Source organism: Salmo salar, chromosome 17 (assembly GCF_965601325.2).
Source record: "Salmo salar chromosome 17, fSalSal1, whole genome shotgun sequence".
NCBI classification, from domain to species: Eukaryota; Metazoa; Chordata; class Actinopteri; order Salmoniformes; family Salmonidae; genus Salmo; species Salmo salar.
Window position 1 is genome coordinate 2,433,860 of NC_138307.1, and position 72,089 is coordinate 2,505,948.

At 40.0% G+C, this 72,089-nt stretch overlaps 1 long non-coding RNA gene across 1 annotated transcript; it reads right to left on the reverse strand.

The window, feature by feature from the left end:
• Nucleotides 1-11,539: 11,539 nt before the first annotated feature.
• LOC106575149 (uncharacterized) lies at nucleotides 11,540-12,346 on the reverse strand. The gene is made up of 2 exons (XR_001321692.3): nucleotides 12,123-12,346; nucleotides 11,540-11,852 (listed from the first exon to the last, which is right to left on the reverse strand). It is a non-coding gene; the product is annotated as an uncharacterized LOC106575149 (long non-coding RNA).
• Nucleotides 12,347-72,089: the final 59,743 nt, after the last annotated feature.

Below are 72,089 nucleotides of genomic sequence, written 5' to 3' on the forward strand. Positions count from 1 at the left end.
TCCTGCAGAAGTGTCTATATATATACTTACTAATCGCGAAAGTACCAGAACATGTCTTTAAGTTTATCCAAAGTCGTTATGGACTATATTTGTTATGGACCACACATTGACACATCCAGCCCAAAGCAGGAGGTTTAAAATATACTTACTTGTCTTTAAGTTCATCCAAAGTCATTATGGACTATATTTGTAGCGTAACTACATAAGAACATATTCATAACTATACATAACACATTCATAGGGTGACATTATCACCTATGAAATACAGTATGTATTGGTTGTGTCATGACTCTCTCTCCTTGGTGAGGATCAAAGGTGCCAGATCAGCTTGGAACATGGCTGACAGATAGAGCGGGGGAGTTGGGATGGTTTTATGACTTAACAGCCGGTCATAAATAGTTTTCCGAAACTTTAAAATAGAGATATCCGGGTTTTTTTTTGCATTGGATGCATTTCAATCCACCACATCCGCAGAAGTCGCACTTGAGACATCCATGACAAAATGTATGCAGCATCCGAACGGTTTGGTCTACAAACTATTATGACCACTATATGGAGAGATGAGACTCACACGATTGTGATTTTGCTCCGTTTTGCTGTACAACCCCCACAAGTGTCACAGGACTCGTTTGAAGGTAACCGGTACCGGTTTTAAAAAATGAATGGAGGTATGGAGGTAGTTTTAAATATATGTAATATATATACATATATCAGTTGACATCAATAATTTTTGTTCCATAGCAGAATACACATTACTTAAGGAGGGATATTTGTCACTTTCACTGAGGTTGCCAAGGCAATATGATTTGTAAGGTCAAATGTATACATGTCCTCTTATTCACAATGATTGACATAGACTTCCAGAAGTTTGACATTGCACAGGCTCATTTAAAGATAATGCCAAATGCTTTTCACATTGGGAGTTGTTTGTCAACATGGAGAAGCTATAGTCACTCAGTAACATTGTCCAATCAATGTTGTTGTGTCATGTAGCAACTTAAGAAAGTTCAGGTCATCTGCTTGGCCTAATCACTTGCTTAACCACCTCTAGCCCTTGGTCAACGTGCTGCATCAATGGGTTTTGTTTATAGACCTAATTGATTGAATTACATCAAAGGGTTACAGTAGCTAACAAGAGCATTTACTTTTTCCTGACTGATCCGAATTAGCAAAGTGACCAACCGGTGTTTGATCCCAGGTCTCCTGCACTTGACAAGATGTGTTAGCCAGCTAAGCTAAAGCCTAAAACGCAACTCTTCATGTCTCAGTCAAAGTTAGCCTTCTCATAAACAGAGAGAGGTTCACCATACCACCTCTATTACACAGACAAATATGATAACCCTAGAAGCACTCTGGACAATAGTGCAGTACTCAACTAGTTACAAGGCAATGATCCTGTTGCGTAATGCCTATGTTGTGTTTTCATGTCTACAGTACCTGATACACAGTCGGTACAGGGCTGGTCTGCACTCTCCACAGATACTGACATTGCCAGTCTTCGTATAGCGAATAATTCCAGACTTTATCCTGGATTGTTGAAGCATTCAGACATGTATCTAATGTGTGTGTGTTTAGTTAACATTACCCAACAACATGTACATTTCGGAAAACAGCACACTAATGCACACTTTCCATTAATGGGGAAACAAAATTGTACACAGAAACAGAGTTCATTGCATATAATAATGTATAGAATATACAGGGCATTATGCAGAATGAATTGGAGTTTTTTTTTAATATCTGTGGATATGGTTATGAAATCCTGAGAATAAGTATTCTGCTATCTCATCGATAATACAGCAAATAGTCATTTCCAACTCACATATCACTTGATCTCACACTTGCTGCACAAATTATGCCTCATGAAAGTCCTGTGAGCCAGTCCTTGGACACATTCTGATCTTTTGGTGAAAAGCTAATCACAGTGGAGAGAAGGCCCTTAATTAAGCAGGCCGGGGAATAGAAAATGGCTCATGTAAAGAATGAAAGTACTTAATTGTGGTACTATATATTCTTTATGCAGTAGCAGGTCATAGAATGTTTACAGTGCCTTGTTATTACAAAGGCACAAGGTGAGACCCAAATGCAGACACAGGAGGCAGATGGTTGGAGTATTACAATGTTTATTAATCCAAAGGGCTAGGCGAGAGAATGATCGTGGACATGCAAAAAGGTCAAAACCAGATCAGAGTCCAGGAGGTACAGAGTGGCAGACAGGCTCGTGGTCAAGGCAGGCAGAATGGTCAGGCAGGCGGGTACAAAGTCCAGAAACAGGCGAGGGTCAAAACCGGGAGGACTAGAAAAAGGAGAATGCAAAAAGCAGGAGAACGGGAAAAACACACTGGTTGATTTGGAAACAAACAAGACAAACTGGCACAGAGAGACAGGAAACACGGGGATAAATACACTAGAGAAAATAAGCGACACCTGGATGGGGTGGAGACAATCACAAGAACAGGTGAAAGATCAGGGCGTGACAATTATAGACTCAATTTAAAATTGATTACATTGAGATTTTTTGTAACTGACACAACACCCCATAATGTCAAAGTGGAATTATGTTGTTCAACATTTTTTCAATTTAATTACAAATTAAAATCTGAAATGTCTTAATAACTATTCAACACCTTTGTTATGGCAAGTTTAAATACGTTCATTAGTAAAAATTTGCTTAACAAGTCGCACAATAAGTTGCATGGATGCAATAATAGTGTTTAACGTGATTTTTGAAGTACATCACACATACAATTATCTGTAAGGTCCCTCAGTCAAGCAGTGAATTTCAAACACAGATTCAACCACAAAGACCAGGGAGGTTTTCTAAAGCTTCGCAAAGAAGGGTGCCTATTGGCAGATGGGTAAAAATTAAAAACCAGACCTTGAATATCCCTTTGAGCATGGTGAAATTATTAATTCCACTGGATGGTGTATCAATACACTCAGTCACTACAAAGATACAGGCGTCCTTCCTAACTCAGTTGCCGGAGAGGCAGGAAACTGCTCAGGGATTTCACCTTGAGGCCAATGTCTGTGATAGGAGAAAACTGACGATGGATCAACAACATTGTCGTTTCTCCATAGTACTAACCAAATTGACAGAGCAAAAAGAAGGAGCGCTGTACAGAATAAAAATATTCCAAAACATGCATCCTGTTTGCAATAAGGCACTAAAGTAAAACTGCAAAATATTTGGCAAAGAAATTCACTTTATGTCTTGAATGCAAAGTGTTATGTTTGGGGCAAATCCAACACAACACATCACAGAGTTCCACTCATATTTTGATCATATTATGGGTATGCTTGTCATTGTCAAGGACTGTGGAGTTTTTCAGGATAAAAAATTAATGGAATAGAGCTAAGAACAGGCAAAGTCCTGTTCAGACACTGGGAGACAAATTCACATTTTAGCTGGACAATAACCAAAAACAGAGTAGCTTAGCAAGATGACCATGAATGTTCCTAAGTGGCCTAGTTACAGTTTTGACTTACACTACCGGTCAAATGTTTTAGAACACCTACTCATTCAGTGTTTTTCTATATTTTTGCTACTTTTTACAGTGTAGAATAATAGTGAAGACATCAAAATGATGAAATAACACATGTGGAATCATGTACTAACCAAAAAGTGCTAATCAAATCAAAATATGTTTTATATTTGAGATTCTTCAAATGCCCACCCTTTGCCTTGATGACAGCTTTGCACACTCTTGGCATTCTATCAACCAGCTTCATGAGGTAGTCACTTGGAATGCATTTCAATTAACAGGTGTGAGAGTACCTACGTATTTCTATGTGAGAGCTTCCCATGTCTGGAACACACTGCCTTCAGACACATGTAACTGCGCCACCTACCACGCTTTTACAATTAACCTAAAGACATGGCTAAAGAACAATCAGGTGTGTGAACACAATCCCTAGCTGTGTATAGCTCCTTTCCATGTTGTCTGTTGTCTGTAGCTTGTGAGGTATGTAGACATTGCTTGTAATTGTTCTGTAATTTTGTTTACTTGTGTTATTTCTCTCTCTGTCTGCATGCTAAGGGTTGCTTGTCATGCGTTGCTCTGTATGTGCTCATTATCTGTCTGTATTGTTATTTTAAAAACCTGCCCAGGGACTCCGGTCCAGAAAGTGCGGCTAAAACCGTCACTTTTACAGGAATGTTGATTAATGTGCACTGTGTGCCATGCATGCACGGCCGACCCTAGCCTTTTGGGGGCCTTAAGCTAAATTTGGTTGCAGAGCTCTCCCACGTTGTTGGCAAAACCTTTAGTGGCCATGCTCTTGACTGCAGAGAGAAAAAATACTTTGCCATGTGGCATATAGAAAAGGTTTAAGTTTTTCAACAAGTTCACTGCAATTATACACATTTTGCCATGGGGCTGTTGTACCTCTCTTACCCCACGAGGGATGTCCTTTGGTGCTGAAGGAGGAAAAATAGACCCCATCCTGTCCTTGATTATCTTACAAACCAGGTCTATCACAAGGGCCTTAAGTCCTGTCCCCTCTCTCTTACGACCCTTAAGTACCTCAACGGTGGGTCAAGGGGGTCAAATGTAGACACTTTTACAATAAGCATGTGTTACACAGAGCTAGTCAACCAGACACCCTGGTGTCAAATTAGCTGATTCTAAGAAAGGGGGAGAAGAGAGAAATATGTTCTTCGTTCTAAGGAGGGAAATGGCGTCAAACGCTACATGGGAAATTTGACCACTTTTCTAAACGATGTACCAAAATAAATGGCTTAGCACATAATTGGTATGAACCAAATACACATTGTGAAAATGTTTCCTGTATTTCACTATAACATAAAATGTATGTATCTTATTCAGTCGTGTTTAGAATCTATTAATTGCTTATCTCCTTTTAAGAACGGTGAACTGTTCAGAAGGGACTTATTGTGTACACTAACAAGCAAATCTCAAGTTTTATTATAATATTGGCATGCCATATGCTAAACTCTGAGGAGTGACCGGGCAGTCTTTGTGACACTTTCTGGCTGAGCCTTCCCACACTATAATTAGTGAGACTTGTACTCAGACTCGTCAGATCAGATCTTTGTGAGTTGCAACAACGCCTTAGAAGTTTAACCTGTTATGGCTAGGGGGCAGTATTTTCACGGCCGGATAAAAAACGTACCCGATTTAATCTGATTATTACTCCTGCCCAGAAACTAGAATATGCATATAATTATTAGCTTTGGATAGAAAACACTCCAAAGTTTCTAAAACTGTTTGAATGGTGTCTGTGAGTATAACAGAACTCATTTGGCAGGCCAAAACCTGAGAAGATTCCATGCAGGAAGTGCCCTGTCTGACAATTTCTTGCCCTTCTTGATTATCTCTATCCAATACAGGGGATCTCTGCTGTTACGTCACACTTCCTACGGCTCCCATGGGCTCTCAGAAGGCGGCAAAAAGCTGAATCGTGGCTTTGCAGGCTCTGGCAGAAAAAAAGTAGCGCGTTTGGATAGTGGCTGGTCACAATACTGTGAGACTTAGGCGCGTGGACGAGGGGATCCCATGCTTTTATTTTCTCTCTCTTTGTACGTATACAGGCTTTCCCGGTCGGAATATTATCGCTTTTTTACGAGAAACATGGCATACAAATTGATTTTAAACAGCGGTTGACATGCTTCGAAGTACGGTAATGGAATATTTAGAAATCTTTTGTCACGAAATGCGCCATGCTCGTGACCCTTATTTACACTTCGGATAGTGTCTTGAACGCACGAACAAAACGCCGCTATTTGGATATAACTATGGATTATTTTGAACCAAACCAACATTTGTTATTGAAGTAGCAGTCCTGGGAGTGCATTCTGACGAAGAACACCAAAGGTAATCAAACTTTTCTAATAGTAAATCGGAGTTTGGTCAGGGCTAAACTTGGTGGGTGTCTAAATAGCTAGCCGTGATGGCTGGGCTATCTACTCAGAATATTGCAAAATGTGCTTTCACCGAAAAGCTATTTTAAAATCGGACACCTCGATTGCACAAAGGAGTTCTGTATCTATAATTCTTAAAATAATTGTTATGTTTTTTTGTGAACGTTTATCGTGAGTAATTTAGTAAATTCACCGGAGGTTTGCGGGGGGTATGCTAGTTCTGAACGTCACATGCTAATGTAAAAAGCTGGTTTTTGATATAAATATGAACTTGATTGAACAAAACATGCATGTATTGTATAACATAATGTCCTAGGTGTGTCATCTGATGAGGATCATCAAAGGTTAGTGCTGCATTTAGCTGTGGTTTTGTTTTTTGTGACATTATATGCTAGCTTGAAAAATGGGTGTCTGATTATTTCTGGCTGGGTACTCTGCTGACATAATCTAATGTTTTGCTTTCGCTGTAAAGCCTTTTTGAAATCGGACAGTGTGGTTAGATAAAGGAGAGTCTTGTCTTTAAAATGCTGTAGAATAGTCATATGTTTGAAAAATGGAAGTTTTTGTATTTTTGAGGAATTTGTAATTCGCGCCACGCCTATCATTGGATATTGGAGCAGGTGTTCCGCTAGCGGAACATCTAGATGTAAGCGGTTAATGATCCCTCTCCTTGAGAAAACTAACGTCATCTTGACTTCCACCATCCGATTCGGACAGAGATAGCCATCTCCTGAGAGGAACTTTGCTGAACCCGAACTCTGCCCACTCATGATGAACCTCCAAGTTTTTATCTCTCCCTCAGGGGACCCGAACATTCCACTGGACCCTACTGACTAAACAAACTTCATTTCTTTGGACTGAATGGAATTGAGGACTGAGACTGAGAGAGAGGGAGAGAGCAGGCACCAGCCGTCTCTTACCGACCCGTGGGTCGACATTACCACTTCTGAGAGAGAACGACGAACTCCTATGCATGTGAGCTCCAACGAGGGAAGAAGCTTCTTCGGCTGCAAGCTCCAATGCCAGGACCCTCTGACCTTCAGCTAACATACATGTAAATACATCATTGCATTTAATTTCCCTTCTGGTTATGCTGTGTTTGTGTAAAAGTGGTGGCAGTAATGGATTATTGTAAGACTGTTAGTCTGAATTACATATCAATTCAGTCCTGGCACTGTCCACAGCAAGTGTTAACCTGTAACCGGGCTGGTCTACTCTGATTAAGGAGCCTATAGTTTCATGGCTGTGAAACTTTACTAATCTAGTCTCTCCTTCACTTCTCCTGTTTTCACGAATAAGAATTTCCAATTCTCCAAAGTCCTGTTAAAGTGTTGTCATATTTGCCTGTGAGTAGGCTACATAAGCCTATTCAATTTATCTGTTGAGTTCCCCACATCAATGATTGTACTGCATTCCATTTGTATCTTGTGTCTATTAAGACCACTGCACCTAGCTATCTCATTTTCAATCTATGTTAGTCTAGTACAGTGCTTCTCAATTATTTTCTGTTATACCCCCCTAGGAAGAAGTAAACATTTCGCGCCCCCCAACTCTCCACCGCGACTGTAAATAGTATAATATGTCTATAAAATTGTTATAAGTACACCTCTGCATAACATTGTATCCTGAATAACATTAAAGAAAACAAAAAAACAAAAAAGAAAGAAATATAGATCAACTTACAACAAAGAATAACTTTATTAACATCGTTTTTTAGTCTGTAACAGAAAAGACTTAAAGTGCATCAATTTGCCTGAAATTTAAAAAAAATTCCATCCTTATTTAAACTGTAAACATTTTTTGACCATTTGATACTGAAAAATAAAATAAAATATAATCAATAAATAATAATAAATTCAAATTGATCAGTAACATTAACTCAGGAGCACAATATATGAAACACTTTGACCTATAAAACAAAATTGAATAAAACCATTTGTGCTGATTTTTTTTAAATCAAAATGAGGAAGTCAGGATTAATGGCTACAATGAGCACGTTTTGCAGAGCACAGCTTTTCGAAGTGGGGTTTGAAGCATGATACTGCAACTCTCAGCTCCTGCTCAATGTTTAGCTGGGACCTGTACTTGGTCTTCAGTGCAGCAACCGCAGAGAAACCAGTCTCACAAAGATAAGATGTTGCAAAAGGAAGAAGAATGCCCATGGCCCTCTGCCTAAGAGTGGATACTGCCTCTCTACACACAGCCAGAATTCACTCAGTGTCTGTGATGTGAACCTCAGTCTCAATGTGGAGTCAGACGTCATATCAATGAACTGGTCCTCCTCTGCAGAGCTGAAACTAGTTGGAGCTGGTGCATTGAAAGGATCTCTCACCCAGTCATATTGGGAACTGTTTTCAGGGAAGTACTTTTTAAAGAATCCCATCAGTGATGACATATGCTCCTTAATATATGGAATCACTGAGGTGGCATCATAGTCAGTAGTGTCAACAAATTCATGCAGGTTCTCGAATGAATCAGTATTTCATTCATCAAGTCGCCTGCCCCACATTGCAAGCTTTCGAGTGAAAGAGCTGATCTTGTCTGTGACCTGAGGGAGGTGTTTATCTTTCCCTTGAAGCTGTAGATTTAGTTCATTTAGCTTTCCAAAATGTCACTCAGGTAGGCCAGTTTTGCCAGGAAGTTCTCATCACTACATTTTTCTGCGAGGTCATACTTGTGCTCCTGCTCCGAAAACATTCTTACCTACTCTCTGAGCTCAAAAACTCGGGACAAGACTTTTCCTCGTGACAGCCACCTTGCTTCACTGGTCTTTATAAAATTGACTACACTTACAATGTCAGTCATAACCTCACTTAATTCAGAGGAAAGGTGCCTTGATGCCAGTGCTTCTCTGTGTATAACACAGTGTGTCCACTCAGCATTAGGTGAGGCCTTCTTGATGAGTGCCCAAAGTCCTTTTCTCATCCCTGCCATGGTCTGTGCACCATCACTCCAAACACCAATGCAGTTCTCCCACTTTAGCCCATTCTCAGTCAGGAAGCAGTCCAGCATTTTGAATAGCTCTTCAGCTGTGGCTCTGTCTCTGACATATTTACAAAAAAGTAGATCCTCACACAGGGAGTTTGTCATGTCAAAACGTACATAAGCGATAAACAAACAGTCTTTGTTGCTGTCAGTTGCTTCATCGAACTGTAAGGCAAAACGTTTGTCTTTGAGTTTATCTACCAGCTGTTCTTTAAGATCGTTAGCAATGTCATTTATACGTCTGGCGACAGTGTCATTGGACAGAGGGATCATTTTTATTTTTGCAGCACTTGCGTCATCCAGCATGACAGAGACCATGTCTAATGCTGCAGGCAGTATCAGCTCCTCTGCTATGGAGTGGGTTTTTCTGCACTGAGCAATTTGGTATGCCACCTTATATGATGCTAACAGTGCTCGCTGGTTTACTGAAGTAGCATTCACAAAGCGGGAAGATTGTTGGGAATTTTCGGCACGTTTTCGCTGAAAGAACTCAAGCGGCTTATCAGCGTGATTGGGGTGTAATGTCTTTAAGTGACGCCTTAATTTATTTGGCTTCATGCTGTCCGCTGCCAACATTTTTAGACACAGTAAACATACCGGTCTTTCCTCGTCTCCCACCGTAGTCACAGTGAAGCCAAGCGCTACATACGCTTCGTCATATTTCCTCGTCTTAGCTTTCGGGAGATTTACGTTTGTCTCATTATCTCCATCTCTCTCTGCCTTTCTTTTCATCCCTGTTAAATATTTTTCCATGGTGTCTCTTAAGGGTTTGTTATCTGCACTTCATATCTCCTGCTCTGTGCTGTGTGCTCTTGTTCGGTGCAAAAAAAACTACTCCCTGCGGCAAAAAAAAGCATGTTCCCCGGGGTCACACCCTGGCATCGCTCCGAGCCCCACTATTTGAGAAGGACTGGTCTAGTATTAAAATGTTGAATTTGTTGTTGCATTGAAGTCTGATAGCTCAACGTCCATTCAGAAAAATAATATAGTAAGTTGACTGTTGATTAAGACTGTTGATATAGGATTAATGGTATAACAGTTAATGATAACTACAAGGGGTCTCTATATAGCAAAATCCTTAATGGTGAGCCTCTTAGATTAATTTGGATAGGAAAACCAACTTAATTCGATAAATTAATTATTCCATTAATTAATCTGTAAATTATCTTGAATAGCCATAGCCAAAGTCACAACATGTCAGAGAGAAAAAATGTCAGTGTTACATCTAGTTTCCTGCAGGTCTACATGCAAGTGAGTATGACATGTTGCTAGTGCTTGAGTTGAAAGCTGCTGGACATGATGTGTCTGGTATGTGTTCTAACCTCACAGCTGCCAGAGAAAGGCAACAGGATCTACTCAAGCTGGGGAGCTTCTTTGAAGCAGAGATACTGGCCCTTTTCTTCTTCTGGTAAAGAAAAGTGAAAGAGCCTAAGTAAAAGTCCTTATATTTCTTCCTCCCTGGTGATTACCTGCCGGTCCAAGGACTCGCATGTCTGCAATATTTAATGAAATTCTTGCGGTCCAGGCATCTGATGCCGAAGTAATTTCTTTGTGTTTTATTAAATGCCAAAACATCCCATGGTGAATTTCAATAGATCTGAATTAACTATGGATATGAATGTATAATATGACCATAGATATTTAATCAGTGCACTGTAAGCTTGACAGGAAAATATTGTGAATAAGATAGCGTGATGTTGAACACTTGTTTCTGAACTTAAACCTAAAGCGGCAATCTGTGATTGCTACATCCATTTTCGGAGTTAATGATGAACAATGATATACCTATTGATTCTTAAAGAATATAACTTATGAATGCCTTATGAGTTTAATTAAACTGTCATACCATATCAGAACCCAAAATATAATCTTTCTTTACACAATTGAATCCTACAGACGAAGAACCATATATGTGACAATTTTTCCATTTTAAGATAATCAGTTATTTTTATATTATTCATTGTGTGTACCACATTAGGTGTTTTATGGTTGACAAATAATTCACCATACTCATATCTTCCAACAACAATTGATATTTTTTTGTTATTTCAAAAAATACTTTTTTTATTGCCGTTTTAATTTTTAGAATGTGGAAGAACAGTATATGTGACATTTTGCATGACACTTGTAAGATGTCCTTTTTTAATACCTGATATGATGTTTTAAGTACTTTCAAGTACAGATGCCCTTCATGTAAATAACTTAAATGCAATATGTAGTTAATTCATTTAATGGAGGTTCATTTAAAGGTGGTCTATCAACTTTAGCACCGATGACTTTTCTTAAGTTGAGTCATGAAATCTTAGTCTCATTTAAAGTGAAGCCCTCAATGTGAACATACCATAGAATAACTACAAAAATAGAATACAATTAAATTAATTCAATCAAAAGAAGTACAACTTGAACATATCAAATATGGATCAATGTGATGTGCCAATATGCATGTCCATTATGCAGGTCCCTAAGGTCAATATTACAAAACGTTCAGAAAACCATTCTCTTTGCGTTTAACACTATGATCTGCAATTAAGTTTTGAATTGCGTTAAACCCATGCTAAAGGCAAGAAACGTCCTTCTGTACTGAGGTGACAGCAGTAAATAAGTATTAACTGCTTAGAGTTGATGCTAAATGTGGTGACAGAGATGTATATTGTAATGAATGAAAAAGGGAATCATTAGGATATTTTATTGTTAGAACAACATGTTGCATGTTGATGGGATGTTAGTAAACTATTCTCTGTGCAATACATGTGACTTTTAACCACCTCACTGAAGTGATCTGTAGTCCAGCTGGTCGCTTGAGAACAGAATCTGGGAGGTGACTGAAGTCTTCACATTGCATCCTCATCACCTTGAATGGTTTTGCTGGTTGTGCTTGTTGTTTCTCGTATGGGACAGTGTAGAAACTGTTGAACAGATGCAGCTTGCGCTCATCAGTCAACTTTCCACAATCCTTTCTGCACGTCGTGGAACACGCTCTTCCCTGCAGGATACAGTGTAACGTTACATATAACTAGCTAGCTACTGTAGCCATGTCGAATCATCCGGTGGATGGACAAAAAGTAGCTAGCTATGTTTCTTCTATAATCTAGCAATAACATTTGTAACGATAATGTATAAATTAGTAGCCAACGAACTTTAGCTAATATATTTTCTCTATAGTTACAAATTAGACAACCCAGAACATACATGTTAGTTACTGTACTCTATAGCTAGCTAGCTTGATTGTTTGATATACGGTTCTTCCACATACCTCTTTTGGACAGCTTTTCCCAGTTTTTTCTTGACCCTTACGATTTGTATAGGGTTTTCCCGCATCCCGTAAGATCTTCCTTTGCCTGTCTTTCCATTCTTTTAGTTTTGTTTTACGTTTCTTTCCCACATTTCGGCGATTTTCATCAGCAACAGAAAAGTTGTGCGCTTGTCCGTCCATTCTGAGTGGTGCACATAAACGGTTATTCCACGAGAGCCTATCTTTAAATTTAAAATGATTGTTAATTAGCGCGTGGAAAGCTTGTGAAACCGGTTCACTATAGAAAAAGAGTGTCCAATAATGATTTTTCATGTATATCTCGTTTTTTGGAAAAATGTCACATATACGTTTCTTCGTCTGTAGGATTCAAATGTTTGTAAACAATGTAATTGTACAGATGCAAAATCGAGAAAATCCTGTAGGGCTGTATCAAAGCCTCGTACGGCAACTGCACCGCCCTCAACCAACCGCAAGGCTCTCCAGAGGGTAGTGCGGTCTGCACAACATATCACCGGGGGCAAACTACCTGCCCTCCAGGACACCTACAACACCCGATGTCACAGGAAGACCAAAAAGATCATCAAGGACAACAACCACCTGAGCAACTGCCTGTTCACCCCACAATCATCCAGAAGGCGAGGTCAGTACAGGTGCATCAAAGCTGGGACCGAGAGACTGAAAAACATCTCAAGGCCATCAGACTGTTAAACAGCCATCACTAACATAGAGAGGCTGCTGCCAACATACAGACTCAAATCTCTGGCCACTTTAATAAATGAACTTAATAAAGGTATCACTAGACACTTTAAATATCGGCATGTTAATAATGTTTACATATCCTACATTACTCATCTCATATGTATATACTGTATTCTATACCATCTACTACATCTTGCCTATGCAGCACGGCCATCGCTCATCCATATATTTATATGTAAATATTATTATTCATACCTTTACATTTACATTTAAGTCATTTAGCAGATGTGTGTATAAGGTAGCTGTTGTGAATTTGATTGATTACTTGTTACTTGTTACTGCATTGTCGGAATTAGAAGCACAAGCATTTCGATACACTCGCATTAACATCTGCTAACCATGTGTATGTGACCAATAAAATTTGATTTGCTTTGTAAAGAAACGCTGTATAGCCTCAAAACTCGGTTAAAACTATAATTTTATCTTATGGATGGTCAGTCCTTGCATCCATAGCTATGTCTATTAATTAGAGAGAGCTTACATTTCTCCAGCCACATCATTGTGCTTAAATAATCAGTGGCTTGGTGGCTGCTTCGTTTGAACTACAGATTGACCCTTTAAATTTAAACCTAAACTTGGTTAAATCAGCCCACGGTTAAACTTGAGTTGATGAGATTTGATGTTTATCCTGAAGATAAGAGCAGATTTTAGGTTTCCTCAAAGTTCACTTCTATCTTCTGGAACCCTCAAATTCAACTCTGGACCTTGAAGCCAGTTCCACTGCTATTTTCACTGTTCCCCTCTATCAGGGACTGATTTAGACCTGGGACACCAGGTAGGTGCAATTCATTATCAGGTAGAACAGAAAACCAGCAGGCTCCAGACCAGTTAGGGTAAGAGTTGAATACCCCTGTTCTTGAAGATCTTATGCATGATTAGGGGAAAGAAAGTAGAACACAATCTCTTAGAACGCACATTACTTTTCCCTTTCCCCCTGTTCTATATCAAATCAAAGCTCCGGACCATTTGTCATGCCTGCTGTCACACGTGGCAAAGGAGAAGCACAAGGAAATAAGACAAAGTGTTATTTTGACTTTCAGAAGCATTATGTGTAATTGGATTTTACCTTCATGCTCTATTTCGAGAGAATATTGATTCGTTTTTTTCTTTAGCTTGTCCACATGACAGCCATTTTTATCCTGTCTGTGTTTTCCTACCAAACCTCCAGTCATTTAAATAGTCCATTAAGCTCTCTTGTTCGCCGACAGCCAGCAACCTAAGAGTCTATTTTGATCGACACAAAAGGTGCCAGCACACCACTGAAGGGCTCAGCTTAATGCGATGCCTGAAGAAGGTGCCTATTTCTACTCCTCACGCGCTCAGGAATTCATAACGGTAATGTAGCTATGAAACAGTGAAATGTATTAAATGCCCATATGCTGCAAAACCAGTCTATAGGCAGTCTGTAGTAAATAGGAATATTTTATGTACAACATTCACAAATGCAGTCACAGATGCACATGCACGGATGTATGGACACACACATAAACAAACAAACAGGCACACAAACACAAACACACACACACACACACACACACACACACACACACACACACACACACACACACACACACACACACACACACACACACACACACACACACACACACACACACACACACACACACACACACAAACAGGCAAGGACACACACACAATCTCCTCTTCCCTCTCCATCCAACACCTTGTCTGCCAGTGCCATACAGGTTTTCATTTTCTTGACCTGTTTGGCCCCAGGGCCCAGAGTCGAAGACACACACATTAAAGGTAATTCAGAGGAAATGAACGGGGCTATCAACTTTTCCAAACTCACCACCTCACTCAACTTTACTGTATTTGGAGGGTTTAGGAATAAGTGACAGCAATGGTCCTTCATTTAAACTTGGTTCAACTTGAGTTCAATGTAAAGTTTTCTTGAACTTGAACAAAATAACCAGCTATACATTAGGAAGGACGGGCATGCATCAGAATACTTGAAATAAAACGCCGACTCATTTCCAGCATATAGATTTAACACCCTCAACATTAAAAGAGCAACTGAACACACCAATTACGCATGTGTTTCTCTGTTGTTCATTAAGAGAAACAAGATTTCAATCTTTGGGGTGTGTTTCAATGTGGCAGTTACTGATGTTTGTCCCCCATGAGACACCATAGGAACAAAGTCAGTATGACTTCCTCAAAATAGGTTTTAGTCATGCAATTTAACATCTAGCTAAGGTGTTTGGTGCAGGGTTTCTCAAGGAAAAAAATGGCAACTTGTTGTCTTATGTAAACAAAGGGCAGGTCTGTCTCACTGTCTGTGTGTTCTTCCGTATGATTGGATGAAGTGCAATTACCACAGCTATATATCCCATGTTAGTGGGCACGTGAGCATTGTCGAAATCAAAACCAAACCCTCAAGTAAGTCATGATGAACTAACACAACTCAGTTTTGGACGAGACTGACTTCATGAACAAATTTATCCAGTTACCTTTTGTAGTCAATTTTGACACCAGAATAAATGTTTCAGGCTAATACCGATGCCACATAGGCTGTTTTCTATCAGACAAGTTGTTTATTGCCTTAAATTGCTCTTTAAATATCAGATGCAGTTGTTATCAAGAACCCCATGTCAAGGTGAGAAAACAATACATTCAAGTTTCCAAAGCCCTGTTGTGTTATAAAGTATGTTACATTATGTGCACCCTCAGTAAGTGGTGGAGAGGATAGCATGGCTCATGCTGCACCACAACATGCTATTTATCAGGCCCTATTCACTCAAGTGCAAGTCCTCCAGTCAAGGCCTCAGTTAGAACATTCAGCATGGAGTGATTTAAGTGGACTGCTGAGTAGCTGACAATGGGTCTCTGATGGCTGTCTGATAATGTCAGTATCCACTGAAAATGGAGCTACGGGATGGAGTGAGAGAGAGGGAGAGCGAGAGAGAAAGTGAGAGAGAGAAATAAATACATGTTTTAAATGTTTTACTAATGAGATATGCCCTAAGGATTTATTTAACTATTTTATATGCACTCACAACTATTGCATACAAAGGAAAACATTCTCAGAAAAAAACATATTCTCAGAAAGTCAGTTTCAAACTGAAGTACCAATTCATTTTTCTATAGATAATTACATACATTTCATGGATGTAAAGAATATGAATGTTACTTTGCAGCATGAAGACCTGCATTATCTATTGGATTACTGACTGCTGCTATTCATTATCAAACGTAATGGAGGGTATTTGCAGTGTATCGACCTGTTTTATGCAGCCCACTATGGGAGATAAATTTTAGTATCTATTATACCGACATGCATCCTTATCCACAGCCTGGCAACCCTCCCACACACTCAGGCAGGGAGGCAGGCAGGCAGACATGTCCACCAAGCACGCATGCACAAATGCAGGCACACACACACACACACACACACACACACACACACACACACACACACACACACACACACACACACACACACACACACACACACACACACACACACACCCACAACCGTGAATAGTACATCCTGACAGTTATCAGGTCTACCTACCCCAGCCATCACAAGGATAGTTAGACTACAGGGCCTGGTCTTCCTCTGGGCCTTGTATCCCCGTCTTCTCCAAGGTGCAATGGGATATTTCAGACAGGTGAACACCTACTCACAGTGCTCTGACTGTTCTGTTACTGCAGTCCCCACACAGTTTCCACAAGGGAGAGCCACTCTACTACTACACCATCTCAATCCTCTCATATGTATTGCTGTAATGCCTTCCGTGGTATATTGCCAACCAAGAACTCTATAGCGCTGAGCCTGGAGCCAGTAGAGAATGAAAATAAATAAAGTGTAAACCTATTTCAGTTTATTCAGGTTGCCCATGGACTGGTACTTGCAAAAGAGCAGCAATCACCCGAGTTCCTATACCCCATCGTTATGCTGTGGAAACAACTTCAGAGCCAGGATGGATGTTTGTCTGGACTGAAAGTAGCTAGCTTGTTTGATTAAATATGTCAAATTCTGTAAGAAATAGGCTTTCAAAAAGGGTTATTTGCCTGTCCCTATAGGATAACCCTATTTTGGTGAAAAGGTTCTACCTAGAACCAAAAAGGGAAGTGCGACATCGGCAGATTGAGACACCTACAATGCAAAAACACAGATATCTCTAGCTTAAAGTGACAGATTTTTATGCGGATTATTTTATTATGCTAATTAGATGTATGTGGGAGCCGCGGACATTGACTCAAGTTTTATTTAAATTGCAACATTGCTATTGCAATTTTGAAGTACTTGCATCTAATTACTACATAGTCCTATTCCTATATCCTTTCCCCAAAATATATATATACATAAGCCTTGATGTTGTACACAGTGACAGGCACACCTATGCCAATCCCCAAAAATAATGAAAGTTTATCATTCAAACTGCTCAAATGACCGCATATTGGTGGCTGCATGAATAGGCAAATAAACTGCCTCAAATTGAAAGAAAAGCCCTCAGGATGATTGTATGATGTTCCATTGTGTGGTTGAGCTTCCACTTCTATTTGGATGTAATGGGATGACTATCTTTTGTGTCGCAGATGGACAGTTTGGGCATTATCCATGTAATCACACGCTTCTTATAATTGGTAATGAGATGCAATAACAATCTGATTCAAATTGTGGGAGAAACGCCAGCAATTTTGTTCGTTTCAGGGAGGGTGGAATGTGACACTAATGGATCCCTTGATTTCAGGTTTGATGAAAACTGACCTTGACCGCCAGTCAAGTGTTTTTAGCCTCTGGCTGTTACAATTGAATTTCCTATACATTTGCACACCCGAGTAGTGCACACATGTTGGCCTACATTCAGTTCCATAACATTCAGGAATTGATAACATTCCATCTTAATAACAGCAAGCATAATAGAGCATATTGCATTTAATTTAGCAGACTCAGTGAGTGCGTACATTTGTGACCCCAGCGGGCTTCGAACCCATGACCCTGGTGTTGCTAGCACCTAGGTTTAAGCTTTTGATCAGCCCTCTTATGGCCATTCAAGGTGTCTGAACCATTACCCAAATCTTTTTAAATCAGGTAAATCAGTATATCCTCAAACACCATAGTCAGCCTGATTCACACAGGTTGCATCCCAAATGGTACCCTATTCTCTATATAGTGCACTACTTAGGGAATAGGATGTCATTTGGGGCATACCTCCTAGTCACCGATTCATGGCCCTAGAAAACATGGCCCTGCCCTACTTCTGATCGACTTAGACCGGCTTCACCGCTGCAACAGATTAATCCTACACACACCCACAGATGTGAACGCCCACACACATGCAAATACACACAACACACACAAACATACAGACACACCACCTTGTGTTGATATGTGTTCTCACCCTGTTATCTCACCCTCACTCCCTCACTCCCTCCATCCTTCCTGCCACTGGTCCGTTAGAGAGCTAATTTGGGCCCTAAAGCGTTTCTGTAATTGAGAACATTGCTATCGATTCTCGATCAACTCACTGAGTCAGCCCGTCTCTCGGTGGTGGCCTGATCTGGACTGATCCAAAGCCTTGAACATTTCTCTCCCTTCTTGTCACTGGAAATCTATCTGCATTCGCTCTCCAGAGTCTCTTCGAGTCTCGTGAAGTCCACCTCGAGTCCTCCCACCCCAAACCAGAAGAAGGAGGATGTCTCATATCTGCCGGTTTGGGGGGAATAAGTTCTTCTTCTCCTGCATCTGTCCCCTATCCACAGCTCCTTGAAATGAGGCATAGCCCTTCAGTTGGTTCCCTGAGGCATTGAATACAGGGATTGATTGACGTCATGTCTTGAAGGACTACTGATGCTCGCTGAATGCTATTCCCCACAGAAAGCCAAGAGGAAGAAATGTGAGATGGGGAAAATAATACTTCTTGTGTCTTTCATACCCTGGAGACCACTGCTTTCAAGTCATCTTCGAGCAGACATGGAGAGAGAGGAGGCCTTGGATGTCTAACATACATAAAGTTACAGGAAAACCAGGCTGCACTATTATGTTACCACATCATAGACAAATGTTACAGGAAGATGGGTAATCAGGAATATGGCCTTGAGTTGTTCCTGACCACATGATATGACCAGGAAATACTCTAGGCCCTATGGGTAGTGTCCATGGCTGTGCAGAAAGCGATATCAGCCATCAAAACCTTGCTTCCTCTGGATCGTTTCCTCAATTCCTCTCAAAGTATATTGGAGGAGAGGATCGATGTCTCTCCCTCGGGCCTCCTCCTTCAATGAGCTTTGAGAGGAATTGAGGCAACAATGGTGGGGGAAGGAAGGATTGGATGGACAGTAACTTTTTCAGACACAGCACATGTGACCAGACCAGGAATTGACCATGACCCCTATGACTGCTATCCATGGCCCTATGACTACTATGACTAGTTTTCTATTCTAAGTCAAATCCTTTACTCCACAATCATTTCTCTAGCTTCATCATCATTATTCATGGTGGAACCATTACAGCAATGAAAAGCAATACTATTTAAACACCATTAAATACTACCTCTCGGCCTTAGCGTTCAGATCGGACTAATCTATCCACTACACAGCATGGGGCTTGTAGTCTTCAGATCAGTAGGCTGTGGCTGACGAATATGCTGGATGGAACCTGTTCTGAAGTCAGTCGTTTGAGACCAGGACATGCCTAAGGTCAGGCCAAATTGAGTTTTTGGGTATTCCAGTCCTGCCTACAGCTCGCTAGTCACTGTCATCAACATAGATCACAGAGCACCTCCTGAATGACCGTGTTGCTCCACTGGATTCAGGAGAAAGAGGGATGAGGTGGGAGGGAGGGAGGGAGAGCGAGAGGGAAGGAGATTGAGGAATGTAGAGAAAATAATGAGGGTAAAGAGAGCGGAAGAAAAAGGGGAAGAAAATGAGAGAAAGAGAGGGAGCTAGAGAGAGAGAGAGTTTCGTTGCGGGGGAATGAAAGAGGTTTTGTACACACAACACCTGCCTTGGATGTGCTCCTGATTTATTAGAAGCTACATTGTACAGTTTAACGGCTGCATTTAGTGTACCCAGATAGAATAGCCCCTACTTCCCCCACTCCCCCTTTCCCTCACCAACTCGTTGTCATTATGTCATTTGTTTATGATCCAAAGCTTTCCCATAATGGTCCGTCTGGCTTAATGCAGTGTGATCCATCAGTCTCTCTTAAGGTTTGCTTGTTCATGGATTTTTTTTCTGCTATGCATTAACAGCTTAATGCAAAAACACATTTAACTGATGATTGGCATTGAGGCACTGAACTATTGATGTCAGGAAGAATTGTTTAGGCTACGAGTTTCAGCAGGAGAGAATGTGTTTTGTGGAAGTGGATCATAAGATTCTGTACGGCAGTGGCTAACATTACCTTTGGTTAATGTTTTTTGACCAAGGTTTCACAGTAAAAAAGCAATAGAGGGACTCAAACTCCATTTGAAAGCTTCTGGGGAGTTTATATTATCAGACCTACCTAGTGACCCGACACAGTCCCAAATGAGCCCCATCATATCGAGTTATATCTACCCACCCACGCTCCATCATGGTGACATAATCAACATCAGGAAGTGTCGAGGGGGAGTTGATTTAGTCTGAAGAGCCTTTTGACTAGGGTTCATACAGGGAATAGGGTGCCATTTGGGAAACACACAAATGGAGCGGTCCGTTATCTGTTTGATAATGTAGGTGACGACCTCCGGGACACCATGATAGGTTATTACATGTGGAGGTGGGGGAAATGTCAGTGATGGGGTTGGGTTTGGCTTTCACCACGGTGTGACCTGACCTGGGTTATTAGCAACAGCCCACTCCGGTTAGCAGAAATGTCACGGCGCTCATGTAGGTGACCGGCAGGGACCGGGTCACTACGCATGGCAGGGAACGAGGGAGGCGGGATGCGATAAATCCAACCTTTATTAGCGAGGGGACACGGATGAGTGACAGTGGGAGCAGGAGTGGGAGGTTCATGGCGGCTGAGGTGGAACCGCTGTGCTCCCATTCAGAGGAACACTAGTATGAGAGGGAAATCTGAAAACTCATACAGGGCAGGCACATTCATGCAGTGTACACATGCACACTGCTCACACACAAGTGCACGGCAGACATTCAAACACGCACGCAATGCCAGTCAGGCACACAGACACACACCCTGTTATAACGACATCTAAAACGATATTCCCTCTATCAAAAACAAATCATTGGTTTCTTTAGTTGCACTATGGGTTTAAATGAGTTACATCCGACAGCTAAATCACAAAAAGCTCCACCAGACATGCACATGGAAACTTGCTGGACAAAATCAGCAACATATGTTTTTGCTTTGAACCTTCCATCTAAAGAGTTCATTATCATCAACTTTATTGCCACCAAAAGTATTGCAATGCCTTCTATTTTGTAGTATGTAGTTGTTCTGTCCTTAAAGGCATTTATCCTAAAAAACTTTAACACAGGAATAAAACAAATATTGCTAGAACATATTTCTTGAATTCTAAATATCGGACATTTGAAAGGTCTAATTTTGACCGTTATAATACCTCTGATGGCAGTAACTTTACAAGCACTAATTATGGTCAATTTAGACTGAGAATAGTATCTAGTTATGGTAAGGGGTGAAATAAGTATAGCCAGTTATAATTGTAATGGTTTAGCAGATTATAAAAAAAGAAGATCAGTCTTTACGTGGCTAAAATAAAAGGAATATAACATATACTGTTTACAGGAAACTCACTCTATATCCTTAGATGAAGTTGCATGGAAAAAGAAATGGGGTGGTGAAATAATTTTCTGTCATGTACAAAGGAACTCAAAAAGTGTGATGATATTAATTAACAAACATTTTGATCTGAATGTGCAAATAGTCAGGAATGATTCACAAGGAAGGTGGACCTTTTAGTATATGAAAGTGAACGAAAAAGTGATTTGGCCCAAATCAGGATGATCCATACTTCTTCAAAAACATTTATACCAATTTATTGAACTTACTGTAAAAAAATGATAAAATCATTATGGTTGGAGACTATAACACAGTGTTAAGTACCTCAATGGACCGTAAAGGTAATCACTGTACAAACTATCATCACCGTGCCCTTAAGGAAATCACAAATATTATGGACACATTAGAAATAGTGGATATTTGGAGACTAAAAAAAACAACCTAGTGAGATATACATGGAGGAGACTTAATCAAGCTAGTCGTCTTGACTACTTTCTTGTGTCTTTTTCTCTTGCATAAAAGGTTGAAAAAAATTTAATAGGAGACAGAATGTGATCGGATCATCATCTAATTGGTATTCACATGACTCAGATTTTACATGTGGACGGGGATATTGGAAATTGAATCAAAGTTTACTGGAGAACTTATTTTTAACTAAGACAAAATAATTTATAACAGAATTTTTCCAGTATAATATAGGTTCAGCAAATCCCCTTATTTTTTGGGATACCTTTAAATGTGCCTTCAGAGGTCATTCAATTCAATAGTCATCAATAATAAAAAAAGCAGTTTCTGGCTAAAGAGACAAGACTAACAAGGGAAATCCATGAACTAATAGTACTGGTTGATAGCAACAACAAAAAAACGATACTATACAGAGACACAAAATAAGTTTGAGGAAAAACAAAAAGAACTTGAAAAACTTATTCAAGAATGATCAAATGGAAACTATTCCAAAAATAAAGCAAACTGGATGGAATATGGAGAAAAATGCACAAAAGTCTTCCTGAATCTCCAATACAGGAACGCTAACAAAAATAATTTGCAGGAACTCGTTACTGAAGACAGAGTCATCTATGTTTCTCCGAATTATATTTTAAAAGAGGAAGCTAATTATTTTAGGCAGATGTTCTCTTTTCCGTCCCATCCTCTCCCACTGAATGAAGATTATGGTAAGGAATTCTTCCCAAATAATATACTTTTTTTTAATTTATTTTTTTACAAATGTACAGAAAGAACAGTGCGAAGTCCAAATTACAGAGGAATAACTTTTTGAGGCTATTAAATCCTTTCAGTCTGGAAGAACCCCAGGGCTTGATGGCATACCGGTAGAGGTATATCAAGCCTTTTTGATATACTAAAAGCTCCATTGTTAGATTGTTTTAACTACTCCTATAGAAATGGTAGTCTGTCAGGTACTCAGCAGGAAGGTCTGAATTCTACTTTATTAAAACAACACCCAGATGGCAAATATAAAGACCCAGTCTATCTAAAAAACTGGAGGCCCCTTACACTTCAATATTGCGATGTATAAATACTAGCGAAATGCATGGTACTCAGAATTAAAAAGGTTTTACAAGGTATTGTTCATCCTGATCAGACAGGTTTTTTACATGGACGATACATTGGAGATAATATACGACAACTACTAGAAATAATATAACATCATGAAACATCTAAGAAGCCAGGCCTGGTATTTATAGCGGATTTTGAAAAGGCATTTGATAAAGTAAGACTGGATTTCATTTATAAATGCCTGGATTTTTTCAATTTTGGTGATTCTCCAATAAAATGGGTCAAAATAATGTATAGCAACCCCAGGTGTAAAATAGTAAACGGCTACTTCTCAGAGAGTTTTGAATTGTCAAGAGGAGTTAAACAAGAGTGTCCGGTGTCACCATATCTATTTGTTATGGCCATCGAAATGCTAGCTATTAAAATCAGATCCAATAACAACATTAGAGGATTAGAAACCCAAGGCTTAAAAACAAAGATGTATGCCTATGACTCAAGTTTTATATTCAGTCCGCAAGCTAGATCCCTGCAATGTCTCATTGAAGATCGAGATACTCTCTGGACTAAAACCTAATTATGATAAGAGTACAATATTACATATTGGATATTTAAAAAAATACAACTTTTACATTACCCTGCAGTTTACCTATAAAATGGGCTGATGGTGAAGTAGACATACTTGGTATTCATATCACAAAATATATAAATAAGCTCTCCACAATGAATTTCAATAGAAAACTTGTAAAAATAGACAAGATCCTGCAACCATGGAGAGGTAAATACCTGTCTATTTATGGAAAAATTGCCCTGATTAACTCCTTACTCATATCTCAGTTTACTCACTTACTTATGGCGCTGCTTACTCCTGATGATTCATTTTTCAAATCATATGAGCAAAAAATATTTTGCTTTATCTGAGATGCTAAACCAGACAAAATAATGTGTGCCTATCTATATAATGAATATGAATTGGGTGGGTTGAGATGATTAAATAGTCTTTAAAATCTTCACTTATTCAAAAGTTATATTTGAACCCTAAATGGTTCTCAAGTAGATTACTAAGAAAAGCTCATCCTTTGTGCAGATTGCCATGTCTCATTTTCGATTAATTGAAAATTATACTTTTTTCAAAGTATCTCTCTTTTTCAAACAAGCACTGCAGAGCTGGCTACAATTTCAATGTCATCCCCCTGAAAAGATAGAACAAATTTTACAACAAATAATATGGCTAAACTCAAATGTGCTGGTTGATAAAACACCTGTATTTATGGGAAAGATGTTTTAAAAGGGTATTTTGTTCTTAAATTATATTGTAAATTGGAATGGTAGAGTTATGTCCTTCATGGAGTTATCAGAAATGTACGGGAAGGTCTGCTCAATCCAATTAATTACAGCATTACCCCCAAAATGGAGGAGGCAGGTGGCAGTGGGAGGAGGTAGGGAACTGGTCTGTCTGCCCTATATAAAGGATCAAAACTTGCGGAGGAATAAAAATTGCATGAATAGGAAAGTATACCAGTTTCATTTGAGGACCAGGATGTTGACAACTGTGCTATACAGATTGCAAAAAGATGGGAAGAGAGTTTTGATGTACCGATTCCATGGTACAGGGTGTATGAGTTGATATATAAAACAGCGCAAGATTCAAGACTTCGTGCTTTTCAGCTAAAATTATTTCATAGAATTCTTGCCACCAACAAAATGTTGAGTATTTGGGGCATAAAACCATCGAAGCTCTGCAGATTTTGTTGTTAGGATACAGAATCAATAGACCATTTATTTTGGTATTGTCCTCAGGTAGCCTGTTTCTGGTTTCAGGCTAAGGAATGGGTGAAAATGCATAACATTGATCTAAAATTTACCCTACAAATAATACAGTTAGGAGATATGGAGAGACCGGGTCAGTCAATTACTAATATACTAATACTCTCAGCAAAAGTATTTATCTTCAACTCGCAATCTGTGAATTCTATTCGATTAGATAGATTGAAATTGTACGTTAAACAGCACAGCATAGTTGAAAGATGTATGTTGTGTATAAATCTGAAGAGGGTGGGCATCAGAGATAGATGGGATGGGCTGAGGGAAGCTGAGGGTTGGGATGTGGAATTGGAGTCAAGTGGGAGTGGAGTTGCTGTGCGGGTGGTCAAAGATAAAAGTCCAAAATAAAGTCAAAATAAAACATAATAAAAAGTATGTTTGAATGACACTGAGGGGCAGTGTTTTTACAACTAAGGCCGGTTTGCCTGAGGCTGATGCCATGCAGGTGTTTGTACACATGCATATAGACACACTCTCATTCAAATAAACACATAGAAGAACACACACATACATGTAATAGTGCCAGACATGCACACAAACATATAAAGTTGTCATTGCTGTTATGATTTTAGGTGTCCTTGATGTCCTTTGTTTTAAATTGTTTTTGCATTGTTGTTTGCTTCTGTCTTTTTCTTTTTTCTCTTTAGTTCATTCTCTTGGTTGTTGGTGCATTGGGGAATGGAATTAATTGTATTTTTTCTTTTTCTTTTTTTTCTTGGGGGGTGGACTGTGGGAGGGGTCTCGAATGGTTGAGGGACAGCTATTAGGGAACTGTGGGGGGGATCTTGGAGGGTTCGGGTTCACATTTTTTGGCCTGGTGGGAGATCTGTCAACGTGCCCTTGAGCAGGGCATTGACCCTGGATGCTTCTGTGTGTCGCTCTGAATGGGAATCTGTTGGATGACTGGTATGGTGTTGAGTGGCTTCACAGCAAGTATATTTTATGTTTCGGATATTCAACAACAAAAACAAATATATACATCTAATATATTTTTTTTTAAATAACACTGTAGAAAATGGATCTGAACATTCAAACGACTGTTGTGAGCCAATGCAATTTAGAATAGATGGAAAGACTCAACTAGAAACCAGGAATCTATGAAATTATGATTTGAAACAGAGTACAATTAATGATTGTTATATTACCCCAAAGTACTTCAATAACATAATATAGAAAATGTATATGAACTAATGTTGCGAGTCACACAAGTAACAAAAGCTGGAAAGATGCAAACAGACACCAAGCAACTACAAAATGATGATTACTAAACTGAACACAATCAAAGATTGTTATACTGTATTTGGCATCATCTCATTCCTTCTCTGAAATGAAACCGTATCTTAGTCAGGAAGTGCAACGCTTTGAAGCAGACAACAATTAACACCCCCTTGTACAAAAGTTGTTTCGAAAGCTTGCATATTTTAAGAGATATTTGAGGAGCAGGCCGTTCGGTTCCACATCGTGACAATCGTTGTGTTCAGCTTCTCAAGGTCACCCTATACCCTGTATAGTTCACTACTTTTAATCAAGACCCTATGTAGCCCAGGGAATAGATTTATTACAATAAACTTGATGGCTTTGATGGATGGCTAATGTGAGTTATTCGCAGTGGGAAGTAATTTCCTATTCATGTGTAGGGAAAGCGGTGTGTGTGTGTGTGTGTGTGTGTGTGTGTGTGTGTGTGTGTGTGTGTGTGTGTGTGTGTGTGTGTGTGTGTGTGTGTGTGTGTGTGTGTGTGTGTGTGTGTTCCCAAGGCCTGCAAAGAGGGCAACCCTGATCTTCAGCTCATATGGTGAGGAACATAAATAGTTTTATTTTCAAAGTTTATTTGTCACATGCACAAGTATGTCTGTATGCTGAGCTATTTTTTATTGATATGATAAAGCCTTATCCCATGAATGCTTAAAGAAACAGATAAGCCGTCATTAATGATAAGACACTTATAGGATGATTTTCTCATGAGTTCACGCAGGCTCCACTCTCCTGCACTCCTGGATGGTCTTCATCTCACACTATCCTCTCCTTAGTTATATTAGGAGTTCATGTGGTGTGATTGCATCCAGATGGTCCATTTGGTTTAACCACAATGCTAACAACAAATGTTGAGGGTTCGCTTCCAAATATAATTGCAAATATACAATTATAATATCTGAGCATAAACAACCATATCCATAAAGTGCAATAATGGATATGCAATTCTGTAATGGTAAACATTGAAAAACAATGGCATGATCAATACCAATACCAAAACGCGATACGAACATGCATGAGTATTGAAATTGTTGTTTTGAATGTGTATGCATACTTATCTGCAGTATAGTATTACTATTCATGTGTGAATTTGTATGGCATTGGTATTGACCATGACCTTTCACTCCCGTGATGTCAACACCTAGAGTCAGGCTCGTAGAACGCTGCACTGCTATGACGCTGTCACGTCCTGACCAGTATAGAGTATATTTGGTTATTGTAGTTTGGTCAGGACGTGGCAGAGGTTAGCTGATGTATGTTTATGGGGTTTGTCACTGGTCTATGTCTGTGTTTCTATGTCTAGTTAATTGGGGTTGGACTCTCAATTGAAGGCAGGTGTGTTGAGTTGCCTTTGATTGGGAGTCCTATAAAGTAGGGTGTGTTTGTCTTTGTGTTTCGTGTGTAGTTGTTTTTTGCACTGCTAGGTTATAGCCTGCGAAACTGTCTCCTGTCGTGTTGTCTGCATTTGTTGTTTTTCCGTGGTCAACGTGTTTAATAAACATGATGTTGAGCACACAACCTGCTGCGTATTGGTCCACGTTCTCCGACAGTGATTTCGCGATATCGTCAGAAGACGAGGATCGTGACAGACGCTCTCTTGTATTACACTGTTTGTACTGCTGTACACATTTTCTTTATAGGTCACAAGTAAAGGAACATAAACATTGACACGTGGTGTTCTTTGTCAAGTTACCACAGAAATGAAAAGCGATTTATCAGCACTGGCAAAGTAAAGCAATATGGTAAGGCTAAAACAAAAGTTAATGAGCTGGAAGGATAACATGTGGTAACATCCAGGGAACAAAACAACAAAAAGGTAATCTATAATGAAGTTGATCATTTCTGACTAACAGCTAACAGAACTTCACAGTTCAAACTTCTCTTCCAAAAAATAACGTCTAAATACAGAGCATTCGGAAAGTATTCAGACCCCCCCCCATTTTTCCACATTTTCTTACACTACAGCCTTATTCTAAATTGTTTTCCTCATCAATCTACTGTACAGACAATACCCCATAATGACAAAGTGAAAACAGGTTTTCAGAAATGTTTGCAAAATTATTTTTTTTAAATAAACAGAAATACCTTATCTAGATAAGTATTCAGACCATTTGCTATGAGACTTGAAATGGACATCAGGTGCATCCTGTTTCCATTGATCATCCTTGAGATGTTTCTACAACTTGATTGTAAATTCAATTGTTTGGACATTATTTTTAAAGGAACACACCTGTCTATATAAGGTCCCACAGTTGACAGTGCATGTCTGAGCAAAAACTAAGCCATGAGGTCGAAGGAATTGTCCGTAGAGCTCCGAGACAGGATTGTGTCGAAGCACAGATCTGGGGAAGGGTACCAAAAAATTGCCAAAAGGCACCCTAAAGGACTTTCAGACCATGAGAAACAAGATTCTCTGGTCTGATGAAACCAAGGTTGAACTCTTTGGCCTGAATGCCAAGCTTCACATCTGGAGGAAACCTATCACCATCCCTTCTGTGAAGCATGGTGGTGACAGCATCATGCTGTGGGGATGTTTTTCAGCGGCAGGGACTGGGAGACTTGTCAGGATCGAGTGAAAGATGAACGGAGCAAAGTACAGAGAGATCCTTTATGAAAACCTTCTCAGAGTGCTAAGGACCTCAGACTGGGGTGAAGGTTCACCTTCCAACAGGACAATGACCTTAAGCACACAGCCAAGACAACGCAGGAGTGGATTCGGGACAAGTCTCTGAATGTCCTTGAGTGGTCCAGCCAGAGCCCGGACTTGAACCTGATTGAACATCTCTGGAGAGACCTGAAAAAGCTGTGCAGTGACACTCCCCATCTAACCTGACAGAGCTTGAGAGGATCTGCAGAGAAGAATGGGAGAAACTCCCCAAATACAGGTGTGCCAAGCTTGTAGCGTCATACCCATGAAGACTCAAGGCTGTAACTGATATTTCATTTTTTTATATATATATTTGCAAACATTTCTAAAAACCTATTTTTGCTTTGTCATTATGGGGTGTTGTGTGTAGATTGATGAGGAACAAAAATAATTTAATACATTTTTGAAAAAGGGGCGGCAGGTAGCCTAAAGGTTGCGGGATCGAATCCCCGAGATGACAAGGTAAAATATGTCGTGCTGCCCATGAACAAGGCAGTTAACCCACTCTTCCCTGGTAGGATGTCATTGTAGATAATATTTTGTTTTTAACTGACTTGCCTAGTTGAATAAAGGTAAAAAAAAAATTTAAAAAATAAGGCTGTAATGTAACATAATGTGGAAAAAGTGAAGGGGTCTGAATAAATTCCGAATGTCCTGTATTTCATGACTTACTTTTTTTCATGGATGTATATTTGTAGGTTGGGTTTAGTTTGAGGTGAGCAGGGGAAGTTTTCATTACACCAATTCTGTTTCAAAACGTTGAAAAACGTTTATTAAAAACATAACAAACTGAACAAAATGAGGAGGGACTTACCTAAATTTGTCCAATAGAAATTCTTGTTTTGTTCTGTTTGCTTCCGTTTGGTTCTTAAATGGTAAACGGTTTCCTCAATGAATACGCCCCTGTTTGGAGCACTGTTCCTCAAGGTGTTCGTTGGAAGAAGCCCAAATAGAGACGAGACACAATCACACTTGCCTGATTTAGAGTCCCAGATTTAAAGAATTCAGAAAATAATGTCAATGGGGCACATGTAGTTCATCAGTGGATGGTAAGGAAATTCAGATTTATGTCAGCTCATTGAACTGACAGAATGATGGGGGGATGTACAAATCATCAGATAAGTAAGAAATGTGCCGTTAGATAGATATGAAGGGATGGATGAATGGATTGACAGATGGGCGTCAAAAAAAGATGGATGGATAGATGGATGAAAGGATGGACAGATGGATGTCAAACATTCATGGAAGGATGGATGGATGAATTAATTAATGAATCGGCGGACACATGGACTGACGAATGAAAGCATAGATAGATTAACCAACATACAGATGCACTGCATTTTGGACCTAGGCCTATGTGCTGATGGCTGTCTGGACGGCGGTGCAGCCGGGCAGGTGTTGCTGTCTGATTTAGGCTCAGTGAAAGGGGCCTGGCGGAGAGGGAGCGGCAGCATTAGCATGTGTTCATTAGCGGGTGCGGGGGAAGCTTATCATTCTGAATGGCCTCATTAGTGATAGGGATTAATATGCGGCAGGTTCATTATAGAGACAGGCAGGGGGAGCATCGCCAGAATCACAACAATGCTATTACTGATCTCCTCTCCTCTGCTTCTCTCCGTTTATGTACTCTGTTTTATCTCTTCTATTCTTCTCTCTGCTTCTCCCTTTGAAGAGTTCTCTTTCTTTTTGTTTTGTTTCTTTTCGATCTTGCCTGTTGCAATGAAGCAACAGACACGTCCCAAAAGTGCAAGCCGCGAATTTGAAAGATTTTAAATAGTATTTTATCCCAGGTCTGCTTCTCACTGCTTCTCTCTTCTCTTCTCTTGTGGAAAATGTTCCACCTTGAAGGAGTTCATAGATTGGTATTTAAGGAATTATGTCCAAACAGTCCACACTGATACAGCAGCAAAGTACCAATATGCTTGATATAAATCAATTCAAATCAGATGTTATTTGTCACATGCGTCGAATACAACCTTCCATTGAAATGCTTACTTACAAGCCCTTAACCAACAATGCAGTTAAGAAAATAAGAGAGATAAGCGATAAGAATAACAAATAAATAAAGATCAGCAGTAAAATAACAATAGCGAGGCTATATACAGGGGGCATGGGTACAGTCAATGTGCGGGGCACTGGTGTCGAGGTAATTGAGGTAATATGTACATGTAGGTAGAGTTATTAAAGTGACTTTGCATAGATAATAACAGAGAGTAGCAGCAGCGTAAAACAGGGGGTGGCAATGCAAATAGTCTGGGTAACCATTTGATTAGCTGTTCAGGAGTCTTATGGCTTGGGGGGTAGAAGCTGTTTAGAAGCCTCTTGGACCTAGACTTAGCGCGTACCGCTTGCCGTGCGGTAGCAGAGGGAACAGTCTATGACTAGGGTGGCTGGAGACTTTGACAATTTTTAGGGCCTGTTAATTGAGACATGCAGGTTTAACACATTTCAGGGTGACATCTTTGCACCCAATCAGCTTTGTTGTTATTATTTAGCGATGGAAAGTCCCTAAGCCAAGCGGTTGCTTCCGGTCCTGCTATGTTGAGGGTGAGTAGGACTCTGCTGAGTTTGTGGATTGGGCAGAATTCTAGTATTGCTTTGTTGTTACAGAATGTCTCTTCCCACATTCAATAGAAACATTATCACATTTTTGGGGAGTTAATCTTATAACTGTGCCGATATTATGATATTAGATATTTTGGACTAACCTAGTGTCCGTTTTCTTTGAGAGACATAATGCCTTGTGTCACAGGCGTCAAAATGAGTAGACCAAGGTGCAGCGTGGAATATGTTCATCTTGTAGTTTAATGCAAAAATGAACACTTTACAAATTGAACAAAAATGACAGCTGACAGTTCTGTCATGTACTTACAACTAAACAGAAAGCAACTACCCACAAAACCCAAAGGAAAAACAGGCTGCCTGTAACGGGTGTCGTACGAAGTAGACCAAGGCGCAGCGTGTTGAGTGCTCATATTTAATTGTAATCGAGACACTTTGAACAAAACAAGAAAATGACAGCCAAACAGTTCTGTCAGGTATTACAAAACACTAAACAGAAATTAACTACCCACAAACCCCAAAGGAAAACAGGCTGTCCCTGATTGAGAGCCATACCAGGCCAAAACAAAGAAATACAAAGCATAGAAAAAAGGACATAGAATGCCCACCCAAATCACACCCTGACCAAACCTAAATAGAGACATAAAAAAGGCTCTCTCAGGTCAGGGCGTGACACTGCCTAAGTATGGTTCCTAATCAGAGACAACGATAGACAGCTGCCTCTGGTTAGGAACCATACTCAGCCCAACACAAAGAAATACAAAACATAGAATGCCCACCCCACACCCTGACCTAACCACATAGAGAAACAAACCCTCTCTCTCAGGTCAGGGCGTGACACCTTGTCATAGTTTTGTAGTTTTGCGCTAAGTAATGGCACCTGGCTTCTTGTTGATCATCAGAGGTTGCATAATGAAGTGAACAAGTTGGTGCGTGCCATGTACTGTATCTATAATTTTTGTAGGGGCACTAACAGCCAAATTCAATATCTTTAAATTCATTATGTTTAAGAGAAACTTCTTTGTATATTTTTATCCTACAAATAGATGAAATTGAGTGGGCATGTGCCACTCAGTTTCAATGGGCATGATGCCGCTGCTTCCTACAACTAATTGTCTCATCACGTCATCCCTGGGAGGACAGGGGATAATGGGGAACAGGGAAGAGGCTTGGCTGATTAGGTTTGCCGAGCAATCACTGTGGAGCCGACCAGTGCCTGTGTTCCAAATGTCACCCTATTCTCTACATAGTACACTACCTTTGATCAGAGCCCTATGGGTTCTGGTCAAAAGTAGTGCACTATATAGGGAATAGGGTGCCATTTGGGATGCATTCTGTAACAGGTAGATAGAAGGGAACAATCAACAGAGGACATGATGACACCTCTCAGAAGATGAGACTGTACATCTAATTTCCTGGATGGAGTTTACGTGAATGTAAGCGAGCGAGTGAGACAGAGAAGACGAGAGGGAGGGAGAAAAAAGATTGGAGAGAGAGAGAGAGAAAGAGAAAGAGAGGCATGTGGAGGGAGAAAAAAAGAGGAGGCAGTGTGCTACAGCAAGAAAGAGGGGGACTTACAATACAGACAGGATGTGGATTGCCAATGAAACACAGTAAAGAATGGGAGGTAGTTGAAGAGGAAGAGAGAGAGAAGGGGAGAGAGCATTGCAAAGGTACCGACTGTTGCTGAATTCTCAATCACTGTGACTATCTACAGTATGAGGCTTTGATATTTGCCAAAAGGTGGCAGCAGAGCGCCCTTCTACACTGCTCTGCCAGTGTACAGTATTAGTATTCATCCCTCGCCATGGGCATCAAACACCCTCATTCACACAGTCTTGGGAACAGCCTCAAACACCTTCCAAAACAAAGAGATGAACAGACAGAAAGCAGACGAGGCAGAGGGAGAGACCACGACAGGTAAAGCTACTGTCTGAAAGCCCTGTCCTCTACGCTTCAGTCTGAAGTGGATTTGGTTGCCAGAGGTGTAAACATGAGTTGTAAAAATGAGTTGTCAAAGAGTGAGTACTTCTCACCAATTAATCGTTCATCAAACATCAGGAAATTAGACAAGAGCACAATGTACCGAGGTTCAAGTCGGGATGTCGGCTGTTGCTTTTCTTGTGTCTTGCGTTTGATGCTCGCGGAGGAGTTGTGGGGCAGCAAAGCTCTCTTTCTGTTTTTCTAATGAAAGGGCATGGATCAGAATGAAATTACTCAAGGAAGAACACAGATGGCTGCATTAAAGGGTGATTTTATGTATACATCAAGTTCGTGAATATTTGGGGAAAAGATTAAACACTAGAGGGAGCATGTGTGGACTGACTAGCTCTCGGTGTGTTTGTGCGTGTGTGTGTGTGTTACCCTGTTGCTAATGAATGAGTCTGTGGTAAGCCCCCTTGTCTAACAGATGTCCAGATTTGCAGGCTACCATGTCTTGGGTCAATGTAGTAACTTGGGGCCACTGTGAAGTAAAGCACAACATTGTCATGGCTGACATAAAATGTGGCATACGTTTTGCACGAACACGTCTGGGTCGTATTCATTAGTGCACAACTTAGCAAAACGTTTTGCCATCTTTTCTAAGTTTCTTAGTTTCTAATTGGACAAGGTCAGGGAGTCCCTCCCTGCTTCAGTCCATTTGCGTCCTTTTGGTTCCTAATGAATACGACCCAGCAGTAACTCAACTGACCAAACTCCTCACCTAGTTTGAAAAAGTCAAGGGATCTATCCCAGTTTGTGATATCCTGCAATAAAGCCTTGACCATACTAGGTAGCCATATTTGATCACGTCACTCTATCCCACCGCTGTGTTTTTCTATTACCATAGCTTATTGATTTTTAGATTGAGCCGATGTTGCGAATATGACTAAATGCCTTACGGAGCAGTCATTTTGTGAGCCAATTTATTGCATGCTACACCACCTGTCAACTAATGCCATTGTCGGTTTACTTTAAATTACTTTAATAATAGTCATTTCAAAGTTAATTACTGTTTAGCAGCTGCATATTCCATTAAGCGCCGTTCATCGGGTTTTATCATCTAAATGTAAAATGTGGAAAAACTGAAGCAATCACCTGGCTATTTTGGTCCACGAACTTTGCTCGTAAACTAGGCCCTGGGTTGAATTCACAATCTAATTTAGCCAAATGTGTTGTATTTATATGTAAATGTACTCCATGATTGCTAATGTTATCAGTTGAATGATGAACTGAGATGAAAGTGCATTGGTGTCTTGCCGTGTGCTCGGTGAATGGCAATCCGGCAAAAAATAATGATGTTTTCTGCACTTTGACCCAAATAACAACTTGCATAGTTATGTGTTTGTGTTGCGCAAGTACTGGATTTTCAGCCTGTATCTGTTTTAATAAACTCATTTGAATACAGAAATAGATGGTGTAGCTATAAATACTTAATAAAAAACTCAACAAGGAAAGCTATTTATTTTCATTATTAGCAGTAATGAATTTGGCAGGAGATGAATAGTTCAACCTGACTCTTGTTTTAAAATGTGTTTTTCATCTTTCATTAAATGTGGGAATGTAGAATCAGGTTTTTACCATATAGTGTTAAATAGCATTATTTCTAGGTCTCCTGCACATCATGGCCACTGATTTTACAGAATTGTAATGGTGTCATATCACAACAGCTTTTTGTTAATAAAAACATCAAGATGTCTGGGAAAGATATATTCTGGTTGTTGTCTTGTCAGGAAAATACATAATTTCCTAGTCGCAAAAAAACTGCCTAGACTGTATTAAAAACAGGAAAACTTTACACCAACCGTGACGTCATAAAAGACGTCAGCCTAAATCATTACAACCAGTTTTGCTTTGTTTGATGGGTTGTCAGCTCATAGATTGGAGCAAAAACCTACAGAGCAAAAACCTACAGAGCAAAACAAGCCATTGATAAATAAAAGCTTTACTTGAAGTAGCACAAACAAAACAAATGGGCCTGCAAAGGAATCTCTGCAAATGCACATCTTGCTTTTGAGTCGTGGTGGTGAAAGTAAAGTTTGTCATGATTCCATACATCAATGGTTCCTAAAATTCAAGGCAGGCTTTTTCTGTCTTGGATGAAAAGACCTAGCCTTTATATTTAATCTCAACATAGATCTCCACACACAAAAACAGACTATTTTCATCATTTGCGTTTGATTGTTAAAAGCCGAATGGATTTCCAGCTGTTACACCATTTTCTCGGCGCAATAACGCAGAGTTCAGACACATAAGATGTTGAAGTGGAGCTAAAAAACAACTGTCAGACGGAAGAATGTGAAAAGCCCAAAGTGAAAACTACCAGACACATAAACAAGATAAACAAGAAAAATGGCTCGGAAATTACTATTTTCCTCCAGAGCACATATTGGGAACTTCATTTAAGATAAATGAAAAACGTTGTTGTATGCTCATCACGACAGGGTAGAAGGATAAAGGGAAATAGACTGCAAACGGCAATAAGCGGAATAGGCTCAGGCTAGGATTCAATCACAGCCGCACTGGAGCATACTCACATACTGCTCCATGAAAAAAGTATGTTTAATATAATTCATTTGAAAATGATAAAAATCATATAAAATATTGAACAACATCCATTTGGGCCAGGAACAGTATATTTGAGATAAATTAGTGGCTAAAATTGTATCCAATTGTAATTCTCTTGCAGCCTAGCTGTTTTCTTTTTCACAATTATTCACCATTTATGGTCCAACTACACAATGACAAACTGCAGAAACAGAAATGTGTGATTGATCCACATCCACATAACCTCAAGGCTCAATGTCTCCTTTCGTAGCATTGCTGTTCCTGCACTGTGCGGAGACCATTACTACACTACCAAGAACAACACCATCTCCTTTTTTCAATTTTCCCAATGTTTTCTCGATGTCTCTGAAAAATGTACTGAGGCTGTACAAGGTTTTGCCTTGGCCAAGGCATTGCTTTGCTCAACTGTTACTGCTTTTTCCACCTACATCCCATTCCAGGTTATTCGTCATTCTACGTACTGAGGTTATGGTTTTGCCTTCGGCTCAACTGTTATTTTTCTTTGTACTAAATAACTTCCCTTTCCCGGAACATCCCACTAGGCACAGACTTCAGTTTAAAGTCTAGTTTTAATTTACATCATCACATGACATTTTGTTGTTGAAATGACGTGGATTCAACCATTTTTTCCCTGTGGGATGATATGATATTCCAGGCTGTATCACAACCGGCCGTGATTGGGAGTCCCATAACTGACTTGCCTAGTTAATTAAAGGTTTAATTACAACAACAACACAAATGCCCGAAACTCTCTTCACTTCTCCCCAAGTGGACACGTACTGTACTTGTGTAATGGAGTGATGAATTCCTGATGAATACTCTGATGGTCAATGACTGCCATTTACTGATGTGGGATTGTTGTATGATTGAATTGGTGAATTGATTCTATTGAACTATTGGTATTTTCATACATTTCTGAAACTGATTTTGTGTACTCTAATGTATTGGTACATTGTATTATATGAAGTTTAGATTTAAAGGGTGCACCCAGTAGATTATAATGACCTAGAAATACTATTGACTGCCTAAAGGTTCTTGTACATATAAGGTTACTATAAGGTTGTTACTTACCCATTGTTATTACATGGTTATTACCATTTTCTATGTTAATTGTACTCACTTCCACGCATTGTACATTGTTAATTGATCGATCATATTACCTCATTCTTATTTTAATATAAACTGGCATTATCTGTAACATGCTACAACTGTGCCTTGGTCTTATTATTTACATGTTTTGCTCCAGCAGTAAACATAGACTCGTCCAACTCTTGAATGTGGTTTATTCTTGTGCACAGCAATGACTAGAACAGACATTTCAATTCAAGACAATGTTCTGTGAGGGATGGACCAGTGGACGGCGGCGATATTAAGTGCCATTCTATTTATATGGCGAAACAGATGGATCTTTGATGATTATGTAGTCATTGTAAGAAAGCTGAGAGGGAAACAGCATGTTGAGTGTCACTACTGCAGTGATCAGGGTGATCACAGACCTGACTGATAGCTTTTTTAACCTTTTACTGCAGTGGGTAACTCACGGTCATACAGACTGTTTTTTGGTGGTCTTTAACAAATCTACTTTGAAACAAAAGTGTATACCTCACACACACATGGTTATGAGTTTAAGAAAAAGAAGACACCTATACCATGTCAGATAAAAAGTTGAAACGGATTATATTTTGAGTTTGCATCCCAATATTACACTTTATATACATCACAGAAGACTGAAACATACATTTCATGAAGATTATGTGAATCAATTAGCTTAATATCTCAGAGTTCCAGTTGTTGTTCCACAAAATAATGTTGAGGGAATGCTTATCTTATCTGTTCTGTCAAATTAGTGGCCATGATGTGCAGAAGACATAGAAATAAGGCTATTTAACACTATACGGTAAAAATCGGATTCTACATTCCCACAGCATTTCATGAAAGGTGAAAAACACATTTCAAGACAAGAGTCAGGTTGAACTATTCATCTCCTGCCAAATTCATTATTGTTGTTTCTCAGAACGATCTGAGCTAGCGGGTGTCATGGCTTGCTGAAATGAAATGGAATGACCCATGGCTACAAATGTGGCGCACTCCCTTAGGGGACCTGAGTTATCTTCTAGCTACTTGACTTGAGGGGCCCTTGTTGTTAACTACTGGTGTGAACAGACACAGTGTCCATGTTCAAAACACATCTTTTGCATTAACCCATCTAGTCAAGTCAACGTTGTATAAACAGATATGTGGTGTGTAATGTGAAATATAGAACAAAACAAAATGTATCTGCGCAATGGTATGATGCTCCTAAAATAAAAAATGACATGAATTCATTGGTGCATTTGAAGGGAACCTTGATCTCCATCTTTCCTGGTAAATACAGGACTGTGAAATTATGGCAAAGCAAGAGAATTTTGCGGCAGAGACTGGCATTGTTGCAATATCACGTCTAAACATTACCTTCAATCCCAGGTTGTGATGCCTACTGTATAACTATCCATGGCACAAACATAGCAGGTAGGCCTGCTATTGTCTGAGTGTTTTTTGTTGTTGTGTACCAAACACTTAGTCCACTTCCATTCTAGACTGTGAAGTATTGACTACAGACAAGTGTTTTAGTTGACTCTGTGCAGACACAAATACAGCCCTATGAAGATGTGCCCCAGGGTAAGTCTCCACTCTATGAGGTTGCAAGGAAATCAGTCTCATTTCACACACTGTGCAATCATAAGGAGCTAGTGCACTTCAGAGTGTTTTTTTTGGTTTTCATCAAATTGCTTACTCTTACAAAAAATGTGTGTGTGTGAGCAATTTATGAGTTTATTTGTGTGTTGGTCAATAGCATTGTGCCCTACTGTTATGAGGAAGCTTGTCAATTGATATAACAAAACGTTGCTATGATAACTTTCTTGTTTTCACACCACTTCATCTAGCACATATCTGACTTGATGGACTTCTGCCTGGTTTTGAGAGAGAGAGGAGAGAGAGAGAGAGCGATCACCAAGCCCTGCAATGCCAAGAGCTGAGCAAAGAAAAGAACATCCAATCAATCAGAATAAACCAAATTACAACACAGTCAAAACAAAACTGCATTGCTTATTGGGAAGCACAAAGCAAAATGCAGTGCTTTCTGGCCCTAAATCGACAGTACACCGTGGCTAACTATTTGACCATGGTTACTGATCAAAACCTTAGAAAAACCTTGGCAAAGTACAGGCTCAGTGAGCACAGCCTTGCCATTGAGAAGGGTAGATACAGGAAAACCTGGCTCCCTGTAGAGGAAAGGCTGTGCAACCACTGCACAACAGCAGAACCTGAGACAGAGCTGCATTTCCTGACAAAATATAAAACAATTAGAGAGTGTCATTTCACAAAATTTGAAACCCTTATTCAAGGTTTCAAAGACCTCTCTGATGAGAGTAGGCTACCCGTCCTGTTGGGGGAGGACGCAGAGAGCTGTGGGTTGGCAGCGCACTACATTGCTGCCTGCCATAAGTTGAGGGACAGTGTCTGACAGAACAATCAACCAGCACATGTCCTCTACTGTATGCTTATTGTTATTGTTCAATGTATGGGTATGTTGACCCTTGGTTATTGTTGTTACTGTTGTCCCGTTGACAATTTTGATTCTTATTATTTTCATATTGTAAGTATCCAAAGTAAGCTTTGGCAATATGTATATTGTTACGTCATGCCAATAAAGCAAATTGAATTGAATTGAGACAGAGAGAGAGATGCAGCTCCTTACATATGCATTCATCTCTGTATTGTGTGTGTGTGTTTATATATGTGTACATGCATATAATGTAATAGAACATTTTATACGTGTGTTGATGTGTGTCTGCAAGCAAATGCATATTTCAATATGTAAGTAAGTGTGTGTAAAGATGCATACTGTATGCAGGCTTAACAGTCTACGTCAGCCATTTGAATGCAGTGGGTGTCTCCCCTCCTCAAACATGTTATGCTCCACACTATCCAAAGACGTTCAACTCTTCCTTAGCGATAGAGCCGTCGATAGACTCTGACTCTAAGATAGAAACAACTAAACGCATTACAGCCAGTGGGGAGAGATATGACTTCTTAGTGCAGTTCTATACATAAAAACCCTTGTGGGATGGAAAAGACTATAAACACATTTCACAACAAATAAGCCTGGTTAACAGGTTATGACTTCATGGCAGCGGTAGTGCTGCAGTCTACCGAGCACAACTCTACAACTATACCCCTACATCTTAATTTTAAACTGTATAAAATAAAGAGAAGAATATGACAGGGAGAAAAACTAGTTATGATGTTAGGTTTGTCTCCTGCCCTGCACCATACTGAAAGATGATAACGCCTGACAGATGTTGACACCTGTATCCTTAGGCACTGGCAGACAGGTCATTGTCCTCTCACCTCATTCTTTCTCGTCTTTGGCCATTTGACATCACTGTAGCATTTTGTCTTTCTGGTTATACATACAACTAGACCTCACAGTCTCACGTCAGAATTAGACGTTCATCCATGTTTCTCAAACGTAACACTTTGAAGTTGTTGCACAGGTCAAATTCCAAAGTGTTTAAGGTTAAGTTTAGGCATGAACAGAATTTTTAACGTTTGGGTTAAGTTCAGGCATTAATTCTGAAATCTTAAGGGTATGCATTAACTTCGAATGGCTAAGGAAAGAGTTAAGGTTTGGGATAGGCTTAAAACAAAAATGTCAAAAACAACTTCCTATTGCTGGATTTGAACATGAAACTTTTGGCATCAAGGGCAAATGCTTACACCTCTCTGACATCACTGTCCACAATATCCTAGTAAAACTGAAACCTACTTGAAGGTAACAATGCTCACTGTTGCCCCTAGTGGCTGGTTACCATGTTATCGCCCAATATCGTCAGAAATGGATGGATGCCGAATACTCAAATCAAATCAAATCAAATGTTATTTGTCACATGTTCCGAATATAACAGGTTGTTAGTCTGCAACCTTACAGTGAAATGCTTACTTACAAGCCCTTAACCAACAATGCAGTTTTAAGAAAAATACCCCCAAAAAAGTATGAATAAAATTAACAAATAATTAAAGAGCAGCAGTAAAATAACAATAGCAAGGCTATACACAGGGGGCACCGGTACAGAGTCAATGTGCGGGGGCACCGGCTAGTCGAGGTAATTGAGGTACAGTAATATGTACATGTAGGAAGAGCTATTAAAGTGATTATGCATAGATAATAACAGAGAGTAGCAGCAGTGTAAAAGAGGGCGGGGGGGGGGACATTTCATTAGAAGTTCAGGAGTCTTATGGCTTGGGGTTAGAAGCTGTTTAGAAGCCTCTTGGTCCTAGACTTGGTGCTCCTGTACCGCTTGCTGTGCAATAGCAGAGAGAACAGTCTATGACTAGGGTGGCTGGAGTCTTTGACAATTTTTAGGGCCCTCCTCTGACACCGCCTAGTATAGAGGAAGCTTGGCCCCAGTCATGTACTGGGTCATACGCACTACCCTCTGTAGTGCCTTGCAGTCGGAGGCCGAGCAGTTGCCATACCAGGCGGTGATGCAACCCATTAGGACGCTCTCAATGGTGCAGTTGTAGAACCTTTTGAGAATCTGAGGACAACTGTCGTGGTGTGCTTGGACCATGTTCGTTTGTTGGTGATGTGGACGATCTCACCCTGCTCCAATTCAGTCCTGTTGATGAGAATGGGGGTTTGCTCAGTCCTCCTTTTCCTGTAGTCCACAATCATCTCCTTTGTCTTGATCACGTTGAGGGAGAGGGTGTTGTCGTACCACACGGTCAGGTCTCTGACCTCCTCCCTATAGGCTGTCTCGTCATTGTAGGTGATCAGGCCTACCACTGTTGTGACATCGGCAAACAGGGAGTACAGGAGGGGACTGAGCACGCACCCCTGAGGGGCCCCTATGTTGAGGATCAGCGTGGCGGATGTGTTGTTATCTACCCTTACCACCTGGGGGCGGCCCGTCAGGAAGTCCAGGATCCAGTTGCAGAGGGGGGTGTTTAGTCCCAGTGTCCTTAGCTTAGTGTTGAGCTTTGAGGGCACTATGGTGTTGAACGCTGAGCTGCAGTCAATGAATAGCATTCCAACGTACAGTGCTTTGCAAAAGTATTCATCCCCCTTGGTGTTTTTCCTATTTTGTTGCATTACAACCTGTAATTTGAATTGATTTTTATTTAGATTTCATGTACTGGACATACACAAAATAATCCAAATTGGTTAAGTGAAATGAAAAAAACTACTTGTTTAAAAAAATACAAAACGGAAAAGTGGTGCGTGCATATGCATTCATACCCTTTGCTATGAAGCCCCTAAATAAGATCTTGTGTAACCATTTACCTTCAGAAGTCACCTAATTAGTTAAATAAAGTCCACCTGTGTGCAATCTAAGTGTCACATGATCTCAGTATTTATACACCGGTTCTGAAATGCCCCAGAGTCTGCAACACCACTAAGCAATTGGCACCACCAAGCAAGTGGGACCATGAAGACCAAGGACCTCTCGAAACAGGTCAGGGACAAAGTAGTGGAGAAGTACAGATCAGGTTTGGGTTAGAAAAAAATATCCATAACTTTGAACATCCCACGAAGCACCATTAAATCCGTTATAAAAAAATTGAAAGAATATGCACCACAACAAACCTGCCAAGGGAGGGCCGCCCACCAAAACTCACAAACCAGGCAAGGAGGGCATTAATCAGAGAGGCAACAAAGAGACCAAATATAACCCTGAAGGAGCTGCAAAGCTCCACAGCGGAGATCCAGCGAAGTATCTGTCCATAGGACCACTTTAAGCCGTACACTCCACAGAGCTGGGCTTTACGGAAGAGTGGCCAGAAAAAAGCCATTGCTTCAAGAAAAAAATAGGCAAACATGTTTGGTGTTTGCCAAAAGCCATGTGGGAGTCTCCCCAAACATATGGAAGAAGGTACTCTGGTCAGATGAGACTAAAATTGAGCTTTTTGGCCATCAAGGAAAAGCTATGTCTGGTGCAAACCCAACACCTCTCATCACCCCAAGGTCACCATCCCCACAGTGAAGCATGGTGGTGGCAGAATCATGCTGTAGGGATGCTCTTCATTGGCAGGGACTGGGAAACTGGTCAGAATTGAATGAATGATGGATGGTGCTAAATACAGGGACATTCTTGAGGGGATCCTGATTCAATCCTCCAGAGATTTGACACTGGGATGAAGGTTCACCTTCGAACAGGACAATGACCCTAAGCATACTGCTAAAGAAACACTTGAGTTGTTAAAGGGGAAAGATTTAAATGTCTTGGAATGGCCTCGTCAAAGCCAAGACCTCAATCCAATTGAGAATCTGTGGTATGACTTAAAGATTGTTGTACGGCAGCGGAACCCATCCAACTTGGATGAGCTGGAGCAGTTTTGCCTTGAAGAATGGGCAAAAATCCCAGTGGATGGATGTGGCAAACTTATAGAGACATACCCCTAGAGACTTGCAGCTGTAATTGCTGCAAAAGGTGGTTCTACAAAGTATTGACTTTGGGGGGGTGAACAGTTATGCTGTCACGTCCTGACCAGTAAAAGGGGTTATTTGTCATTATAGTTGGTCAGGGCATGGCAGGGGGGTGTTTGTTTTGTGTGTTTGGGTATTGTGGGTTTAGGTTCTTGTTTTCCTATTTCTATGTTTAAATCTAGCTTTTCTATTTCTATGTGAGTTTTGGCAATGACCTCCAATTAGAGACAGCTGGTTGTTGTTGTCTCTAATTGGAGGCCATATTTAGTTGTGTTTGTTTTCAATTGTGTTTGTGGGTGGTTGTTTCCAGTATAGTCTGTGCACATTACTGGACTGTTTTTGTCATTTGTTTATTTTGATTAAGTGTTTTCTTTAATAAATTAAGAAGATGAGCACTTTACCCGCTGCACCTTGGTCCAATCCTTACGACGCCTATGACATATGCACACTCAAGTTTTCAGTTTTTTTGTCTTATTTCTTGTTTGTTTCACACACAAAAAATATTTTGCATCTTGAAGCTGGTAGGCATGTTGTGTAAATCAAATGATACAAACCCCCCAAAAATCTATTTTAATTCCAGGTTGTAAGGCAACAAAATAGGAAAAATGCCAAGGGGGGTGAATACTTTCACATTCCACTGTACCTCCAGAAAGCCCCCAACCCAAAAAGTGTAAGTGGATTTTTTTTAGGGGAAAACTTCCTGCATTTCAACACTTTGCCATGGGAGAGAGAAACATTATCTGTTCCATCCATAATGCTATTCTACACAATTTGTCATGTGGCTGAGAGAAAATGTTGTAGTTTTAAAGCTAATTTCCTAGAATTCTACACATGCTGTCGTGGGGCTGTGAGAGAAATGTGCTATTTTGTAGCTCATCTCATGCTATTCTTCACATTTTGAAATGAGGATGAGAGAATATTTTGCATTTGTAAAGCACGTTTCTTGCTATTCCACACATGTTGCCATGAGGCTGAGAGAAAATGTTGCCATTTTAAAGCCAATTACCTGCAATTCTACACATTTTGCCATGGGTCAGCGAGAAAAATGTGTTGTCTTATAGCTCATCTCAGGCTGTTCTTCACATTTTGCCATGAGGATCAGAGACCATTTTGCACTTGTAAAGCACATTTCCTATTTTTCTACACATTTTGCCATGAGGCTGAGAGAAAATGTTGCAGTTTTAAAGCAAATTTCCAGCAATTCTGGCACACATACACAATACAAGTCTTAATTGTCTCAAGGCTTAAACATCTTAACCTGTCTCCTTCCCTTCATCTACACATCTACATAGTTTTCACCTGGATTCACCTAGTCAGTCTGTCATGAAAAGAGCAGGTCTTCTTAATATTTTGTATTCTCAGTGTATTGAACATTGAGTAATTTGGTTAACACACTTCTAACAGACCAGAAGGGACTCATCATTTTTAACAACTTAGTTACTGTTCAACATAAAGTAAATCGGAATTATGTTTTTACCCATTGGAATTTGCAAGATGTATCACAAGGCTATATCACTTCATATATTTATTCTCTGGTTTATTTGTCAAATGTTGATGTTGAACTAAGGAAGTGAGTTTTGAATGAGCAGCCACAATATCATGTGGATGAATCAGATCTGACATCCTAAAAGATTGACTGCAGTAATGACTGTTGATATGTTAGCCTTGTGTTTTTAGCATGTCAGTCGCCAAGTGTTCCGCCCATTACTGCATTATAATGTCCCTGTGAACCTAACGTGCAAAGTACCATTCTATAATGATGGTCACCTTTCCAAATAGCACATAACATTCACGCCAGGGTGATCCGAGTGAATTATGTTGGGTATTAAGCGAATGATTGATTCTACCCGTGAACCGTCTGTCTCACTGTGGCTACACTTTGGCAGACAATTTGGATTGAGGGGGAATTCCCTAGGCGACTATCTGTGAGAATAAATCAGCTATACCGACAACTTTAGGAAAGATTAAAAACACTACTCCGGATGTTGTTTCATTATGAACCAGCTCCAAACGCCTTGTCACGGTGGAGAAATGGCCCTTGTACATAACAAACATACAATTCATGCAATCTCTATGTTTTATATGTAAATGTTCATACTTTTGAATACGTAATCAGACAGCTCTGGATTCTGCTTAATAAAAGAATTAGGAGGACAAAGTGTGCACCAATTTGAGCAGAGAACAATTACAGTACTCCTGAAAGAAATAAAAAACTCTGAATGTTAAATTGTTCTGCTGCTGATAGTCTGAAAGTCTCAATTTGGTGAAACCCTCTGTTTGCATCGGGAAGGTGAGTCGTGAGTGTCAGGGAGAAAAAGGTTTCAGTGGTGAAGTACGATAAAGATCGTACATTCATTAAAGCTGTACCGTTGTCCCTTTTTACTCGGGCAAAATGGACAGACAGTCCCCTTGCTGCTACAGGACCCCTTTACCAATATCGTTCATCTATGAAAGTCTCCCGGCACAATACAAGCTAATTTCAATCTCCTCTCTTTTATGTCGCATTATACTTATTTTCTTCACTACCGTTCAAAAGCTTGGGGTCACATAGAAATGTCTTAAACACTTATCTCCCTCACTAGCTTTAAGCACCAGCTGTCAGAGCAGCTCACAGATTACTGCACCTGTACATAGCCCATCTATAATTTAGCCCAAACAACTACCCCTTCCCCTACTGTATTTATTTATTTATTTATTTTGCTCCTTTACACCCCATTATTTCTATTTCTACTTTGCACTTTCTTCCACTGCAAATCTACCATTCCAGTGTTTTACTTGCTATATTGTATATACCTCGTCACCATGGCCTTTTTTGCCTTTACCTCCCTTATCTTACCTCATTTGCTCACTTTGTATATAGACTTATTTTTCTACTATATTATTGACTGTATGTTTGTTTTACTCCACGTGTAACTCTGTGTTGTTGTATGTGTCAAACTGCTTTGCTTTATCTTGGCCAGGTCGCAATTGTAAATGAGAACTTGTTCTCAACTTGCTACCTGGTTAAATAAAGGTGAAATAAAAACATTTAAAAAATAAACTTAGAAATGTCCTTGTTTTCCATGAACAGGAAATATAGTCAAGACATTGACAAGGTTATACATAATGATGTTTAATTGAAATAATAATTGTGTCCTTCAAACTTTGCTTTCGTCAAAGAATACTCCATTTGCAGCAATTACAGCCTTGCAAACCTTTGGCCTTCTAGTTATACATTTGTTGAGGTAATCTGAAGAGATTTCACCTCATGCTTCCTGAAGCACCTCCCACAAATTGGATTGGCTTGATGGGCACTTCTTACGTACCATACGGTCAAGCTGCTCCCACAACAGCTCAATAGGGTTGAGATCCGGTGACTGTGCTGGCCACTACATTATATACAGAATACCAGCCGACTGCCTCTTCCCTAAATAGTTATTGCATAGTTTGGAGCTGTGCTTCGGGTCATTGTCCTGTTGTAGGAGGAAATTGGCTCCAATTAAGTGCTGTCCACAGGGTATGGCATGGCATAGCAAATTGAGTTATACTATTCCTTAAAGATCCCTTTCACCCTGTACCAATCTCCCACTTTACCACCACCAAAGCACCCCCAGACCATCACATTGCCTCCACCATGCTTCACAGACGGTGTCAAACACTCCTCCAGCATCTTTTCATTTTTTCTGCGTCTCACGAATGTTCCTCTTTGTGATCCATACACCTCAAACTTAGATTCGTCTGTAACACTTTTTTCAAATCTTCCTCTGTCTAGTGTCTGTGTTCTTTTGCCCATCTTAATCTTTTATTTTCTTTCTTTCTTTCTGCCTAGAAGACCAGCATCCCGGAGTCACCTTTTCACTGCTGAGACTGGTGTTTGGCGGGTACTATTTAATGAAGCTGCCAGACTTGTGAGATGTCTGTTTCTCAAACCATACTAATGTACTTGTCCTCTTGCTCAGTTGTGCACCGGGGCCTCACACTCCTCTTTCTATTCTGGTTAGAGCCAGTTTGCCCTGTTCTGTGAAGATAGTAGTACACAGCGTTGTACAAGATCTTCAGTTTCTTGGCAATTTCTCGCATGGAATAGCCTTCATTTCTCAGAACAAGAATATACTGACGAGTTTCAGAGGAAAGTCTTTGCTTCTGGCCATTTTGAGCCTGTAATCGAACCCACAAATGCTGATGCTCCAGATACTCAACAAGTCTAAAGAAGGCCAGTTGTATTGCTTCTTTAATCAGGACAACAGTTTTCAGTTGTGCTAACGTAATTGCAAAAGGGTTTTCTAAAGATCAATTAGCCTTTTAAGATGACAAACCTGGATTAGCTAATACAACGTTCCATTGGAACACAGGAGTGATGGTTTCTGATAATGGGCCTCTGTACGCCTATGTAGATATTCCATAAAAAGATCTGCCGTTTACAGCTACAATAGTCAATTACAACATTAACATTGTCTACACTGTATTTCTGATCAATTTGATGTTATTTTAATTGACAAAAAAATTGCTTTTCTTTCAAAAACAAGGACATTTCTAAGTGACCCCAAACTTTTGAACGGTAGTGTACTTGCGAGCGATGGAGTGGAAATGTTTTCGCAGGCTCTTGGACTCCACCAAGCAATAGAGAGCCGATGTGAACAGAGCGCACACATTGAGGCTGAAATTATTCATGTGTGTGAGGTGTACACTTTTGTTTCAAAGTAGATTTGTTTAAAGACTACCAAGAATCACTCTGTGTGACCCTGATTCAGCCCACTGCAGTAAAACATTAAACCTGTTGAACTTGAAGACTGTGGTTTGAGTAAGGAAAGAATTACACCTGGGTTGCCATTTCAAGTATCTGCCTTGCCAGACAACCTTTGTTTTATTCGACAATGAAGCCATTACAATCTTCATCTCTGATGGTGAAGAACATTGCCAGCTATGTTGCTGTGTTTTGCTCTCAGGGTTGTTGTCAAGATTGCTATGCATTACCAACCTCACGAAGGGAACTCTTGATCCTTTCTAATCCTCCTATCATTTTTACTTCACCTTTCGTCTCTTAGCACAGTCTCCATGAATCAAAGAAGACCTTTGAAAGTGGGTGGTTCATTTTTTTATTTGTTCACCTTTATTTAACCAGGAAGGTTAGTTGAGAACAAGTTCTCATTTACAACTGCGACCTGGCCAAGATAAAGCAACACAGTGCGACACAAACAACAACACAGAGTTACACATGGAATAAACAAACATACAGTCAATAATGCAATAGAAAAAGTCTATATACAGTGTGTGCAAATGAGGTAGGATAAGGGAGGTAAGGCAATAAATAGGCCATGGTGGCGAAATAACTCCAATATAGTGATAGATATGCAGAAGATGAGTGTGCAAGTAGAGATACTGGGATGCAAAGGAGCAAAATAAATAAAATAAATAACAGTATGGGGATGAGGTAGTTGGATGGGCTATTTACAGATGAGCAGTGATCTGTACTGATCAGTGATCTGTAGTGATCTGTAGTGATCAGTGATCTGCAGTGATCTGTGAGCTGCTCTGACAGCTGGTGCTTAAAGTTAGTGAGGGAGATATGAGTCTCCAGCTTCAGTGATTTTTGCAGTTTGTTCCAGTTATTGGCAGCAGAGAACTGGAAGGAGAGGCGGCCGAAGGAGGAATTGGCTTTGGCGGTGACCAGAGAAATATAACTGCTGGAGCACGTGCTGCGGGTGGGGGCTGCTATGGTGACCAGTGAGCTGAGTTAAGGTGGGGCTTTACCTAGCAAAGACTTATGGAAGGCCTGGAGCCAGTGGGTTTGGTGACGAATGTGAAGCGAGGGCCAGCCAATGAGCGCATACAGGTCGCAGTGGTGGGTAGTATATGGGGCTTTGGTGACAAAATGGATGGCACTGTGATAGACTGCATCCAATTTTCTGAGTAGAGTGTTGGAGGCTATTTTGTAAATGACATCGCCGAAGTCAAGGATCGGTAGGATAGTCAGTTTTACGAGGGTATGTTTGGCAGCATGAGTGAAGGATGCTTTGTTGCAAAATAGGAAGCCGATTCTAGATTTAATTTTGGATTGGATATGCTTAATGTGAGTCTGGAAGGAGAGCTTACAATCTAACCAGACACCTAGGTATTTGTAGTTGTCCACATATGCTAAGTCAGAACCGTCCTGAGTAGTGATGCTGGACGGGCGGGCATGTGTGGGCAGCGATCGGTTAAAGAGCATGCATTTACTTTTACTTGCATTTAAGAGCAGTTGGAGGACACGGAAGGAGAGTTGTATGGCATTGAAGCTCGTCTGGAGGTTAGTTAACACAGTGTCCAACGAAGGGCCAGAAGTATACAGAATGGTGTCGTCTGCGTAGAGGTGGATCAGAGAATCACCAGCAGCAAGAGCGACATCATTGATGTATACAGAGAAAAGAGTCGGCCCAAGAATTGAACCCTTTGGCACCCCCATAGAGACTGCCAGAGGTCCAGACAACAAGCCCTCCGATTTGACACACTGAACTCTATCTGAGAAGTAGTTGGTGAACCAGGCGATGCAGTAATTTGAGAAACCAAGGCTGTTGAGTCTGCCGATAAGAATGTGGTGATTGACAGAGTCGAAAGCCTTGGCCAGGTCAATGAATACAGCTGCACAGTATTGTCTCTTATCGATGGCGATTATGATATTGTTTAGGACCTTGAGCGTGGCTGAGGTGCACTCATGACCAGCTCGGAAACCAGATTGCATAGCAGAGAAGGTACGGTGGGATTCAAAATGGTCGGTGTTCTGTTTGTTAACTTGGCTTTCGAAGACCTTAGCCTGTTAGGGCTAGAGGGCAGTATTGACACAGCCGGATAAAAAACGTACCCGATTTAATCTGGTTACTACTCCTGCCCAGTAACTAGAATATGTATATAATTATTGGCTTTGGATAGAAAACGCCCTAAAGTTTCTAAAAATTTTTGAATGGTGTCTGTGAGTATAACAGAACTCATATGGCAGGCCAAAACCTGAGAAGATTCCATGCAGGAAGTGGCCTGTCTGACAAGGTGTGTTTCATCTAGGCTGTTTTTATTGAAGATTTAGGATCTTTGCTCTAACGTGACACTTCCTACAGCTCCCATAGGCTCTCAGAGCCCGGGAAAAAGCTGAACGATATCGAGGCAGGCTCTGGCTGAAACACATTATCGCGTTTGGCAAGTGGCCGCTCAGAGTACTATGGGCTTAGGCGCGTGCCCGAGTCGACCGAATTCGTCTGTTTACCTAAATGCAGATTCCCCGGCGGAATATTATCGCTGTTTCACGAGAAAAATGGCATAAAAATGGATTTTAAACAGCGGTTGACATGCTTCGAAGTACGGTAATGGAATATTTAGACATTTTTTGTCACGAATTGCGCCATGCTCGTAACCCTTATTTACCCTTTCGGATAGTGTCTTGAACGCACGAACAAAACGCCGCTGTTTGGATATAACGATGGATTATTTTGGACCAAACCAACATTTGTTATTGAAGTAGAAGTCCTGGGAGTGCATTCTGACGAAGACAGCAAAGGTAATAACATTTGTCTTATAGTAAATCTGACTTTGATGAGTGCTAAACTTGCTGGGTGTCTAAATAGCTAGCCCTGTGATGCCGGGCTATCTACTTAGAATATTGCAAAATGTGCTTTCACCGAAAAGCTATTTTAAAATCAGACATATCGAGTGCATAGAGGAGTTCTGTATCTATAATTCTTAAAATAATTGTTATGCTTTTTGTGAACGTTTATCGTGAGTAATTTAGTAAATTCACCGGCAGTGTTCGGTGGGAATGCTAGTCACATGCTAGTCACATGCTAATGTAAAAAGCTGGTTTTTGATATAAATATGAACTTGATTGAACAAAACATGCATGTATTGTATAACATAATGTCCTAGGGTTGTCATCTGATGAAGATCATCAAAGGTTAGTGCTACATTTAGCTGTGGTTTGGGTTTATGTGACATTATATGCTAGCTTGAAAAATGGGTGTCTGATTATTTCTGGCTGGGTACTCTGCTGACATAATCTAATGTTTTGCTTTTGTTGTAAAGCCTTTTTGAAATCGGACAGTGTGGTTAGATTAACGAGAGTCTTATCTTTAAAATGGTGTAAAATAGTCATATGTTTGAAAAATTGAAGGTTTTGCATTTCTAAGGTTTTTGAATAACGCGCCACGGGATTGCACTGGCTGTTACGTAGAAGGAATGATTTGGTGCCACCTAGCCCAGAGAGGTTAGAAAGGTAGGGTAGGATAGATATAGGTCTGTGGCAGTTTGGGTCTAGAGTGTCTGCCTCTTTGAAGAGGGGGATGACCGTGGCAGCTTTCCAATCTTTGGGGATATCAGACGATACGAAAAAGCAGTTGAACAGGCTTGTAATAGGGATTGCAACAATTTCGGGGGATAATCTTAGAAAGAGAGGGTCCAGATTGTCTAGCCCAGCTGATTTGTAGGGGTCTAGATTTTGCAACTCTTTCAGAACATCAGCTATCTGGATTTGGGTGAAGGAGAAATGGGGGAGGCTTAGGCAAGTTGCTGTGGGGGGTGCAGGGCTGTTGACTGGGGTAGGGGTAGCCAGGTGGAAAACATGGCCAGCCGTAGAAAAATGCTTATTTAAATTCTCAATTATCACAGATTTATCGGTGGTGACAGTTTCCTAGCCTCAGTGCAGTGGGCAGCTGGGAGGAGGTGCTCTTATTCTCCATGGACTTTACAGTGTCCCAGATGCTACAGGATGCAAATTTCTGTTTGAAAAAGCTAGCCTTTACTTCCCTAACTGCCTGTGTATATTGGTTCCTAACTTCCCTGAAAAGTTGCATATCACGGGGGCTATTCAATGCTAATGTAGTACGCCATAGGATGTTTTTGTGCTGGTCAAGGGCAGTCAGGTCTGGGAACTGCAGTTCCCTGGTTCAACATTTTTTGAATGGGGCATGCTTATTTCAAATGGTGAGGAAGCACTTTTAAAGAATAAGCAGGCATCCTCTACTGACGGAATAAGGTCAATATCCTTCCAGGATACCCGGTCCAGGCCGATTAGCATCAGACTTTTTGGAATTCCCAGCCCAAGTCACGCTGGCATATGCTCCCACCTTTGTTGCTTTTGTAGCCTGCCTCTATGCTGTTATGGAAAGTGTCAAACAGAGAGGCGCGACTACCTCAAGGCTAGCTCAGTGTTTAACAACCTGTTATCTTCTACCATCCCATGTGTAGCTCATGTACCCTTTTGTTGAGTGATTATTGCCTGTGTGTATACAGATTTTTATACTTTGCTATATATTTAGTTGAGTCAGAGAAAATAAAAATGTAACTATGGTCAAAACAGATTATTTACATAATATGTACAGTAGCTTGTGTATGACTTTTACTACAGGTGGACTGCAGAGTGCTTCATATGACACAAAGGGAAATCAACAAGACAAATGCATACTTCTGCACATGCACTGTTACCAGCCACTAAATCAAATGTAAATGGCTGACTAGCTTCATTCTATTACCACAGTCCCTACACCATTATGCTGGAGTAGAAAGCCTGGAGAGGAATAGCCATGCATAAACAGTACAAAAAAAGGCCATGTACTGTATGTCTGCGACTGAAATGGCACCCTATTCCCTATATAGTGTGCTACATTTGATCAGAGCCCAATAGCTAGCCATAGGGCTCTGGTCAAAAAATAGTGCACTATATAGGGAATAGGGTGCATCCTATGTATCCCGGGCCAGTCCTTACGGGCGAGGCGAACTTGCTCTCGCTCATTACATCTGTTTAAATACAATTGGATTTTAATAACTAATTCCCCTTAGTGATTAGAGCCCTTCTCCTCCTCTGCCCTTCACCGTAATTGTCGGTAATTAAAGACGGTGTAGCGTTGTGTACTACAAGGACAAATGTCACCAGATTCTTACCAAGATAAATGCTGGCTCTGGCGCATGCTAATGGAAACCAATTAATTCCCGCTACCTATGTCATTGTATAGGCTCTGCTTGTCTCATTTTGCTGCTAAAACTAGTTAGTCATTGGAACACATTGTACAAATGAATCTCTTGTGTTCTGGTGTGTTAGCATGTCCTTCTGCATTAATTGTATTAGATATAGCTACAGTTTAGCTGGAGTTATTTTAAGAGCGTTACAAGTCTTCATAGTGTGATATTTTATTATGGGGTGTGTCATCACATTGCATGCCATTGTAATTATAATTACAATTACAGCACTATTACCTGTGTAACTACTTATATGTTGATTTAAAGTAATATGACACAAACATCCATGTGTCAGTTTGAATGGCTTTACATTTCTATTTTGCTCTCACTGGCTTTAAATGTGAGGTCCTCTGGCCCTGGGACATTATTTTGTGATCATGACACTCGTGGCAACTGACATCAGATTGACAGGCTAAAAACACAAGGCTGATATGCCAACAGTAATAACTGCAGTCAATGATAAAGGATGTCAGATCTGTTCATAGGAATATGTTATCAAAAGGTATTGTAGCCTCACAGTCAACCTTGGCTCTCACAGGTTTGCAATTATAGAGTCACCACTCCATAGTCAGATACTGATCCAGTTTCATTGTTATGTTTTTACAGACCGCTGTGGCACAACGGCTGAACTTCCTGTTAAGAGATTTAGAGCTGACCTGGAGTCAGGTGTCCCAGGGGACATTGGAACAGGAGCCCTGTGTCAGCAATTAGCGGGAGCTCAACCTGCTGACTACATTTCCCACAGGGGCCTTTCTCACCGAGACATGTTATGGGATGGCCGTCGCCAGGGTGATTGTAATTTTGTAAATTGTAACGTTGATTCACCGGAAGCATTTGAGGGGAAAAAAATTCTGAATTTCACCGCTACTGTAAAATGCTGTTTTTGGATATAAATATGAACTTGATGGAACAACAAAATGCATGTATTGTATAACATAATGTCCTAGGAGTGTCATCTGAGAAAGATTGTCAAAGGTTAGTGCATCATTTTAGCTGGTTATCTGCTTTTGGTGACGCCTGTCTTTGAATTGACAAAACATTACACACAGCTATTTTCAGTGTACTCTCCTAACATAACCTAACTTTATGCTTTCGCCGTAAAGCCTCTTTGAAATCGGACAATGTGGTTGGATTTAGGAGATGTTTATCTTTCAAATGGTGAAAAATAGTTGATTGTTTGAGAAATTGAAATTATTAGATTCTTGCAGTTTTGAATTTCCCACCATGGTCTCTTGACAATAAATCCCAATACCGGGATAAGATCCCCAACAGGTTAACCCCTTCAACGTTGCCACAGTTACAGATAGGTCCATTAGAGACGAGGCAGTGCCCAGAGGACATTTCGGAAACCTTGGCCGTGTTCATTATGCACTAAACAGAAGAAACCGGAATGAAACAGGGAGGAACAACCTGTTATCCAGAAATACTAGCCCCAATGAAGTGCTGCGTATCATTTTACTTTCTTTTATAAAATAAACTCATCTATCAATGTTTGTTGGTACATGACAGTATTTTTTGGGCAAAACCAAACATTTTCAGACGATACTTCTTTCGTGTGAAGAAGATCATGCATGTCTATTTTCATTGACCCACACTTTTAAGAATCTCTCTTTTGGATCAAACCTCTCTTTCATGGCAATACTTTACACTTTTCAAATCCCTTTAATATGACCACAATCCTTTAGCCCTCTACCATTGTGGAGAAAATGTACTGAACAAGGTCTGTAAGATCATATCACTTTCAGAGTCCCTGACCTACAGGGCAGAAACAGCTTACTTTCTACACACAATCTGTAGTAGAAGTGGAAAAGTACACCCTTGAAAATGTTCCCTCCTGAAACAAAAATATTTTACTTATAGGTACCAGAATTAAACATGCTTCATATTTCTGTGTCAAAGTGACTTTATCTAACAATTACGGTGTCCATATTAGGACAGCTGATCTCAGCAGGAGTTATTTCATTCTCAGCAGGAGTTGCCTCAGTCTGTCCAGTTCAGCTCTTACAGATCTAAAGTGTGCATACTGAACGTATTGAGATGAAGGCTTTATTATCCTGGAGGATGCCAATGCTTTCTATTTTCCCGTTGCTGTATGGTAGGACTACTATATACATTGTACATTCGGAAAGTATTCAGACCCCTTGACTTTTTCCACATTTTGTTACGTTACAGCCTTACTCAAAAATGTATGAAATCATTTCCCCCCCCCATTAATCTACACACAATAACCCATAATGACAAAGCAAAAGCCTTTTTTTTTTAAATCTTCGCAAATTTGTAAAAAAATTAAATAAAAAAAATATCACGTTTACAAACCTTCTCATTCAAAGGTTATTCTTTATTTATTTTTACTACTTTCTACATTGTATAATAATAGTGAAGACATCAAAACTATGAAATAACACATATGGAATCGTGTAGTAACCAAAAAAGTGTTGAACAAATCAAAATATATTTTATATTTGAGATTCTTCAAAGCCGCCACACTTTGTCTTGATGACAGCTTTGCACACCCTTGGTGTCATTTATTTGTGATTTCTTTGCAACAATTGGACCATGACGGCCTGATTCACGCAGTCTCCTCTGAACATTTGATGTTGAGATGTGTCTGTTACTTGAATTCTGTGACAAATTTATTTGGGCTGCAATTTCTGAGGCTGGTAACTCGAATGAACTTATCCTCTGGGTCTTCCATTCCTGTGGCGGTCCTCATGAGAGCCAGTTTCATCATAGCGCTTAATGGTTTTTGTGACTGCACTTGAAGAAACTTTCAAAGTTCTTTACATTTTCTGGATTGGCTGACATTCATGTCTTAAAGTAATGATGGACTGTCATTTCTCTTTGCTAATTTGAGCTGTTCTTGCCATAATATCGACTTGGTCTTTTACCAAATAGGGCTATCTTCTGTATACCACCCCTACCTTGTCACAACACAACTGATTGGCTCAAACGCATTAAGAAGGAAAGAAATTCCACAAATTAACTTTCAACAAGGCACACCTGTTCATTGAAATGCATTATAAGTGACTACCTCATGAAGCTGGTTGAGAGAATGCCAAGAGTCTGCGAAGCTGTCATCAAGGCAAAGGGTGGCTACTTTGAAGAATCTCAAATATAAAACATATTTTGATTCGTTGAACACTTTTTGTGTTATTTCATAGTTGTGATGTCTTCACTATTATTCTACAATGTAGAAATATTAAAGAAAAACCCTGGAATGAGCAGGTGTGTCCAAACCTTTGACTGGTACTGTCATAAGTATTCAGACCCTTTGCTGTGAGACTCGAACTCGAGCTCAGGTGCATCCTGTTTCCATTGATCATCCTTGAGATGTTTTTAAAACTTGATTGGAGTCCACCTGTGGACATGATTTGGAAAGGCACACACCTGTCTATATAAGGTCCCACAGTTGACAGTGCATGTCAGCGCAAAAACCAAGCCATGAGGTCAAGGGAATTGTCCTTAGACCTCAGAGACAGGATTGTGTCGAAGCACAGATCTGGGGGACAAATGGGAGAACCTTCCAGAAGGACAACCAACTCTGCAGCACTCCACCAATAAGTTATTTATGGTAGAGTGGCAAGATGGAAGCCACTTCTCAGTAAAAGGCACATGAGAGCCCTCTTGGAGTTTACCAAAAGGCACCTAAAGGATTCTCAGACCATGAGAAACAAGATTCTCGGGTGTGATGAATCCAAGATTCAAGGCTTTGGCCTGAATGCCAAGCGTCACGTCTGGAATAAAACTGGCACCATACCTATGGTGAAGCATGGTGGAGGCAGCATCATGCTGTGGGGATGTTTTTCAGCGGCAGGGACTGGGAGACTAGTCAGGATCGAGGGAAAGATGAACGGAGCAATATGCAGAAAGATCCTTGATGAAAACCGACTCCAGAGCGCTCAGGACCACAGACTGGGGCGAAGATTCACCTTCCAAAAGGACAACAACCCTAAGCACACAGCCAGGTCAAAGCAGGAGTGGCTTCAGGACAAGTCTCTGAATGTCTTTGAGTGGCCCAGCCAGAGCCCGGACTTGAACCCGATTGAACATCTCTGGAGAGACCAGAAAATGGCTGACCAGTCACACATCCCATCCAACCTGACAGAGCTTGAGACGATCTGCAGAGAAGAATGGGAGAAACTCCCCAAATACAGATGTGCAAGCTTGTAGCGTCATACCCAAGAAGACTCGAGGCTGTAATCGTTGCCAAAGGTGCTTCAACAAAGTACTGAGTAAAGTGACTGAGTACTTATGTAAATGTTAAAGACCGCTCAAATTGGTCTTATGTTTCAAAATTTGAAATTGTGTTTTCAAAAGTTGTGAACCTTACCATACTCATAGTTTCTACAGATTTTAAATTAAAGATAAACCATGGAAACGGTACATTGAAAATCTTTTCCCAGCCATTTTGCAATCTGTATGGCAAAGCTGTCATGTGTTGGTCCTTAAATTAAACTGGTATACTTTTTCATTGATTACAATTTTCTTCAACCAGTTTTGGTCTTTAATGTAAGTTATTTACTTTCTACCCTTCCACTTGACACTTCCTTTTTTGCAGTAATGCTGCAATTAGTTGGTTGTAATTTTGTATAAAGCAGACATTTACATATATTTTTGTAAGCCGCATGGGTGACATAACTCCAGCAGTGCTATTTATGATATCATTTACAAAGATTACACCGTTTTAACTTAATATTTGTTCCGTCTTTTCAAGTGGATTAATCTGAAATTGCAACCAACTTTTTTTTTTTAAATAGCGATATTTTGGAGATTATTATTATTATTATTATTATTATTTATTTTATTTTTAAATAACCTAAAGTGAGAGGTTGTAATCTGAATAAAGGGGAAAAGGCAATTCTTGAACACGGGTGAGCAATTCTTACTAATTTGCTGGAGAACCAGTTTGGATTTAAGTACAGTGTCACGAATCCCACCGAAGGTGGCTCCCCTGCCTGCTCGGGCGGCGCTTGGCGGTCGTCGTCGCCAGCCTACTAGCTGCCGCTGATCCCTTTTTCCTTTTCTGTTGGTATGTCTTATTGTTTGCACCTGTTCCTTATTTGTGTGTCTTGATTTGTGGTTATTTAAGCCTGTTTAGCCCGCCCAGGTTTGTGCCGGATTATTTTACGTCAGTGTGCTTTTTGGATGTGCTGGCGATCTGCCTGGATTATTTTCTTTCCGGACTGTGTGCCCGTTGTGTATGGCTTGGTCATTTTGTTCACACGCCTGTTGTGTTGGCGTCGACCGTGTCGTACCAGAGAAAATAAATCTCATTTTTTCTTACCTCTGCTCTCTGTGCCTGACTCCTACCACCACTCCTAGCATTCGTGACATACAGTTTCTGTATGACAGAAGCCTTTTGTGAGAGGTCTAATGCATTAAAACCTGTTGGGGCTCGGGGGCAGTATTGAGAAATTTTGAAAAAAATATGTGCCCATTTTTAACTGCCTCCTACACCAACTCAGAAGCTAGGATATGCATATTATTAACACATTCGGATAGAAAACACTCTGAATTTTCTAAAACAGTTTGAATGGTGTCTGTAAGTATAACAAAACTCATATTGCAGGCAAAAACCTGTGAAAAATAGATCAAATTTTTTTGGGGTGACTGTACTATTTAGTGTCATTGTTTTATAGATACCATAGTGAGAAAGGATTCATTTCGCAACACCTACGGCTTCCACTAGATGTCAACGATCTTTATAAAGTTGTTTGAAGCGTCTATGATAAACAGAGAGCAAATTAGAATGCAAGGAAGTTGACATGTCATCACTTCATTTTTTTGCGCCTGCGCATAAATCTGAGAAGCGTGAGTTTGTCATTATTGTTTATCTAGACATAGGATAGGTTGTGTGAAAATATTACTGATGTTTAACGTTAAAAATGGACCAAAAGATTAATGCTAAACAACATTTGACATGTTTGAACGAACGTAAATAGATTATTTACTAGGTTTTTTTAGCTTTTCGGCGTGATTTTACAACCCCCCACCACGTTTTGTGGGAGCATAATGAACGCTAACTACTTGGTGTTATTTGGACATAAATTATGAACTTTGTCAAAAGAAACCACATTTGTTCCGGACCTGGGATTCCTGGCAGTGCCTTCTGATGGAGATAATCAAAGGTAAGGGGATATTTACAATGTTATTATCGATATTAGATGATGCTAACTGTATAGCATAGCTTATTGTTCTTAGCATAGCACCCCGTTTATTGCAAAATGTGATTTCCCAGTAAAGTTATTTTGAGATCTGGCCATTCGGTAGCAATAACGAGATGATAATATATTATTCTTTGAATGACAATATTATAATTTACCAATGTTTTCGAATAGTAATTTTGTTATGTTCACCGGAAGCATATCAGAGAAGAAAAAAATCTGAATTTCACGCTACTGTAAAATGCTGTTTTTGGATATAAATATGAACTTGATGGAACAAAAAATGCATGTATTGTATAACATAATGTCCTAGGAGTGTCATCTGATGGAGATTGACAAAGGTTAGTGCATAATTCTAGCTGGTTTCTGCTTTTGGTGACGCCTGACCTTGAATTGAAAATGGATGCTTGTACTTTTGTGGCTATGTACTGTCCTAACATAATCTAACTTTATGCTTTTGCCGTAGGCCTCTTTGAAAATCGAACAATGTGGTTAGATTAAGGAGATGTTTATCTTTTAAATTGTGTAAAATAGTTGATTGTTTGAGAAATTGAAATTATTAGATTTTTGATGTTTTGAATTTCCAGCCTTGTTAGCAATCCCGACTCGGGGTTCATTGCTAACCTGTAGCCCCAACAGGTTAAAATGTAATATTCATATTAATTATATAAATATGCCCGTTTAATTTTGCATGACCTGCCGTTCCAAATAGAATATATTTTTTGTTCATATAATTTAAAAAACGAATTGTTAGGTGTAGGCAGGGCCATAAGCAAATAGGTAAACTGGGATATGGCTAAAGAGCTTTAATCAGGGTGATTTTTCCACAAATAGACAGGTATTTTTCTTTCCATGGTACTGTAGCAAGATCTTATCTATTTTTGCTAACTTTCTATTAACATTTATTTCAGTGAAATAATTTCTTTCTTTTGGGATATGTAGGTATACCGAGTATGTCCACTTCACCGTCACACCATTTTATTGTTAAACTGTAACTTAAAAGTAGTCTTTTTTAGTTAGCCAATGAGTAATATAGTACACTTATCATAACTTGGTTGTAATCCAGAGAGGTTAGAACACTTATCTAGATCCTCTATGAGGCTGTGGAGGGATCCAAATTGTGGATTTAGAAGAAAACATGAATCAGCAGCATACAACGACACATTCGTTTTTTAAAGATAAATATTGCTAGCAAATAAAAAAAGTAAAAAATAAATAAATAAATTGCTGTAGCATTTACAAGAGAGGTCAAAGTTGGTTTCACCACATTGGTCTTGGATCCATAACTCATGCTGATAGGATGCTTTTGAACATTTGGCCAATAAGCTATTGGATAATAGGAATATTGAATATACTGTACATATTTGTGAGTGAAAATAAATATTTGTATTCGTACACAATCAAGCAGATTTGAGAGTTTTAGAGTTTACAGTTTAATTCAAAATCTCTCTCTCGCACACACACAAATGCTCACAAACACACACCTAAATATGATGATTTGATTTAACAATTTGTGCAATATGACGGTTTGGGGTAACCTAGAAACAGAGTGACAGAACGTTGGCAGAAAAATGCCTGTACTCTCCCTGATACCTCCTGCCCGCTAGCATCTGCCATGCTGTATGTTGACAAACATACTGCCCCTCGAACGCCAACTGTTATTTTGCCACAGTGATGACAGGCCTCGAACTAGGAATGACATACCAGGTGATGTTCAACAACACCTCCCTGTCTGTCTCTCTGTTGAATTGTATGTGTGTGTGTGTGTGTGTGTGCGTGCGTGCGTGCGTGGGTGCGTGCGTGCGTGTGTGTGTGAAAGTGAGTGAGTGTGTAGTTGTTTCAGGTAGGTCTACAGAACATGTGATCCACGGAGCTTCTCTCATGTTGAAAGCCTACACTGACCAATATTAATTATTTACCCAAATAAAAGCACTTTCCATTAGCCAGATGTCAATTTGTCAACAAGCATGTACATCAACACCAAGACAAGGTATTAGCATGAGGGGAAATTGTATGCCACCCATGAATCTTGGTCAAGGATACGCAGATGCCTGCCCCACATGGTCACATATCATTCCAAATTAAGTCAGGGGGGGAAACATTCGGCCCCGTTTGAGACTGGAGAGTGAGACCGAGCGAGTGGGGTGGTAATGAGAGGGGTATCTAGCAGCTCGCTGCCTGCTCGGATCTCCCTGTCCGTCAGGCGCCTCGTTATCTTGGTTTTCGCTAGCAGCCCTGCCTCGTTATACCACAGCTCTTCCCACTGTCTCGTTACCTCAGAGGAAGATAACCTGTGTTCACCCTGGAAGACTGGTTGGTTGGCACTCAGCAGAACCAAGGATGCGTCCTAACTGGCAACCTATTCCCTACTTAGTGCACTATGGTCCCTGGTCAAAAGTAGTGCACTACATAGGGAATAAAGTGTGATTTGGGACGCTCACCAACACAGCGCATGACATAGGAGTTCTACCAGCCAGAATTTTAACACCATACTGTACATACAATGAGTGGGCCCCATCCAACACATGTAGAGCACACACATTGAATAATATTAATGTACTGTATGTGGGCATTCCATCACATTGAATTACGCAGGGTGTTATCAGGGATGTAGGTACAGGGATGTAGGTGCTCTCCAGAACATTGAATCTATCTATATGTCAAAATCAGCCAGGTCACCCGTGACACAAGTCAGTATTCGACGTCCATCCATGTCTGAGGACGTCGTGAGATGACGTGGGAACTGTCCACTAGGGGCAACAGTGAGCGTTATTACCTTCAAGTAGGTTTCGGTTTTGCTCGGGTGTTGTGGATGGAGATGACAGATGGGCATAAGCTTCTAATTCTAAAGGTTGCAAGTTCAAATCGAGTGATATTAAGCTATTTTTGTTTTAAGCCTACCCCAAACCTTACCATAACCATTTGGAGTTAATGCCTAACCTTAATCATTTAGAGTTAATGCCTGAACTTAACCCTAAGCTTAAACATTTGGTGTTAATGCCTAGCACTTAGAAATTGTACGTTTGGAACAACTTCAAAATTTGACATTTGAGAAACTTGGATGAACATCTAATTTTGATGTGAGACTGTTACGTTCCCCAGTTTCTGTGTTGTGGTTTGTGTATTATCATGTATGTATTTCAGGAAATGGATCGCTGAAATTCTCTACGAGCAGCTGATTGGTCAATCAACATTGATGATTGGAGAGCTGACCCCGCCCCCTCGTCAGGACGCAGCTGTCTCCAATTACTAACTTCTTCTGAAGCTATATAAGCCCCAGTTCTGTTGCTCAGAAAGAGAGAGACACAGAGATTTTTGCTTAGAGAGGAGGTTGATGGCAGAGGGTTATATATGTTGGTTGTTTCTCAGAAAGAGAATTGGGTATGTACTTACTTAGTTGTTGCTGAGTAAGGTTGTTATGTTCTGTGTTTAGTGCTCAGAGTTTTCTTGAATGTCCTGGGTTAGTGTTTTCTCAGGTTTTGTTGTGAAGTAGTTTGTACATTTGTGTTATTCTGTTTCCTTTGTTCCCAGGGGGGAAGGGGAAGGCACCTAGGGAGTGCTTAGGCAAGAGGCCCACGGGCATACATATACCCGTAGTAGTTTACTGTCTATGCACACTAGGAAAGACCTGGGCGGACCATCCCCTGTATTTTGGTTAGTGTACCAGGTGGTGCTAGTTAGGTAAGTAGTGGGTAGGCAGGTAAGGTAGGAGAGGGGGCTTTGATATTTACTTTCTTTGCTTTGGTTCCGTCCAGCCCCTTTTCCCCAAACTTACCGTGTGAAGGAATAAATTCCCTGTTAACGGTATTCTCTGCCTATTGGTCATCCTTGCTCACACCTACACTTCCCTACCTTTTTCACAACACGGAGAGTTAAGTTGTAGCAGGGTGTTGCGTTCCCTCTTTCTAGAGGCGTGCGTAACAGAGACTGTGAGAGTTAGTAGATCAAACTAGTAGAACTGAAGAGACACTACCTACATCATTGGTCGCTTGTCAGAGAGGTCGGCTTCACTCAGCATTAACCATAACATCAATGAGTGGAATTCATCCTCAAAATGTATCATCTATGTCTGCCACATCAATCAAAAGAATGTGAAGGCCTGATAAAGATGGAGTGAGCTGTGACATGGTATAAATTAGGAAGGAGAACATTTCCTATATACCTCGCTCTCCAATAGACTAGAAGAGCAAACTGAAGAGAGGAAAAAGATTCAGCCACTCCTAGAGGACAATGTAAGTTGACTTCAAAAAGTCGTATTTTTTTACTAAAGCATCAAATCTAGTCTAGAAACATTTAGGAAAGCAAAACACAAGCAACACACAAGGTTGCATTCAAGGCCATCTACATTGCAGAAATCGCATTCCATCAACAAATTAGTTATTTACCACATCACCGACTGTGAATATCATATGAAGTGTTTAGCTGATATGTTAAACACCTATCCAGGTGTTATGAGATCGGTGTCTGCACTGTAGTCAGCCTGGAAAATGGCCAAACTGTTCTGGCCTGAGAAAATCTGCCACATCTTTGACGTCACAGAAAAATTAATTCATACCTACATCCACGCAAAACCTGATGTCTAGCACGGCGTACAGATGTAGGATCTTAATTTGAGCAGATTTTTTACAGCAGGAAAATAATCCTACAGCAACAGCAAATGTGAATTATTACGTGTATCATAATTAAATTGACATTTTTTTAGAGGTTGATACATTTTCTGAAATGTCAAAGTGGAAATTACAAACTTAACAAGCCTTTTAAAAACTCAAAAACACTACAAGCTTTATAGTAAAATTCTTAGCAACAAATTAATGATTGAATTAAGATCCTATATCTATACACTATTAAACCAAATGAAGAGAAAAACATGAACAATATGCAATTTATGATAATCCCCTTTGCACTAAAAGATTATTTCCTGAATGCTTGAGGGAGGTCTCTTATTTGGACAGGTGTGTACTTTAGATTTTCCTGTTGAAGCACCCTGCTGTTTTCTTTGCTAGTGTGTGCATTCAAAACAGTACCCTATTCCCCTATATATCCCCCTATGGTCCCTGGTCAAAAGTAGTGCACTACAAAAGGGAATAAGGTACCATTTGGTATGCAGTGTGTTTCGGTTGAAGTCTCCAAATTGAGGAGCTCGTCATTTGAATATACGTTTAAAGAGAGAACACTTTTCATGAATGTTACCCTTCTATTTTCAGAGTAGGTTTGTAGTATTATGCAAGCAGAAATCTCTGATTAATGTAAATATAGGCTGCTATTATCAATCTAGAGTCATGTTTGCTTTATGTCGAAAACAGTATGATGACTATTAAAAGAAAGTCAGAGGATTGTATCTCATTCTGTTGCTTAATCATCGATTTGCGTGATGCCTTTAGCATCTCAGTGCGGTCATTGTAAATAAGAATTTGTTCTTAACTGACTTGCCTAGTTAAATAAAGGTTAAATAAAATAAAAAATAATAATAAAAAACTACAGGATATAAGTGGAATCATATCACAATACAAAAATACAAAAAAGTCATCAACCAGTACTGTTTTCATCTCATTTCAACCAGTGTTGTAAACATTGAAATTAGGGTAAAACTTCAACTTCAACACATTGACTTAACCTAACAGGTTCATCAATCTAATTTCAACATAATCATCAGATCTATGTATACATTGAAATTGTGTTGAATATTCCACGCCAAAACTATATATATTTTTCATCCTATATTCAATTTGGTGGTTGAAATTATGTTGCATTTTTTTTTTATTAGATATATTTTATTTGACCTTGTTTCTATGTTGATAGTAAAATGGTATGTTATAATCAACGTCATCGTTTTAACGTCATGCCTTCAACCTAAACAAAGAGGCATATTGAAATAAAATGTGAAGCTACAGTTCAACGGTTCATGCCTAAACATTGACTCCTACTGGTATATGAGGAGTAATGCACTTCAGTGAGAACAAGTCAACGTCCAGATGCCTACCTCTACAGTGCCTTCAGAAAGTATTCACACCCCTTGACTTTTTCCACATTTAGTTGTGTTACAAAGTGGGATTAAAATGGATTTAATTGTTATTTTTGTCAATGATCTACACAAAATACTCTAATCTCAAAATGGAAGACCTGCATGCTCTCGTTGGCTGGCCCTCGCTTCATACTCGTCGCCAAACCAACTGGCTCCAGGTCATCTATAAGTCTCTGCTAGGTAAAGCCCCGCCTTATCTCAGCTCACTGGTCACAATAGCAGCACCAGCAGGTATATCTCACTGGTCACCCCCAAAGCCAATTATTTCTTTGGCCGCCTCTCCTTCCAGTTCTCTGCTGCCAATGACTGGAACGAACTGCAAAATCTCGGAATCTGAAGACTCTTACCTCCCTCAGTAGCTTTAAGCACCAGCTGTCAGAGCAGCTCACAGATCACTGCACCTGTACATAGCTCATCTGTAAATAGCCCATCCAATCTACCTCATCCCCATACTGTATTTATTTATTTATTTATTTTATTTATCTTGCTCCTTTGCACCCCAGTCTCTCTAGTTGCACATTCATCCTCTGCACATCCTACCATTCCAGTGTTTAATTGCTATATTGTAATTACTTTGCCACCATGGCCTATTTATTGCCTTACCTCTCTTATCCTACCTCATTTGCACATACTGTATATAGATTTTCCTACTGTATTATTGACTGTATGTTTGTTAATTCCATGTGTAACTCTGTGTTGTTGTATGTGTCGAACTGCTTTGCTTTATCTTGGCCAGGTTGCAGTTGCAAATAAGAACTTGTTCTCAATTAGCCTACCTGGTTAAATAAAGGGCAAATAAAAATACAAATAAATTGGATCTTTGCCTGTATATAACAAACATTACACTGAGTATACCAAACATTAGGAACACTTTCCTAATATTGAGTTGCACCTAAAAATCCTTATTTAACTTGTCTCCTCACCTTCATCTACGCTGATTGAAGTGGATTTAACAAGTGACATCAGTAAGGGATCATAGCTTTCACCTGGTCAGTCTATGTCATGGAAAGAGTAGGTGTTCTTAATGTTTTGTTTTCTCAGTAAACACTGGAATTGCTTACCAAGACGACATTGAATGTTCCTGTGGCTTAGTTACAGTTTTGACTTAAATCAGCTTGAAAAAGCATTGCAAGACTTGAACATGGCTGTCTGTCAATGATGAACAACCAACTTGACAGAGCTTGAAGAATATAACATATGATCATGTGCAAAGCTAGATGTCCTCCAGTTACACCGTGGTGCTACCCTACAGAGTGCTGTTGAGGCTACTTTGCAAAATAGTGTGTTTTAATCAATTATATGGTGACATTTGACTGCATTTAGTATAGTTGTATCTAAAAAGGATAACTTTTCTTAATGTTTTATTTTTATGAAATTCACTGAGGAGGATGTTCCTCCCCTTCCTCCTCTGAGGAGCCTCCACTGATACATTGTTCTGAGGATTATGTTGAAATTAGATTGATGTAACAACCTGTTAGTAATGTTAAGTCAATGTTTTACCTTAATTTCTATGTATACAGTGCTGGTTGAAATGACATAAACAGTAGTGGTAGATAAGTTTTTTTCAAATACCAAGTATTTACCAGGTTGATTCCACGTCACAATATGTTGACAAATTACGTTGAAACAACGTTGATCCAACTATCATGACATGTCCTGACCAGAGGTTATTTTGTTATTATAGTATGGTCAGGGCGTGGCAGGGGGGTGTTTGTTTTGTGTGTTTTGGGATTTTGGGTTTGATCTATGTTATCTATTTCTATGTTTACCTTTCTAGTTCTTCTATTTCTATGTTGTGTATGTTTGGGTTGATCTCTAATTGGAGGCAGCTGATCCTCGTTGCCTCTGATTAGAGATCATATTTAAGTAGGGGTTTTTCTTCATGGGTTTTGGTTGGTAGTTGTTTCCATGTATAGTCTGAGCACCTTACAGGACTGTTTTTCGTTGTTTGTTTTCTGTAAGTGTATTTTGGGTTTTTCCTTCTAATAAAAAGAAGATGTTTACTATACCTGCTGCAGTTTGGTCCGCTCCCTACAATGACGCTTATGACATAATAGTTCAAGGCGATTTCACATATCCCCTTATGAGCCAGATCTTGGAGCATTTAGTACCCTGCTCCACACTTTAAAACATGTGTGAAATGCAAACAAATCCGGGATGAAACAAATCCTGGAGCTGCGTGTGTAGCGGGTCCAAGATCCAGGACCAAGGGTACCAAGTATTGTGATGAGGCAGCGCGAGTCACGTGGAACTTTTTTGCCCATTGTAAACAAGCTAGCTTGCTAACATCATGTGGAATGTGAGTATTTTCAGGTCTTGTGAAAGCAAAATATTTTCTTTAGAATTCCCACAAATGCTCCAGGAATATCTGAAAATGCCCTCAGTTAATTAGAAGACAACAGTTGATTCTTGACAATAACCACACAATGGTAGTATTTTGGCACACTGCAGTCATCAGCCAAGATGAGTCTGTACTGAGGAAAACAACAGGCTGAATCATAATCCTCAGATCTTTATCGCCTTTCACATGCCATAGTTCCAATAGTATGTTAACCCTTCCCTTATGTTCCGGGTCAATTTGGTCCTGACCAAAGTTAGAAATCACAAAAATACTATTTTATGTAAATGTTTCACCATGATAAATTAAAATAATTGGACCCGGTACCGGAATAGGGACATCATGACGTTCCGGGTCAATTTGACCACTTGCAATTTGACCTTGGTCTATATAAATGTTTAACGTTGTCTTGAAAACAAGCTGCTTCCTGCACATACATGGTGCAAATAGTGCTGATCTCTGATATATGTGTATGATTTACTTATGATGCTCAGAGGCTGAGCAACATTGATCCAAAGTTAATTTGGCCTGCAATTTGACCTTGATCTTGGTCGATAGAACTTTTGAACAATTTGTCTTAAAAACAAGCTGCTTTCTGCACATGAATGATGCAGCCATGCTAATCAGACAGATATATGATTTCCCAATTATGCTCAGAGGCTGAGCAACACTGATCTGAAGTCAATTTGTAGTCAATTTGAGCTTGACCTTGATGCTAGAGATGGAAATTTTGCAAAAAATAAGCCAAAGAAAATCATAAATGTCATAAATAATTTCATTACATGTCATACAGTAATCATACATTTTGAATAATTTGGTCTATAAACTATGGAAAAAAGCATATGAAAGAGGACATTCTCAGCTCTTGGAAAATACATTATGGGAGATTAAAACATATTTATGATCTTGATGTACTTACTCTACTTACTGTACAGGTCAAATTTACCCGGAACATAAAGAGTGTAGGCAGAATCGAACATCAGGGAAGTGTTAAAACAGCTAATAGGTTTCCTGGGTTCAAATATGTTTTTTCTTCTTTCAAATAATTTGTGCATTTGATTGAGCCTGCCTTGAGATCCCAGATGGGTGTGGTGTGTACTTCTGGGCCTATTTTATTGGTTACATTTCTCCAGGGAAGCTTGCTTAAGTATTTGAAGTAAAACAAATTTTATGTGAACACTGGTCTGCATTCTATTTGCATACCTGCAGCAGCCTATGATAAAAACATAATAGTTTCTTGAACGGAGTGGGCTGGCATGCTGGGGTCCCACTCTGAGCTCGCCACCCATCCACACATAATCCTCCCCGCTTCGAGTTCAATTAAGAAACACATTAATTACTCATCGCCGTATCATTGGCACTGTCAGATCCTCAGTCTGAGGCTGGGAAAATGGCTTGTCTCAAACAATTATGTCAATAAAAGTTGACTCTAATTAAATTAAGAGGAGTGACGTCTCGTTTGTTGCAGAGTCATTACAATTAGGGAGCATCCTGGGTGGTGGTTATTGATGGTTGTCCTTTTAGGGTCGGCGAACCATGTCGGTACCACGGCTGAACCTTGTGGTGCGTCAAGATGGGGCTGTTGTCGTTTAGAGAAATTTGGAAGAATTTGGGCCTGTCGTTGCTTTGGCATCCGCACGTGACCATTCCACTCATGGGATGGGATGGGACAGCCGGTTGTGGCGCTGCAGCACATTCCAATTCAGACTGCTGCATCAATACCATCTGTCTGTCTGGGTATAGTTCTATCCTGAGTAAGTGTAATATTGTTGGCAGTTCCAAATACACTGAGTGTATAAAACATAAGACGGACCAGGTGAATCCAGATGAAAGCTATGATACATTATTGATGTCACTTGTTAATAAATCCACTTCAATCAGTGTAGATTAAGGGGAAGAGACAGGTTAATGAAGGATTTCTAAGCCTTGAGACAATTGAGATATCGTGTGCCATTCAGAGGGTGAATGGGCAAGACAAAATATTTAAGTGTCTGTGGATGGGGTATGGTAGTAGGTGCCAGGCGCACCGGTTTGAGTGTCAAGAACTGCAAAGCTGCTGGGTTTTTCACGCTCAACAGTTTCCCGTTTGTATCAAGAATGGTCCACCACCCTAAAGGACTTTTTATAAATATACATTTACAAACATTTCTGAAAATGTATATATCACATTTTGCAATGAAACTCTTCATATGAATAATGAACAGAGGAGGGCTTGTGGGCGGAAGTATGAGAGGACAGACACATTGTAATGGTTTGAATAGAATGGTTCCATGTGTTTGATAATGTTCCATTTTTTCCATCAAGCAATCATACTGATATCTCCGCCCACCAGCCACCACCAAAGGATATACTTCCCATTTCCAATATGTGTCACTGTACTACTGTGCTTACACCAAGGTCTTATTTTAACCTCTGGTCGGGCTTTATTTTAACCTCCGCATACGGGACGGACATCCAGCGAAAAATCCTATCTCCATTAGCATAACGAAATGTAATATATATATTTTTTCAAATATAGGACTATGTTATATCGTTTTATAGATACACCTCTCCTGAATCGAACCACGTTGTCCGATTTCAAAAAGGCTTTACAGCAAAAGCAAAACATTAGATTATGTTAGAGGAGTATATCGTAAAAGTAGCCACATAGCCATTTTCCGACCAACCACATGCATCACAAATAACCAAAAAACAGCTAAATGCAGCACTAACCTTTGACAATCTTCATCAGATGACACCCCTAGGACATCATGTTACACAATACATGCATTCTTTTGTTCGATAAAGTTCATATTTATACATAAAAACACAATTTTACATCGGCGCGTAACGTTGACTAACTATTTTCCCTCAAATGCATCCGGTGAAACAGCGCTACAATCTACTAAATTACTATTCGAAAACATTTTTAAAATGTAATATTGTCATTCTAGATTTATAGATGAATATCTCTTGAAAGCACCTGTAATGCCAGATTTAAAAATAACATTACTGGGTAATCACACTTTGCGATAAAAGGGGATGCGATACTCAGAAAATAGGCTACCGTTACAGGTCAGCGCCATCTTGGAACAATCGCATATCAAATCTAGTCTTGTATACTATTGTCAATAATCCCTTACCTTTGATTATATTCATCAGAAAGCACTTCTAGGAATCCCAGGTCCACAACAAATGTATTTTCGTTCGAAAAAGTTAATCCTTTATGTTCCAATAGCTTGTTCTTGTTAGCGCGTTCTGAAGGCTGCACCAAAAGTTCCATCGTGCGCAGGACTCCACTTTCGAAAAAATGCATTTTTTTTAAATTTAGGTTCGTTCAAACATGTCAAACGTTGTATAACATAAATCTTTAGGGCCTTTTTCAACCAGAGCTCCAATAAGATTCAAGGGGGACGATTGCATTGTGTTTCAAAACGTTTCGAAAGGGGAGGGTAGCCAGGGGCACCGGCGTCATAATGGTGATGGCCCTCTCCGTGTGACCACGTTCCACTGTGTCTCATTCATTCAGTTTTCACAGTAGAAGGCTCAAATCACTTTGTAAAGACTGGGGACATCTAGTGGAAGCAATAGGAAGTGCTCAATGAACCATTGCTCACTGTGTGATTTACAGGCAAACTGATGAAGTTGAGTCCGCAATTCAAAATTCCACTTCCTGTTACGATCGGTCTCGGGGTTTTGACTGCCATATGAGTTCTGTTATACTCACAGACACCAATCAAACAGTTTTAGAAACTTTAGGGTGTTTTCTATCCACAAGTATTAATTATATGCATATCCTAGCTTCTGAGTTTGAGTAGGAGGCCGTTTAAAATGGGCACGAATTTATTTCAAAAATCGCTGTAGCGCCCCCTATCCTAGGCGAACGACAAGAGGTTTTAAGACGGGACCACCCTGGACTCGAATCAACTGACATCTCTCCCACTGCAAACACAGACAGAAACCTGGCATGGACTTTATAAAGATTGTGTCATTCCCAAGCACGACACGATAGTCTTAGCCTACCAAGTCATGCTATAAATTCTCAGACAACCCAAAGATTCCTTGATGCCCCTCCAGACTCTCTCTGCCTACCCAAGGATGTCAGAGGACAAAAAATCAGTTAACCACCTAACTGAGGAACTCAATTTAATCTTGAGCAATACCCTAGATGCAGTTGCACCCCTAAAAACTAAAAACATTTGTCATAAGAAATTAGCTCC